This window comes from Ambystoma mexicanum, chromosome 11 (assembly GCF_040938575.1).
Source record: "Ambystoma mexicanum isolate Mex_15411 chromosome 11, UKY_AmexF1_1, whole genome shotgun sequence".
Taxonomy (NCBI): domain Eukaryota; kingdom Metazoa; phylum Chordata; class Amphibia; order Caudata; family Ambystomatidae; genus Ambystoma; species Ambystoma mexicanum.
Genome location: NC_090934.1, coordinates 156,077,470 through 156,149,558, shown reverse-complemented (window position 1 = coordinate 156,149,558; position 72,089 = coordinate 156,077,470). Strand labels below are relative to the sequence as shown.

Genomic DNA, 72,089 nt, shown 5'->3' with positions numbered 1-72,089 from the left:
AGCATGTGAATCTATGAAAGATACCAATGCTGGAGAAATACAGTTACAGGTAAGTAACTAAAACTTTCTTGTCGTAGAACAGGGAGCAGTTCACAGGTTGCAAACTGACGAGTTTGCTCGAAGTGGTCACGGAAGTTCACAGAGACGAAGAGCAGATAACCAGCACCTTCACGGGTTGACTAGCAAAGCGCAAAGAAGTTCTCATTAGAAATATGAAGTGGGTTATAAAGAATTCGAAACAGGGGTGTGTTTGTGAATGAATGACGTGTATATGTCGTGGCATTATGTGGATTGCAGGGGGGCGTCCAGCGTGAGGGGGGATGCTTTGCAGGAGACACGGGGTCTGGAGGTAGACATGGGAACAACAACCCATGCTCTATAGACCACTTTGAAGTGTACATGGTCTTTGGCACCTCTTGGCCTTTATCGCTCCCTGACAGCTCCACTTGCCAGCGCAAGTACCCCGGTGCGAACTGCCTTTGATAGGGCGGGGGGTGGATTGGGGCGGTGGTCGTGCAGACAAGACACAGGAAGACTCGTGAATGGAGACACACTTATGTGGATTGCAGGGGGGCGTCCAGCGTGAGGGGGGATGCTTGGCAGGAGACACGGGGTCTGGAGGTAGACATGGGAACAACAACCCATGCTCTATAGACCACTTTGAAGTGTACATGGTCTTTGGCCCCTCTTGGCCTTTATCGCTCCCTGACAGCTCCACTTGCCAGCGCAAGTACCCCGGTGCGAACTGCCTTTGATAGGGCGGGGGGTGGATTGGGGCGGTGGTCGTGCAGACAAGACTCGTTTGCCGCAGGGCCTCACCAAGGAGAGGCCATCTAACTGCATGTAAGAGGCAGACTGCAGGATCTAGTACATGGAAGGCAGGGGGGTGAGTTTATAAATACCTCACCCTCCCAGGAGAATATATGGGTGCAGTTCACCCTGGAGACCCTGGATGCCTAGGCAGTTAGTCAGCAGCAGGCTGGCCTGTGGTGGCAAGGCGGCACGGGCCAGAGGGGGTCATCTCTGTACCCGGTGCCCAAAAGGATGATTTATTATGATCAACCATATTGATTATTTACCTATAACCATGTTTTGTATCAATAAAATCCAACGGCCTTTTATTGCCAACGCTTGAACAAAGTGGTGTGGTAAGTATTTTTGGGGGAGGAGGCAAGGCCGGGAGGCTTGATGCCAACCCGCAAAATAACATATGTATGTCTGCTGCATATGGGTTCAACGGTTATGTGGATTGAAGGTGGGCGGCCAGCGTGAGGGAGGATGCTGGCCGGAGACATGTGGTGTGACAAGACAAGGCACAGGAAGACTATTCAATGGAGACACACTAGATTCATTTAAAAAATCAAAACAACCATTGTTAAAATATATGTTGGGTTTTATTTTAGATCTTAATTTCAATTGAACATAAATAATAAACATTACACATTGTAAAGTTCCGGTTGCAGCACATCCAAGGAAAATCCGCGGTATTGTCCACTGTCGCTGGGGAAATGTTGTCTAATGGCAAGTACCGCACAGGCAGGTATTACTCTCCGAACGCGGTGTCCGAGCCTCCCGTGAAGCCACCAAGTGAAGCAACGATAGGCCACCAGCCTGTACCACCTGTGAAAAAGAAAGATGCAAACTATTAAAATGACAAAACTTTCTTATCAATGTCGATTCAGGTAAAAAATGTCATTCTGCTTTGAAATAAATTCTATCTAGAAAATGCACAATATGGAACCAATTTACATGCGTTCGAATGATATGTAGATGTAATTTTATATGTGGGAGACGACCATGAAATAGTAGTGGCATCACTGACATCACAACCAGAGTATACTTACTCGTTACTCGGATTACGCGGACGAACAGTGCCGCGAAGTTCGTGCATAAGCACCATCATCATCCTCAACACGGTCCGTGAGAGGCAGGCTTCCCTGAACTCTGGCAGCTCGGTGATGCATTGCGGACTTGGCTCGCCTTCCGAAATGTAGGCCAAGCACCTGGAATTTTCACGGCAGCAGCAGTTCTCCTCCTCAGTTGGCATTAGCTCGCACCGATTGCACGTGCACCAGGTGGAGACGCCGTCCATGCGACATGGTCCAGGCTCTTCATCCGTTGACTGGTCCTCCCAACTGCCGTCCGAATCCCCATCGTTTTCGCGTGCTTGCCTTTCCAGTAGTTCCTCCTCGGTGTACTCGGGCTCATACATATACGGCATTATTGTAGCCATTGTGTGGTAAAGAAATAAAATAATTTACAGAGATGGTACAGGTGTTCACAAGGCCTAGAAGCGGCGAAGGTAGCTTACCAGAGCACAGAAACGAGTCACAGAATACTCAAAGTAACACAGAGAGAGGAATGGAATCGAAAATCTGCTGCTGTGTGTTGTGAAACGGTCTGTTTATACTTATTGAGGAAAGAGGCGTCCTGCCATTTCCATGGCGACACTTCATTAGCTGAGGCGCAGCGATTGTTGACACGAGACGTGCTTTGGCGTTGGGAAATGGGCGGTACGCGTCTGCTGATGTCAGGCTCAGGGGCGGGGGATTTGATTTAGTGCCGCAAAAGCAGGTCAGCCAGGGCGATGCGGCAAGTGATAGGATTATCACAAAATGGCGGCTGATTTCGAGTGCGTTAATGGACGAAAAGTCGGGTAAGGTCCATAGGAAAGTTTTCTACGATATACCGATTTATGCTTAAAAACACATGGCCGACCCGTAGGGACAATAAAAAAAAAGTCCCGGAACTATCCTTTAAAAACACAGTGCCGTAGGCACCTGAAACGGTTTATCCTAGGCCTACGCTTAAATGGGGCATTTGTCGATTATGCTCCAAAAGAGTGGAAACCAGTTGCCATTTATTAACTGCATGCCCGAATCTGTGGACTCAATATAACAAGAGCTGTGGAGCATTTGTAATTTGTGATAGCCACATAGAATTGGAGCAATTCTTGAGCACCTTAATTGGCACAGAATCATTGGTGAAAACGGCCGCAGCCTTCCATATTTGGGGGACAGCAATAGAATTGATCGAGAACAAATGAATTTTGCGACCCTTTAGCCAGAGAAATAATAGGAACGGCTAATGGTTGGAATATTGATGAGTATAGTTAATCATCAATATGAAGAGGCCACCTGATAGTGATAGGAATCCTGGTAGAGCCGCCACAGCTGATGCATCTTTTCCTGTTTGCCAATTGATTGTCAAGTGGCACAGCGAGTAGAGCGCTCGCTTTGACATCCGTGCAGGCTAGGTTCGAATCCCGGCGGGGCCAAACTCAGCCTTTCATCCTTCCGAGATCGATAAATGAGCACCACACACCGTGGGTAATAATAAGCAGCGCTCAGATACCTGAGGGTTCGTAGCGCTATATAAATGCCAAATTATTATTATTGTAATTTTAGTATTTTAGAGCTGGACTCTTTCTCTTTTATCCTGTTTCTTAATTTGCATTGTTTACTGTTTTGTACCCATTTTTCTTGTTTTTAAAAAAAAAATATGCAGGTATCTGTATTTTAATGTTTTCAATGTAATAATGATGTATAAATGTGCTTACGGTTTGTATTTTCTAAACCAAATGCACAATAAAGAAAACAAAATTAAAAAACCATGAAACTTTTGGATACGTTTGGATTGGTGGCCACTATCGCTCTGGGATCACAGACCGGAGACTCCTTTTAGCATGTATCACCAAAACAGACCAGAGAGAGACACACACTACATGTTTCACTAACAAAGAACAGGTCAGCTTCAGCAGTGAAGGGTTGGTAAGCTTCTCTCACACAATCGGCACTGTGGCATTGTGAACAGACAGCAATTCAAGCTCGAATCACACATATTATAACAGATTGCCATTTGCCAAGGGTGTAGAGACCCTGTCTTTTTTTTAAAATTTACTAAAATAATAAAATGATGCAGATAATTTCATCTCTGAAAGGGTAATCTGACCAGATTCGCCTTTCATGCGCTTTGTGCAAAAGCATAGCCTGTATCTGGGTCCTGCTGCATTAGTATCCTGATTTGCAGAGACTGCTCTGCCATTGGCACAGAGCAGATTCAGAGGTCACAGGTGCCCATTTGACAGCTGTAGTGACAGCCACGTCTCTTCACTGCAAGGGCTGCATTTAAGATATGCCTGCCTGTACAAAACCCTGATGATCATAAATAGCCCATGATTATGGTAGTTTAAACTCTATTTATAAACATTGAAGAGACATTCAATTTGATATCACACGTGTCCGCCCTGTGGGCCAAGTTCAGCTGTGGAAGTGTTGTGTATTAATTCCACATACGTTCCCCCTGCCCACTGGCTAGGGGGATTGGCCCTTTGTTCCTTTGTAAGGGCAGGCAACACCCTTTCCTCAGGGACATCCACTCCATAGGAGGCTGGCCTGGGAACAGAAATCAAAGGGCACACCCATTAACAAAGCATAGCCGCTTCAGACCAGGGTGCTGCATTTCTAAGGGCCTTTGATTCTATTGATAAGGGAAGAGGTGTAGTTTAGTGTAGCCAGTTTGGGGAAGATTCTTCCATTTTGTCTCTCTCTCTCTCTCTCTCTCTCTCTCTCCCGCTCTCTCTCTCTTTCTCTCTCTTTCTCTCTCTTCTTCCTGTCCCCACCACTTTCTGTAGCACAAAGCACTTTTGGGGTGATATCAGAAGAGAAAAGTCCACTCAAGAGCAGGGATTGAAACCTGAAAGAAGGCTAGCTTTAGTAAGATTTTGTGTGGGATTTCGACATTAAAAGATGGGATCTGACACCACTTCTTCGATTCACTCTGGAGCAACACCTGAGAATGATTCACAAAGGATTTAGTAGACCTAATTTGGGGGAGTTGTACTTTCCAAAGCCCTCAACCACTGAGGTGAAGAAGGAATAGTCTAAGGCAGAGCAAAGCACTGTCCCCTGCCCACTCCCAGGGCACATTGGGTATGACTCTTGCTGTGGACCAGGAACTGCCACTCTCCACCAGAATCTCCTGAAGCTGCAGGAGCAGACCCTGAATAGACTTGTCCTGTCCTTGGGCTTCTGATGTGGGTCTCACAGCATCTGGAGGACCAGATCATCAAAAGCTTTCAGTTCTGCCGCCTCAATATCGGTTGAACTGGTGCTAACTTCTGGCACTCCTCCGAACAATTGCTTGCACATTGAGTTGCTCGACACTGCATCGTACCCCCTCTGAGCCCATCATATGCACATCGGAGTAACAGGATCATGATTTCAACAACCACCGACTCCAACTGCTGCAGCATCACTCATCAACCCTCCCCATTGGTTACAACCAGACTCAACCTGGCCTCGAAGACATCCTGGTGAGCTCCCCGATCTGCGCCACTAAAAGCCACCTTCAAGCCACACAAAGCTACTGCATTCAAACCAGCTCGACACCCACAATTCACTGTACACAAACTGAGCTTGGTCCGCTCGCATCATCGCTTAAAGCCGAGGTTAGACGCTGTTGTACCGCCTAAGAACCAAAACAAGGTACTATTCACCAATAACTGCCTCTCGGCTCATTTGCACTCTGGGGACTAGTTAGGTCACTTTGGCACCTTTTTCATCCAATAAACATATCCTTTTTTAGAACATTGTGGATTACTTGCCTTCAGGGGTGTTGCTAGGTCTGGAAATGGTCAGTGGCTATGGTAATGGCGGGACTGTCGGGACTCGGGGCTAGCTAGCCATTTGGTTGTAGCCCCCGAGATTCTATCTGGGGCTACAACCAAAGACATGGGGCTATAGCCACCTCAGCCCCCCCACTAGCAACGGCTCTGCTTGCATTGAGTGCTGTATTGTGCTATCTTTGCTTATCCTCTGTTGCTTCCTCATGGTTGGGTTTTGTGCAATGTTTTTCTATTTAGTTATTCATGCAGATGGTGTGTTTTAGTAAAGTACGTCTATTTTCATATAGAACCCTGATTGGGCATTCCCTTTATTTTGGACTGTTATACTTTGCTGTTTGGGTTGCTACTGAATCACATTCGCACCTCTCTTTGGCTCTTGGTTTGTTGAAGTGTGAAGGCTGAGTGGGCATTTTAGCCTCTTCTCATTCTTGTACTTCTGCAGGGCAGAATCCAGTTTGTCGCACATATTGGCAAAGCGTGGGCCGCAACGACATAATCTTGCCACACACAGAGCATGTGCATCATGGTTCACAGCAGTACAAGCGCCCTGCCCCCACAAAGGCACACACAATCAGCATGTGCCCCCGCCAGTGATCATTACTTGGCACAGAGCAGATGAGCATGGCCCATAGCAGTAGAATAGATCATCAAGTGCGACTGCAAAGCAAGGCCGGGCCACAGAGAATACATCAGCTCGAGAGACCTGAATGACGTGGTCCCTCCCATGCACTATGGCACTTGCTTACCCCTCATATGCCAGGTCAGCATGGGCCTCAGCAGGAAAAGCTTCTCCATCATAAAATAGGTCGCCATGGGCTCCACCGTGAAAGGCAAACCTCCCTCACACAGGTCTATATGAATCTCAACAAGTCGCCTTCAAGGTCGGACTGGGACAACAAATAACTCCGGCAGGCAAGATAAAATGGACCCACGTTGTTGAGTTGCAATTTGTGCCTTTTAATTGGCAACTGATTACGTAGCACCTGGTTGGCATATTCAAGGAAAAGTGTGCATTGTAAAGCATATTTCACTGGTAACATTGCCCAAAACAACTATCTGCACAATGCACTATGTCATTGAACTGCCCCATACTGCCATTAGGGCATTGCCCTGCAGTCCAGTCCGAGCCTATTCGCGCTCTTCACGCATAGAACAGGTAGTGAGTGGGACTCTCTTTCAAAGCGTTCACCATCAGCATATTCCTCAGCAGTACACGCTTCTTACACATGGGCATGCACAGTGCATGTTCCACTCATATAGAGCATGGACTTATAAACACAGCATGGACCTTGCCAGGACATGATGCCGTGAAGTAGAGCAGGCACAGTATTGGCCTCACTATTGCAAGGACTGTTCAGCGTGTAGGCCTCACCAGAGCAGGATCCGCTCAAGTTAAACCAGCACATCATGGTACGCACCAGAACAAGATCCCCTCAAGTAGATCAGTCGCTTCATTTGCCTCACTATTACAAGGACTGCTCAGGTGGAAGAAAAAGGCATAGCATGGGCCTCACAAGAACAAGATCCGCTCAAGTAGAACCGGCACAGCATGGGCCTCACCAGAACAAAATCCGCTCAAGTAGAACCGGCACAGCATGGGCCTCACTATTGCAAGAACCACTCAGGTGAAAAAAAGGCACAGCATAGACCTCACCAGAACAGGATCTGCCCAAGTAGAGCAGGCACAGAATTGGCCTCACAATGCAAGGACTGCTAGGGTGGAAAAAGGCACAGCATATAGACCTCCCCAGAACAGGATCTGCTCAAGTAGAACCAGCATAGCATGTACCTCTCCGGAACAAGATCCCCTCAAATAGAGCAGTGTCGGCCTCCTTATTGTAAGGTCCGCTCAGGTGGAAAAAGGTACAGCATGGGACTCACCAGAACAAGATCTGCTCAACTAGAACCAGCAAATCATGGAGCTTGCCATGATGGATAGAAAGGGCTGAGCACTTGGGCCTCACCAGTTCACGCCCCTCCTCAAGTAGAACAGGTATAGCATGGGCCTCGTCAGTACGAGATCATTTCACATAGAATGGACAGTATTGGCCTCACGTAAAACACGCGCAGCACATGCCTCAAGTGTGCAAGCTCTGCTCACACATAATGCGCAGCATTTTCCTCAGTAGAGCAAACTCCTCTCATGTAGACCTGGAGCGCCACTGGCCTCAACAGTGCAAACTTACCTCATGTTGAGCAGACTTCAGCAATGCAAACTCACTTCACATTGAACGGTTACGTCACAGGCCTCAGAAGTGCAAGCTTCACTCACATTCAAGGTGCACAGCATGGGCAGTACCAGATCACTTCCCAGTGAATAGACACAGTATGTGTCTCAGCAGTTCACACTTAGAACACTCAGAATAGGTCCAACAAGTGCCTCAATGGTATACAATCACTTCACAGGCACGGTAAGGGCCACAGAAGTGACTTCTCACCTGTACAAGTTCTGCCTCAGCAGTAAAGGCTTCCCTCACTGGATTTCCCGCAGCACATGTTCCTCTCAAACAGAAGAAGGCACCGCATGTACCTTGCCAGGATCCTCGGGTAGAGAAGGCATGGCATGGGTCTTACTAGTTCAGGCTCCCCTCAGTTAGAACAGGCACAGCATGGGCCTCAGCAGTGCAAGCCTTCCTCCTCTCATTCATTAGGCCCAGCAGTGCAAGCTCACCTCACATTCAATAGGCCCAGCAGTGCAAGCTCACCTCACATTCAATAGGCCCAGCAGTGCAGGCTCACCTCACATTGAACAGGGACAGCATGATCAACAGCAGTGTACGCTCGCCTGACATTGAGTAGGCCCAGCATAGGCCCAGAAGTGCAACCTCGCCTCACATTGAATAGGCAGTGCATCGGCCCGGCAGTGCAAGCTCACCTCACATTCAATAGGCGCAGCAGTGCAAGCTCACCTCACATTCAATAGGCCCAGCAGTGCAGGCTCACCTCACATTGAACAGGGACAGCATGATCAACAGCAGTGTACGCTCGCCTGACATTGAATAGGCCCAGCATAGGCCCAGCAGTGCAACCTCGCCTCACATTGAATAGGCCCAGAAGTGCAAGCTCGCCTCACATTGAATAAGACCAGCGCACGTCTCTGCGGCGCATGTGCTCCGCACAAAGAATGGAGCAGCATAAGCATCACCACTGCAAGGTTGCCTCACATAGAATGGAACACATTTGTATTATGTGTTTTATTGAATGATTGAAACTAGTACGTATTTCATTATTATGAGAATACTCAGGTTATTTATAAATGTTTAAGGACATAGTTTTTATCTTCAAATTGAATTATATGTATCGTTTGACGGTTGCTTGTGAAAGGTTTGATTCAAACCCCATCACAAATAAATACAATTGGAAAGTAAAAAATTAGAATGGCACATCATAAGCCTCATCCGTGCAAGCTTGCCTCCCATTGAATAGGCACAGCACAGGCCTCAACAGTGTAAGCTCACGTCACATTGAACTGGCACATCATGCTCAGCTGCAGTGCAAGCTCGCCTCACATTGAAAAGGCATATCATGCCCAACCAGAGTGCAAACAAGCACCACACAGGCCTCAGCTGTGTAAGCTCACCTCACATTGAACTGGCACATCATGCTCAGCTGCAGTGCAAGCTCGCCTCACATTGAAAAGGCATATCATGCCCAACCAGAGTGCAAACAAGCACCACACAGGCCTCAGCTGTGTAAGCTCACCTCGCATTGAACAAGCACATCATGCTCAACTGCAGTGCAAGCTCACCTCACATTGCACTGCGGTTGGGCATGATGTGCCTGTTCAATGTGAGGTGAGCTTGTACTGCAGTTGAGAGCATTATGGGCCTGCTCAATGTGAGGCGAGCTTACACTGCTGAGACCTGTGTGGTGCCTGTTTTCACTGCGGTTGGGCATGATGGCACATCATGCCCAACCGCATTGCAAACTCACATACAGGCACCACAGAGGCCTCATCAGTGTAAGCGCGCCTCCCATTGAATAGACCTAGCACAGGCCTCAGCAGTGTAAGCTCACATTGAACAGGCATATCATGCTCACCTGCAGTCCAGCTTGCCTCACATTGAACAGGCATCACACAGGCCTCAGCAGTGTAAGGTCATCTCACATTGCACTGCGGTTGGGCATTATGTGCCTGTTCAAACAAGCCCCACATAGGCCTCAGCATTGTAAGCTCGCCTCACATTGAACAGTCACATCGTGCTCATCTGCAGTGCAAGCTCGCCTCACATTGAACAGGCACATCATACTGAACAGCCATGCAAGGATATTAGGTCCATTGCTCGATCCCCAACTGATCGGATTTTTTAAACCGAATGTTACTGTGATGTCCCGAGTTAGGAGTAGCGCGCATGCGCGAGCCTCGTTATGGGCCGCGCATGCGCAGATGCAATAAAGTGCGCCCGTGCGGCAGTTCCCGCCGGGACGCGGAAGAACCAGCATCGCGTCCCGCGCTCTCCTTGTGTGCCTGCCTGCGTGCATGTGTGTGTGTGGGCCCGCGGGCACATGTAACAACTGGCGACGAGGCGGGATCGCTGCCGCAACGTGCAGAAAAGGAAAATCCACGTTGCTACGCGGCGACACGGAACGGACCCGCGAGGAGTGGCAGTAGCGGCCTGAGAAGGTGCTCGTGCGCTGTCACTTCCAAAATATAACGAAAATTTTTGGAAACCCGACCGTCTCCAACAACCTGGGGACGATCACAACGACGCCGACAGCGCAACAAGGCCAGACATACACCCAGGAGTGAAGAAGATCCAGAAAACAGCAGTCGGAGGTACGTGGAACCCCTCCCCAACCAGGTTTGCGGCCTTCAAAGTACTGAGAGGTGCCTGTGCGACCTGTGAGGATGGCAGAAAGCGATGGGGAAACAGAGACTGCGACAAGAGTGATCAGAACTCAACAGGGGTCGCTATTGCCCATGCAGGAGTTTGACACCTCTGGCCCCCCGTCCAAGTTGGGACCCCGGTGGCTACTATGGGTGAAGAAACTAGAGATGTATTTCATGGCCACGGGGACCACTGATGATGACTCAAAAAGAGCGACGCTCCTGTATTCGGCTGGGCTAGAGGTGATGCGCATATATGAATCGTTCAACCTGCGAATAGTCACATATGCCACGGTGAAGGCCGCACTGGAAAACCATTTCATCCCTCAGTCCAACGTAGACTATGAAAGATTCCTATTTTCCAAGGAGAAACAGCGGGAGGAGGAGACCCTCGACCAATTCTGTGCAAGGTTAACGCGGATGGCCAGCACATGTCGCTGGGACAACGAAGAGTCGATGATACGACACCAGGTCATCCAGGGTTGCAGCTCAGGCAAACTGAGACGGCAAATACTGAGGGAACCAGGATGGTCACTGCAACAAATTCAAGACAGTGGTCGAACATATGAACTAGCAGAGTCCAGAGGGGCAAACATGGACGCTGCAGTACACCCCAGTACACGGGATGTAGCATATGCTGTGAGTAAACGGCCGAAGTCAAGAGACAAATGGACCCCAAAGTCATCCGAAAGCACCGCCCATACCACCTCTGGCCCATCCTGCAAGTACTGTGGATATGACCTGCCACACACAGAGGACTGCCCAGCCAAGGGCAGGACCTGCGGAAGGTGCAACGAACCGGGACACTATGCACGCATGTGCCGCGCCCCCGCTCCGGTGCCGGCACAGAGAGGACCCGCGAGGGTAAGAGGTAGTGGGTTCAGAAGACAGCAGAGCATCGCAGCGTTGGAGCTAGAGATCCAAAAACTACAGCTCGCTGAGGAAGAGGAAGAGGATGAAGAAGAGGAGGAAGAGGTCTTTTTCATATCAAACATTGCCTCGGCGAGCCAACGGAAGAGACAGCCTAAGTGCGAAGTGAACATACTGGGGGTACCAACACAAATCCTCATCGACACAGGAGCATCGGTGTGTGTTCTCGCAGAAGAACACTACCTGAGACTTCCAGGCCCTCCAACACTGGACAAGGCCATGGCTAAAATCTTCACGTTTGGAGGGGACATCCCGCTGCCTCTCAAAGGGGTATTTGTATCACCAGTGTCAAAGGGGGAGGTCTCGATCAGAGCCAGATTCTTTGTCATGGATGTTAGCCCACACTCTTTGCTCAGTTGTGCGGCATCCGAGGCACTAAACCTCGTCCACTTCGCGTACGAGGTATACCAGATAGACATCGAGACACTGTTGAACAAATTTGCAGGCATCTTTGATGGAATTGGGAAATTGAAAGCGCCCCCGGTGCGCCTCCACATTGACGAGTCAATCAGGCCCACGGCGCTGAAGCACAGGCGGATACCCTTCCACCTCAGGGAAAAGGTGGAGGAGGAACTCCGATCCCTAGTCAACATGGACATCATTGAGAGAGTAGAGGGGCCGACGCCATGGGTCTCTCCAATTGTGGTAACCCCCAAACCAAAGCAACCCGGAGCGGTCAGAATATGCGTTGATATGCGACTGCCCAACGCAGCGATCAAGAGGGAAAGACATATAACGCCGACCCTCGATGACATCATTGGAGAACTACAAGGGGCCAAGGTTTTCTCCAAGCTGGACCTGAGAGCAGGGTATCATCAGCTTGAACTCCACCCTGACTCGAGGTATATAACAACATTCACAACACACGATGGCCTATACCAATTCAAACGCCTAAGCTTCGGGGTCTCGTCAGCCGCCGAAGTATTTCAAAATACCATCCGAGGGGCCCTAGCGGGCCTCAAAGGCGTGCTGAACATGAGCGACGACATCCTGGTGTTCGCTGCCTCGGAGTCTGAACACGTGAAGAGACTGGAAAACACTCTCCAAAGGTTGAAAAGCTTAGGCCTCACGCTACACCGGCAAAAATGCGAGTTCTTCAAGGACCGCATAGGGTTCTTTGGGTTCATTTTCCATGCAGCGGGCGTTTCCCCTGACCCGGCCAAGATCAAGGACATTAAGAACGCTGCCGCCCCACAATCCCCCACCGAGGTGAGAAGCTTCCTGGGGATGGTAACATACTGTGGGCGGTTCATCAAGGGGCTAGCGTCAACGGCAGAACCACTCCGGGCACTGACCAGGAACGACACAGCATGGACCTGGGGCGCCAAGGAACAGGAGGCATTCCAGACCCTGAAGACCGCATTGTCCGATGGAGATACCATGGCGTATTTCAACCCGGGAGCGGAGTCCGAGGTGGTGGTAGATGCGAGCCCAGTGGGGGTGGGGGCTGTCCTACTGCAACCGGACGAGCGCGGAGACATGCGCCCCATCGCATACGCGAGCAAAGCCCTCTCAGCTACGGAGATGAAATATTCACAGATAGAAAGGGAAGCTCTTGCCATCCTGTGGGGCTGCCGCCACTTCCGCCTATACATCTTGGGCAAACCGGTTGTGGTCGTGACAGATCACAAGCCGCTGATACCAATACTAGCCGGCGCGTCATCAAAGCCACCACCCAGGATTGAAAGGTGGATGCTGGCACTGATGGAGTACGGGGTACGGTTGATATACAGGCCAGGCACCAACAATCCGGCCGACTACCTCTCACGTCACCCCAACAAGGAGGATCCGGACACGGACATTGGCGCGAGTGACTGTCACGGGCTACTGTGTCAAGTGGTGGAGGGATCCCTCCCGACAGCGATATCAAGAGCCGTCATAGCGGCAGAATCTGTCACCGACGAAGTATTCGGCATTGTCCGTACGGCAATAAGAAGCGGGGACTGGAAAGAGGTGCTGCGGGACAACTCACGCCGACAAGAAAGGGCACAGAGGGACCCGGGTGCTGGAGCTAGCACACGTGGGCCACCAGGGAGTGGTTAAAACGAAGGCTCGGTTAAGAGCCAAGGTATGGTTCCCGGATCTGGAAAGAATGGTCGAGAACTTTGTGAAACAATGCCTAGCATGTCAGGCCGCGACACCAGGGGACAGGGCTCCACCGATCCAGTCCATGGAACGCAGCCAGAAACCATGGGGGACCGTGCACGTAGACTTCGGGTCCACCGGAAGGGGCATGTACTTTCTGGTGGCCGTGGACCAATGGTCACGATACCCCGAGGTAGAGATAGTTGAATCCACCGCGACTGAATTCTCAACGAAGGCACTGGACAAGATGTTTGCTACACACGGCTTCCCAGACCTCATATGCTCGGACAATGGACCACCGTTCACTGGCAACCAGTTCGCCAACTACCTCAGAGAGAGAGGGATCCAACATCGCAGGGTGTCACCACTGTGGCCGCGAGCCAATGGGGAGGCTGAGAGGATGATGCGAACCCTGAACAAGATTCTACGTATATCTGCCAGCAGTGGGGCAGACTTGGAGAGGAAGCTCGTGGAATTTCTTAGGGAGTACCGCACGACACCCCACCAGTCAACGGGAGTGGCGCCCGCGGAAGCGCTATTTGGACGGTGCCCAAGAGGACTGCTGCCGGAAGAAGAAGGACGAGCGCCCGGAGTGATTGACAATGAGAGGATTCGGGAAGAGCGAATCAGGCGCAACGAAAAGGAAAGTGAACGGCGAGGCCTACAGGAAAAGGAAATGCGGGTAGGAGACACGGTGTTGGTCAGGAACCGACACCCGGAAGGCAAACTGTCCCTCCCGTTCGAGCCACGGCCGTGGAGGGTAACGCACGTGAAGGGCACGATGGTAACGGCGGCCTGTGATAGAGGGACTGTGACACGCAACCGGTCGTTCTTCAAGAGAATCGAACATACAGACGTGAATGAAGCACCGGGAGAAACCACAAGCACCGAGAGACCACCCGACCTTCAGGACGAGAACAGGGACCAAGTCCCAGCGGGAGCCGGATCCGCCTGTCCCATGCCGACAGGGACCCCACCGAGGTACCCAGTCCGCCGAGAGCGGAGGATGCCAGGGTATCTCAAGGACTATGTCCTGGACTCGGGCGACTGAGCCGAGAATACCCGACAGGACGTAAGTGTGACTGTTAAAGGCTGCGTTCAATGCCTATATGTGTATTGGGGTCTAGAGGCCCCGCAAGTTGTGTTCCAATTTTTGTTAAAGTTGAAAAGGGATGTGATGTCCCGAGTTAGGAGTAGCGCGCATGCGCGAGCCTCGTTATGGGCCGCGCATGCGCAGATGCAATAAAGTGCGCCCGTGCGGCAGTTCCCGCCGGGACGCGGAAGAACCAGCATCGCGTCCCGCGCTCTCCTTGTGTGCCTGCCTGCGTGCATGTGTGTGTGTGGGCCCGCGGGCACATGTAACAGTTACCACCAAATGCAGATGGTCGAATGGGGTCAGGCAATATTGGTGCGTGGCAATTCGGCGCCTTGGGGAGAGTGCAGGGGTACTCCCCCAACATTCGGTAATAACGAATTCATTAAAAAAAAAATAAAGTGTGAGGACGCACATTTGAGCAATAGACATACATCCGGTGCAAGCTCCCCTCACAGTTTGTTATAGGGTCCGCATTGCACGGGCTCTTCAACCCTCAAGGTCCTCTGCCCGCTTCCTATCATCACGTTTTGCTCCGAACCTTATAATTTAGGATAACCTGGAAGATTTGCAGCAGATGCGTCTTTAAATAACGACTTTAAAGTGTCATTTGCATTTTTAATTCAGAATAGCAGAGCACTTGGCAAACCATTTTACTTATTACTGTCCTAATTACCCACAATGCAGTACTCAATCGATCAACGTCGGAAGTTGCTGGTGAGGGCGAAGGGCCGAGCGGGCCGGCATCGTCCTGTTGCTAGGGCAAGGGCGCTCCACTCGAGGTATCCTCCCCACCACCCCCTATGCATTGCGTAGAACGTGCTTTACTTCTGTTTTTTTTCCAATGCATGCTCAGTTCGCCCAGGAATGGCAGAATCTAAACACGGGCACAGCAATTTCAGTATTCTGGATACTGAAAGTGCGTCATAAACACGAGGCAAATAAGTTCAGTTTGGTTATACTTTTTGAAACAAATTGCTTTATATAAGTCTTTGTTTACTGTGTCCATAATGGAAAGGACAGACGAGTCTGTAAAAATCAGTTGAGCCGTAATCGTAAATCCACAGAACGGAGGCTGTCAGGGCAGCTGCTCTCATTGTACCGCTGACTGCATACTTGCCAACATTCAGTGACCAAAACGATGTAGGATTTTTCAAGTTTCAAAAATAATAATTCCCTTAACAATGACATCACAGGAAAATGCAAAACATACAAACAGCACACCATGGAAAGATGTTGAAATATTAAAAATGTATAATTCTGAATGCTAACACCAAATTTGTCACAGATGCTGTGGGATGGTGTTACACTCTGCCACTTGCTTTCTCTGCTGTTTCAACTAAGGTTTGTACCTGCAAGAGTGCAGGACAGAGTCACGCAGCTGTCAGGTCAGTGGATTGGTCTGAGTGCAATCAAAGTAATCACCTACCCGCCCACTGTATAGACAGTCTAATGTGTTGCATGCTCTGTCCTGGAGCCTGCCTTAGAGTCACATAAATTACTTGCCATTGTAAAAAGCAGTAGGATCTGTCACTGAAATCTGTAGGTGGTAGGACTGCTTAAAAAGCAGTAGCCTACTGCCTAAATCTGTAGGGTTGGCAAGTATGTGACTGTGTGCGTGCCAATCTGCTGAAGAACACTTGGACTGGCCGACAATAGTGCAATACCGGAAGTGCATGCCCAACCGTGCTAGTGTGTGTCTGTTGTAGAAAGTCGGCCATTTTCATGACTTACTTCACTGTGCTGCTAGTATTTTTGACCAGTGTTAATGAACACATATTCTTTTAAATCCACAATTTGCAACATATTTTGAGAAACACCAACCCCCTCCCCCCATACGCCTCCCCCCACACTACTCCAAAGGTCTATCACAAAAGGAATGAATTGACATTTGCCGCTGTGGGCCACTTTTACATTGGTGCCAAGCCTATTTCTTTATGCCCTAGTCCGACCCTTAACGTGAGACCCCGGAGAAGCATGCCCTGTGTTAATTTTCTTTAACAGACATTTATGGAGAGAATACAGAGACCCACGATCCAGTGGATGAAGGAGTTGAAGAATTTCTGGTGCAAAGGGGCCAGTGGACCCGAGCAGGAAGCTTTTAGTTGGACCCTCACAACTATGCCACACCTCTATTCCAAGGTGTCAGTAGGTCACATGTGCTGGAGGAACCATGGACCAGGCAAAGTGCAAATACATGTTAGCCTGCACAGAGCACGCCCTCGTGGAGTCCACCGGGCCCACTTATGCTGCTGCTACTGTCATCCAATAGCAGATGACAGCCATCACACACATGCATGTACCATGACCAACGGAATGGAGCAGTGTTGAAAGCCCCAGGAGAGCACATATTCTAAACCCTCCATGCGGAAAGGATATTTTTTGGGGGCAAGAGCCTCTGAAACCACCAATGCAGTGCATGCTTCTCACACAATGCCTTCTGTAGGAAGGGCCTGTGGCCAGCCCTTTCTACAAATAAGTGCTTGTGCAGAGCTACGGACAGCACAGTAACAAATTAAGTTATGGATAGAGCACCCTGCTTGGTTCCTGGCAGTCACAGAGATATAGTGCCCTGCTCGCTAATTGACAATTCTAGGAATATAGTGCTCTGCTTGCTTCCTAGCAATCCCAGAGATATAGTGCCATGTTCGCTTATGGACAATCCTAGGAATCCTAGAGATATAGGCCCTGCCTGTTTATTGACAATCAGGAATATAGCGCTCTGCTTGCTTTCTGGCAGTCCCAGAGATATAGTGCCCTTCTCGCCTATTGACAATCCTAGGAATATAGTGCTCTGCTTGCTTCCTGGCAATCACAGAGCTATAATGCCCTTCAGCCTATTGAAAATCCCAGAGATATAGTGCCCTGTTTGCTTATTGACAATCTTAGGTATCCTAGAGATATAGTGCCCTGCTCACTTATTGACAGTCCTAGCAATCCTAGCGATATAGTGCCCTGCTCGCTTATTGACAATCCTAGGAATATAGCGCGCTGCTTGCTTTCTGGCAGTCCCAGAGCTATAGTGCCCTTCTCGCCTATTGACAATCCCAGAGATATAGTGCCCTGTTCGCTTATTGACAATCCTAGGAATCCTAGAGATATAGTGCCTTGTTTGTTTATTGACAATCCTAGGAATCCTAGGAATATAGTGCTCTGTCTGCTTTTTGGTCAATTTGCACTAGTAAGTCCTTCCCCTGCCTACAGTACTATTAGAGCTTGAGTATTCACACCAAATACTCTTAGATCAAGGAGTATCTTGGGATAACATACTTCACCCAGCAAGGATCACCCGTTCTTCCCCTTTGCTTAGGCTATTACAGATGACGCACCCCGCAACCAGAAAGTAATTCTTCGTCCTTACTTTCCCGGTTGTTTCCTGTTCTTCCTCTGGCATTTTAGCCCCAGCATCTTGTGTGTGTGTGTGTTTGTGTGTTTATCTAAATGAAGCTTAGTCCATGTATGGGAAAGGGTTCTCCCAGGTGACTCTTCTGGCATACAGAGGATTTGGTGATTCCCGAGGGGTTGGGGTAGTTGATAACAGTTCTATATATGACCCAAGGGTAATCCCTTCTTTTTTCCTTTCCAGACTACCAATTAAAGGAGGTACGGTATGCCTACTTGGTCACATAAAGCACAAGCGTTTGAGAAGTGAAGAGGGACTCCAGGCAGCCCTTCAGTAACTTGTGGGCATACCTGGCACCCAGAGCCCTGCACACTCACACCCAGCTCGTACAATGTGACCGTGTCACACCTGGTCATCTATATCAACAGTATTAGCCTTGATGTACTGAGACCTGTGCACCAAAGTCAGAACCCCTCTTGACCCCCCAAGAGCATGAAGTGTAGTACTTTTCACTACTCCAACATTTGGCAAACAAGCAATTAGGCCTTTCTTTAGAATAGTATTCCTGGAGCAAAGCAATCCTAGCCTCAAGTCTTCCAAGGCAAGCCACCACCTTCCTGGCTTCCCTGTAGGAGATACGACCATGCATATTCCACCTGGTAGCCCTCAAGGGATCCCTCATGTCAGTCATTACTGCAATGTAAGGCGTAACAGTGTTTAGTAGGCCACTGCCTAGCTGGAACAAATTCCAACTTTGGGATGCGCCTATCACAGGAATATCCTATCAAAGTGTGGGGCATTTGAAATATTGTTAACCTTACTGTCTGACCCTCACCAGGACTGTAAATCCCTAACATGCAGTGAAACAACTCACCCAAAAAGAGGAGACCGCCAACAGCAAACTCCTGACAGAAGTCAAACAGTGTAGTTAGTGTATGTAACATAACAGGATATGCTCCTCTTTTACAATGATAGGTGCACATTTCAACGAGCCCATAGTCAAGCCCCAAACATTGGGAGGTACGGGAGGGACATTAATGGGGTCATGGAGTAAATGTTTACTCAGAGCACAGTTTAGCACTTCAGCTCAGTAATGCAACTCAACTCCTACCACAAAACACTACTCATCCCTATTGCATTGAGTGAGCAAGTAAAATTGAGATCCCACCTCAACCCTCCACTAGCATCCCAATCAAGACACCCACAGTGCATTTGCACCCATCAATAGGAAAGTAGGGCAGCGGATCCAGAAAGTCAGAGACTTCTGTTGAGAGACGGCAGGTCTCACAAGATACCCTTATTTTTATTTATTTATTTAGTTAGTTAGTTAGCACCGGTATCTCGCCAGCTTCGGGGCGCAGAGACATGAAGACAAGGAACAGAATGCTGAAACACAGACAACGGGACATTAAAATAATAAAAGAGTGGGCGGAAATAGAATCTTACCTAGCTTTTACTTAAAAATGTGTGTTTTCAGTAGTTTGCGAAAACGTGGGTAGTTTGTTTCCAAACTTAACTGAACCGGGAGATTGTTCCATAGACCAGCCACTGAGACGGGGAAGGACTTGACTGCACCGTTTTTGTGTCTGTAGGGCGCCACAGCAATCAAGACTTGATCCGCCGATCTTAGCTTTCTGATAGGAACGTATGGAATGAGTATGGATTTAAGGTAGGCATGGGCTTTTCCAAAGATACATCTGTGTACCAGTGTGAGACACTTAAAATGGACCCTTTCCTCAAATTATTAACCAATGCAGTTCTTTTCTTGCTTCGCTGATATGCTGGTTTCTGGCTTTCTGTTTAATGATTCTTACTGCGTTTTTTTGTAAGACTTAGTAGCTATGAAAGCATTGTTTGTTGGAGCCTAGGATGAGCGTGTTGCCGTAGTCACGACGTGACAAGATGGTGGCTCTTGCGATCGTGGCGCTATTTTCTTCAGATAAGTAGGGTCTTTTGGCTTTTAGCAGGCGAAGATAAGAGCAGGTTTTTTTTTAACGTATTGGGTTTCGGCTTCCGACCCCAGAGATGCTTCCAGCATCATCCCGAGGGTCTTGACCTTGTTCAAAACTGGAATATGGGTATCTTTTATTGTGAAGGCGCTGTTTGAGGGATGGAGCTTTGTTTAAATAGCCTTAAATAGCTTCTCTATAACTATTTCTATATTTGGCACTGGATGGACTCCAGGGGGACCACTATGCAGAAATGTTTCCTTCTAGATCTAGCTTTCAAGTCCTCATTCTTGGCGTGCACACCGCTGATGTTGTGCACCACATTTTCAAAAATAGGTTGAGTGATATCTATTCAGCCTTCAACGACTCCGTTCCTCTTATGAGCCCCTGACAGCTAGCCCCTAACATGTGCAATCCTGGTTTATACCTCAACCTTAACACCAAGGAGTACAGCTTTGATCCCATTGAGGAAAGGCCAGCTCCCTATTCTGCAAGCACATAGTTAGATTCAGGGCAATTCCCAGGCACCGTAAACAGTAGCACAGCCCCTGCTACATCTTCCAGGGTCTGCATCATGTGATATGATATGAGAAGTCATTTATAATGCGCCTGTACACACGTGTTTCCAAGCGTGACAGTGTCAGACCTCCGAGGACATCTTAGTGAAATGGAGTCACATGCTGCTTCTGGTGATGCAGACAGCATACTGTCCACCCTAGTCAGCTGGAGGGAGGACGGATCAATCTTTCAGTAAAGAGCAGTCTCAGTACTCATGCAGAAACACTGTACTTCATCCATCCTTATAACTCACTAGAGGATCCTGCCAGCCTGAAGACCAGCCACCACCAAGGCAGCCAACCATTGAGGGCCCACACAGTCACTGCAGACTACAACTCCTCCCAATTGTGCTTAGTTAATGATGCACCCAGCAGCTCTGCGTTGCTAGCAACGCCCTTCCGTCGTAACTCAATCTTTGTGCCCACATACCCCAAATCAGGAGCAGCGGCACAGTCCAAACAGGTTCAGGGCACATAAGAGCGTATCAGTGTCTCTAAAGCTGCACGCGGTGCTCATAACACAGGGCAAACACGCAGTGGCAGGCCAGCATCCCCATCTAAGTTAGCGTCTGCTTCCCCAGATATGACTAAAGTGGCCAGGAAACAGCGAGAGTCCTCTGCCAAACCCTGTGATCAACAGAGTATGCAGGATGGTAGCAAGACACAACAAAGTCACTTCCTCATGGAAATTGAGGAGTAGCAACAATCAGAATCAAGGGACACATGCCAGGTTCCAGGCTCACTAGGGCAGAGAAGCACCATGCCTTCAGAGAAGTAGCAGGAGCCCCACCTTTAGAGCAAGAGCTCACTGTAACTTAAAATCAAACCCACAGACATCCAAGGGTCCCCAGAGTTAACCTCAGCTGACATGATCATTATTGGGACAGGCAAGGAGGTGCATGGAGCAAAATAACAGCTATTGGTATAAGAGTCAGTGATCTAAGTGGCCAGTTTAGTTGCTGGCTATTTACGTATCCCTGGGGAGATGTGTGTGTTAACACTGTCTCCGGTTCTTGCTGGGGGAGCGAAGGAGAAGCATCAGTTAGTATGCTAAGTAGCTTGTTTGGGCCAAAGAGGAATATTTTCCTGGAGAAGCCCCTTTTCATAGATAAAGTCCAATGGAACAGTTGAAAAACGAGTGCCACATATGGCAAATCTGTGGGGGTTGGGAGTGAAATATGAGTTTGGTCCTTTTGCTGATGGCAGGTCTTATATGGGTCCAAATAGTGAGATACTGGAGCAACAAAAAGATCAGGAAAGACTGCAACTAGTAATAGACTTGTCGCCCGAACAATCTGTGAGTGTGACGAAAATGATGAGCAGCCTGCTGAGTGCATGAACATAGTCAACAAGCCTGAAGGGAGTGAGGTCAGTAATCTTATGAAAAGGAAAGGACCTTCCCAACTTGAGCGGTATGAGAGAATGAAGAGCGGGATTGGAAAGGAGTAGACTTGCTTGTTTGGTGTGTGGTGACCTGGAGAAACCTAGCCTCAAGCCCGAGAAGTGGTGCAAATAGATGTAACATTCAAGAAGTGCGTGAAAAGGAGTCATCTGGTTCACATGTCTAGGAATCTCTCCAGTGAAATTGTGAGATGGATCGAGGATATTCTGTGGCAAATGAATACACTTTTCCTCTCTTCTGGACGAGGAGGGTCATGATCCCCTAAATGTGATGCGAGTGTTCATTGGTGGAAAATTAGACTCCGGGCCCCAATATTCAATTCTGAGGATGGAATTTTGGGTCAGCATAGACATGTTTTGAATTTGATTTTGAGGAACCTATTATGCGCACCAGACAGAGTAAACTGTATTCGGGCACAGATGACAACTAACAATCAGTACCAGAGGAAAAACAAAGGTGTGATTAGGTTATAGCTTCCATTTATTTAAATAGAAAAGTTTTCAGCCTTTTCCTAAAGAGGTCCAGTGTCCCACACGTTCTGATCTCCAGTGGAAGTTGGTTCCAGACTTTAGGCCCAAAGACTCTGAATCTTCTATCACCTCTGGAGACACATTTAGTTCGTGGAACACAAATCAGAACTTTATTTTCCAAACAGAGCTTCCTTCTTGGATGGTATTGCATGATCTTTTCAGCAAGATAATCAGGTGCCAGCCCTCTCAAACATTTATAGACGAGAAAGGCCACTTTGAATTTAATTCTGTCCTCCTCCATCAACCAGTGGCGGGATCTCCGCACTGATGAAACATGGTCCTGTTTCCCGAGGTGTCCTATTACTCTGACTGCCACGTTCTGAGCTCTCTGCAGTCTAGCCACTTGTTTGGATGGAATTCCTGCTAACAAGCTGTTACAGTAATCCAGGTGGGTGTTAGTCATGCCCCCACCACCACTGCCTTATCCTCCATTCGGTGGGTCGGTGGAATTCCTGCTAACAAGCTGTTACAGTAATCCAGGTGGGGGTTATTCATTGCCCCCACCACCCCTGCCTTATCCTCCGTTTAGGTGGGTCGTTATCTAGCTAAGCCTGTCGGTATGTACGGGAATGCTAGCATGGATGTGGTAGGATCTGGCATTGTGATGTTGCTGTTCAAGAGGAGAAGCATAAAGGTAAAGTTGTCTATGGCTATGACTGGAGCTACATTTCTGGCTGGGTGGCATCTAAAGGGGGTAGGGTTAAAAGCTGACCCAAATGTTGCTGATCCTGGGAATTTGGTGGAGGGTGAACTGTGTGACGGATACCCTGAGGTGTTTGGTGTTGGCATAGGCAAATTTAAGCACTGTATAATGCTGACGAATATGAAACATAAGGTGCAGCCCAGAACCATATTACTTCAAGAGCACGTGAAGGAGATGAAAAAGGGATGTGACAATGGTGAGGTGGCACCAGTGGAGTGCATGGTGCACAGCCATTGGCAGAAAAATTGTTCTATACGCTTGTGTGTGGATTTACACTCCCTTAAAATTAGCGTGTCGGTGGACAGGCAACCATTGCCGATGGTCTTTGAAATGCTGGAGAGAGCAAAATAGTTTCCTAGCTTTGATTTGTCTAGTCAATACCACCGGATGGAGTTGTGGCTGCTTACTTCCCTTCATCACAAATGGAGAGGACTTGCTAGGGGAGGCTGTAGTCACAGGTCTTTTGGTTATAGCCCCGGATAGAAGCTCAGGGGCTACAACCAAAATGCTAGCTAGCCCCGAGTCCCGACAGTCCCGAATATTACCATAGCCCCAAATAGAAACTCAGGGTCTACAACCAAAGGCTAGCTAGCCCCGAGTCCCGACAGTCCTGATTATTACCATAACCCCAAATAGAAGCTCAGGGACTACAACCAGAGTCCCGACAGTCCCGCCATTAGCGTAGCTCCGGATCATTTCCAGATCTTTTCCAGACCTAGCAACACCCCTGCACAAATGTACGGGCTTTTTACTTCAAGTGGATACCCAACGTGCTACTCTTGGCGCCAATGGCTTTTCAAGGGGTCATGGGAGAATTGTTCAGAAACATACCTCTAGGTAAGGAATTTGCAGCATGACATTTTGATTTCTGTTAGGGATGATGTTGAACTACCTGATCCGATTCGGATGCAGGTACATAACATTTTGAAGGAAGTGGCACTCACGATTAAGGAAAATAATCTACGTTCTGGGTGACTCGGGCCATGCACTTCTGACATGGGATTAGAGGAGCTGAGATCCTCACAAAGTGAGCCTTGTTAATGAAGTAAAGGAGAGCTACAAGACTCTCTTGTCCTTTTATTTCTCTCTCACACCCGAGACACAATAAAAAATGTGCCACAAAAATAATGCAAAAAAACCCCACATTTTGTGCTGCACATTTTTCTTTTTAATGCTGCACAATTTCCCTTTCCATGCTACAATATCCTGCTGGCTTCGTACAAAGATTCGCTGCATTGCCTCTGGATCTTTCTGGCCCATTCACTCCGCAATTCCCCTCTGTACTTCTCTCGTCTCCTCTGCAATGTCAGCACAGCACTGCAAGTTTTCTAAAAAGTAGTGGGTATGAAAATGTGTTATGTTTGGCTTTTAAGAATAATCTGTATTACAAAAATTACTTGAAGTGCAAACATCCAAATAAAACAGCTTGACAAATACATAAATCCTCATAGAAATATTTAAGCACAAACAGTATAACTGTACTACCCTGACGCCCCCTCCCTTGAATGCGCAAATACACGTTTCAGTATGCAAAGAAATGCAAGCTTGAAAAATGACCTTTACAGTTCTTCAAATATGCTCTCAACATGTAAAGCCCCCATAACAGAGGATACTGTGATAAGTGTACCTGCTTATTTGTTAACCCAGGCATCCTGATTTTTTGAATGCAGTAAGAAGAAAACAATTAAATTCTGTATACATGCAAATCCTCCTTCGTGCGCGTCAAAGTAAGAACACATAATAGAAACGAGACAGTTTAAATGTTTTGGTCTTGAAATGAGGCAAAGACTTGGATGTTTATCTGGGGCTAAGGGGCCATTGGCTTTTTGCATCAGAAACATTTCTGATGCAAATAGACAATGCCCCGTTAATTTGCATCAGTGACCAGAAAGTTAGTAACAAAGAGGTGTTCATTTTGAAATGTGCCAGTGGGAGCCCTGTGGACTTTGCTGCCTGAGTGACTGTGTACTCTTGCAGGCAACACTCTGATCACCGCAAAGGGAAGCCACCCGATGCATTGCATTGCTCCCTGAAAGACCCAGAAGTGCATGAAAACCCAGAGGCTCTGGGACAAGCGCGGAGGTCAGCCAAGGGCTGTCAAAGGGCGAGGTGAGGCCCGGGGCAAAATACTTGCTGAGTCCCCTTTGTTGTTTTGCACTGGGCCAGCAGCGCCACAAACAAGAGTAGTGAGAAATCTCCATTTGAGTCTATGTATAGAAGAACCCAAATATGGTTTATTATTATGATTACAAATCTGCTAAAGCAAAGCCATGTTTCTCTGCCGAAGAAAGGTTTATGCCAAACTGTATCTATCATATGCATAAATATATATTTGCATGCATTTTATTTTTAAAAGGACTTTCCGAAGTAACTTGGATTACAACTCCATACATCTGTCACAAATTGAATATATGTACACATTGCATCCAGCTCTCACCCCAGGTCCTTCCTGGCAAATAATTCTACCTAAAGGGCAAATGAAAGTAGATCTTTACAAGTAAAATATTCATCCATCTGAAGTCAGGGGTCCGCCAATTAGTGCATAATAAAAACCACATACTCAAAAAATTGAGCACAAACCGGGCAAGAAACAACACTGTTTATTACAGCAAAGTGAGCACAAATCAAACTGAACAGTGGATCAGCTCTGATCAAGAGGCTGACATCTGAATGAACTATGAATTTATAACAAGAAATACAATAGTCAGAAGTCAGGAGAAACACTTGTAAGTTGGAGGATTCATTTTTTTGCCACTCTTCCCAGGGATTTGATTGGTTTGCAATTTCCTCCTCGATAGTTACATTGATTAGTGAAAGCGTCATTAGAGCAAAAAGTTCAATAGTTTCCCATCAGCTCATCTTTCCATGTGGTACCACATTTTATTCACAACCCACCCTGGAACATCTTGTTATTAATGAAGCAACATTTGTGCTCACTGCCGGATCTTTAATATACTGCCATTAGTCAGCACCATTGAGAACGGGGCACAAGACACCCTGCAGCTAGTGGGAAAGGGGACATTTATGTGAAAAATGTTAGACAATGACCTTTGCAGACTCTGTGGTAGATATTTTGAGGGCTGGCCCCCTCGTCAGAGTTTAGGAACTTACCGACTGATCGGTTCTCCCAGGAACGCTACTCCGTCCAGTGTTCCTTTACCATGGCCATCTGTGGTCATGTGACCGGCACACTGGTACAGAGCCACCCTCCCCACTACCGTGCCAGGCGGCTTGTTTGGCTGACCACCTGGAAGTTACCTAACCCAGTTCAGGTTATCTTAAATTCCAAATATCGATGAGTAATTTGAGCCTTGTTCCCTCTTTGCACATCCCTTTTGTTGTGGCCACGTGTTTAAATTGAAAAGTTCCAAGATCCTGCCCGCTCTGAGAGATTTCTCACTACACATATTTATTATTGCGCTATTTTTGTCCCTGCCCCTCATTTGGCTAATCATAGAGCAATGTGTTGAACCAAGTTTACACCCAACGTATCTTTAGCCCCTACCATTCCCGGTGAAATCCTGCATAGAGTGTGTCTATGACTCAGAGTATGTGTGTTATTCCCTATGTGGCCACCCCCACTGTGCATCTTCTTTACTCCCTTAGTTGGTAGGTGCGTCCCCCTATCTGGTGCTGAATTAGCACCTTTAACACATTCTTCCCTTCGATCGAAACTTCTGCCCCATTTATCTCCTTTTCCTTTTCTTTACGCACCCACACCCTTGTTACCTGGGTCATGTGCCCCTCTTCCTCGTACCCATCCAAGTATTCCACAAAAATCTATATTTCTGTCCCGTCAGGTGAACACTCCCACCCCGAAAATGCATGGTAATTCTCTAAGTCTGGTGGTGGTGCAGAAATTTTATATCTTCTTCACTCTCTCTCTCTCTCTCTCTCATTTACACTGGGGTCTTCCTCACTTAATACCTTCATGGCCTGCATTTTTTGCATTGCCATTTTATACCCTGTCTTGTGCTGGTGGCATTTACACCACTGGATGATCAGACTGATGTAGGTGACAATGAGGATTGTGATGAGTAGAGGGACAGTTATCTCAAACATAGCCACAAGCCAGTTGGGGGCCCAGATGAACAGTGAATCCAACAGGATGCGGATGAAATGTCTTTCTGCTCTTACGTCATTCTCTTGTGTATTGTTCTTATTTCCTCTACCGCCTCTGTGATGGATCCATTTGTAGCGTCATTAGCGGGAATTGTGGTAAAGCATGAGCTGCCTATCTTATGACACACCCCTCCCTCCATTGCTGTTGTAAGATCGAGAACTAAATGGTTTTGGAGGGTCACCAACTGTAGAGCCTGTAGTTCCTCACACACTGCGTTGAGTCCCTTTTCAGTTGCATTTGCCAGTTGGAGCAGTTTGTAGCTGGTTATCTGCAGCCATTTTGCTTTGGCCGCAGTTTACACCCTAGGCACCAGGAGAGAAGTGAAGAAAACAGATACTCAAATGGACAGTTTCAAATGAGATGGAATATTATCTAAGCTCTTGGTGGACTCTGCCAAGATATAATTACTACTGGACCTTTTCTTCCTGGTTATCTTATGTTGGTTTATTTGTTTTTCTGTGGGTGTTTTCTCCTTAGCTGTGGACAGCCCATTGAGCAGTATCAAGTCTGCACAGGGTAACACTAATGTCAGGTTATGAAGGGTCACCAGTGCACAAATTCCCTTCCAATCTGGAGGCAGTTGAGCGTATGCTCGTGTTCAGCATGCCCACCAAGTGTCCATCAGAGCAGTGGTCCCCTTCGGCAACACCGCAATGTCCATCATTCTCCTGCAGCCGGTATTCATCCCCAGCATTATTGTCCCACTGTCTCCGAAACATAGAAAATATTATATCAGTGTCTTTATGTTTTCTGGACATGTGTTTTTATTTATCCACCTTAAAACATGTATATAACTGTTCCAAATGTTCTTACATTTACCATACATTTTCTTAACCACCCTTTCTTCAAAGCCCACCAAGCCCTCTGCATGGCACTGCGCCATGCCTCTTTCCCATTTCCCGTTGTGCAACACCGAACCCTGGATTTGCATCAAGGGCCTAGTGTGGCACCATGGCACATCATTCACTGTAGAGGTTTTACAATATATTATTTTATTGACAGTGACCACCTGTTTTCCCTTTGGGGCCTCCTCTGTTACATATTCCAGAACCATGTGCTTATTTCTCTCCTCCCAGGCCATGCTTTCTAGTTGTATAAAGTTGTCCTTGTACACCTCTTCCCCCTCATCAATCCACTTTACTTCAATCGTATGTCCCTGGAACATACCACTGGTTCTGCACAAGGCCAGATGTGCTAGAAACTCTCGCTCTTCTGCTGTCATCTCTTGTGGCAAGAATTGCTTTGGCTTTCCTGTATGGTGTGGAATCAGTGAGCACACGTAACAGGTATCAATGGTGCTCCCCTGCCCCACTTTCTGCATTTCCCCATACCATATGTTTTCAGAGGCCAGATCTACTCCTTCTCTGATAGTGGTTAATAATTCCAGTGGGCTAGTCACATTTCTCTTAGTGCGTGTTTCCATCTTACCACCAGCTGATGGGCTCAATTTATTTTTATATGATGAATATCAGAAAAGCAGAAGACAAAGATGCAGAACAGTTTAATACTATTAGGTACCTGTAGAAGGCACATCCCTCTTGCATGTCAACATAGTCAATAGGTAAGTGCTGGAAGGGCCCTTACGACCGTTATATCATTCCCCTTAAAGTTTTCAATGTGTGACCAGACAGAAACTGTTTGCAAACCATACAATTTCCCCTAACCACATTTACTTGCTCATGCATGTTTGGAACATACCATCCCCCACAATGCACTCTTTGGACACATGAGTGGGGAAATGCAGCTGTTCTAAAGGTACATTTAACATTCTTTTGGGCATATCAGACTTCCCTGTGCTATTCTGCCACCAAATTACGTCTGTCGGTGACAGTGAACACCCTTTGTGTATCCATAATTCTTTTTCCTCTTTTGGCTCTTCTCCCTGTAATTCTATGATGTGTACTATGGGGATAATATTGAAACTTTCCTCCCTTTCTTCCTCTCCACTCTTCTTTCTTTCCGCTGCGATCAGTGGCACCCTTTCCCCTTCCTCGAGGTACCTCAGCATTCCCCCATCCTCTGATACATTTTCTGCTGCTTTTGCCGCTCTGTCAGCCATGTCGTTCCCCAATTAAATGTTGTTTTGTTTTCCTGTATGGGCGGCGCATTTTGTAATTGCCACCTCCACTGGACCTTTTAATGCTTCAATTAAATCCCTTAATGGTTCTGCATGTTGTACAGGCGAACCATCACTTCTTTTAAACCCCATACTTTCCCATCATGCCAGTCCAGAATGGATAGTTGATGCGACATAGGCAGAATTGGAAAATGTATTTGTTGCATGCCCCTCCATCATTTTTAGTGCTCTTGACAGTGCCACCAATTCTGCGGCCTTTGCTGAATAATGCGATGGTAGCTGCTGGATAATACTTCCTGCAGCATACCCCTGCCGTACCAATATGTATCCTTCCTGTCTCTGGGTCAATACTTGAGTACCCGTCAATATAGACCATGTCTGCCCCTGCTATTTCTTCCTTTTTCACCCGTACATCCCCTTCCATCCTGTACATGTATGCCACAATATCATGTGTGTAATCCCCTTCCTCTATTGGTTCTGCTAGGTTCGATTGCTGGGTTTACACGTCAACACCTTACTACCTCTATTACTGGGTTTGTCATTATGACATCATATCCCTGTACTGCGGGTTGCTTCGGATTTCACCAGCAAAAAATTACAGGGAAGAAGTAAAGCAATTTATTCTGGGCTCAGTTACAGCTGGGAAAGCGAAATTGAAACAGAATGATGAACAGAAATGCATGAAAAGCGCTGTTGAAATTACACCCCAAAGATGAAGCCTTTATAGTGGTACAAACTAATTAGCATCAAAACACAATGCAACATTAGGTCAATCCCCCAAATGAAGCTTATAGGCAAAACTATGGTATTCACCTATAGCGGGACATACAGTATCCAGAGATGATTGGATCCTGCAAATCTTACCACACCACCTTCATCCCCTGCTGTGACATCACAGTCCAACCCACGGTTCCCACATCATGGTGCCAAAACATTGAGACATTTGAGATGAGCAGCGTAACTTTATTCATCTGCCGCCGGACATCTCCACATGTTTCCCATGAGAGCACAATTGGCTGTGACATTACAAGAGCCTTTACTTTACTTTATTCCATTTATACCGCACACCATTGACCCAGAGGCGTGAGGGCACAAACAAACAGACAAAAAAAACCAAGATACACTATAAAACATAGAGAAAAAGCAAGATACACGACTTGTAAAATAAAAAGAATCCCAAGGAGAAAAAAGAATCATTACAAAATAGATATATCAAAGTCATAAGAGAGTCGATTAATCATAATAATGAAAGTTTAAGAATTCCAACAGGAAGCATCAGAGTATCAAATTGCAGTTCAAGCACCCCCTGGGAAGATATTTACACATACTTAAATAAAGAGGTAGATTTCTGAACCCACAACCCACTAGGACACAGTCCCTTTTTAATTGCGAACACCAATCACTCAGGTCAATCCTGCGTAGAATCTTCAACTCAGACAATCTGACAACTTCTGGCCCTGTTCTTTGTCGCAACCATGCAAGCACCTTAGTACGGAGCGCTTCTATGGACTCTTTTCCTTCTAACTTCTCAATGTTAGTATTAACAGAATTCCATTGGTCCATAAAAAAGGCTTGTATACTCATGTCATTAATCTTTGGCATTTGTGTCTTTCTTATGCCCATTCTCTACAAGGTCACCTGATTGAGTTTAGCACTTGCATCTAAGGGTTTTTTAGCAGGTGTTAGGCCAGGGTTATGATCAAGTACAGAGAGTGAAAGAGGTAGTTCCTGGAATTGCCCACTAATATCAACAGTAGGTGATTTGTCATTTTCATTAATAGAGGGTATTATTCCAGAGGATACTGGAAGACCAACCCTACTCAATGTGGTTTGTGAAGCTTGGTCCACACTCGCCCATTTGATTTTGGCGGCTGAAACAGTGCAACTGGACTGTGTTGTAAATCTATATGAGACGCAATGTTCACTCTAGGCGGACATATGTCCGACACAAAGTCATCTAGTAGGTCCACTAGTGAGCATAGATCGGTAAGACTGTTACATAGGTGGAGCTCTTTGAAAATACTTGCCTTAAGGTGAGACCACTGGGAGTGAGCAATATAATCTGTTTGAAGATTATTAGGCCTAATGCCCCATTGTGAGGCAGAAGATGACGATGTTTTATGTTCAGTATATTTCTTTATCCCTCCTAATAGTAAGGTAGCTGCTGGGGGAAAACTTGAAGCAGAAGTATTAATAATACCCCTTCCTTGTATGGATTCTGTGATAGCAGGTCATGTAGGACCAGAGTTCGGTAACTGACAATCCAGTTCCTTAATTATTTGCGGGGGGAATCAGAATAATTGATCTTGTCCACATCAGGGGAAATATTAGTGCCCCCACCTTGCAGCCTCTGTCTCCTACGAGTACTAAGAGCAAGGACCTCGGAAACGCGGTCCCTGTTAGACAAAGGAGACAAGGTTGCTACACCAGCTTCGGCCAACGTCAGGTCCAACTTTGTCCTTAGCCTGGGGGTAGGATTTTTAACATCATTATTCCTGGATAGTAATCTTTTCACACCATAATTCCTGCTTGCGGCCATAATGTAGACCAGATTCCTCGAATTAGGATAGAAAGCACTGTGTGCTATTTACCAATGGTTCACTCAGTATTTTTTTAGGCAATCATCTTACAGCAATATTCCAGCACTGACTCCCCAGAATAGGAGGCCAGGACTGAGCTGAGCGCCAAGCCCTCGAGCATCGGGAGAGCTTCCGTGACAGAATCAGTATTAGAGCTAGTGCTTACCCCTGTCCGGTGGTTACGCCGTACCGTAACACCCGTTCAGACCCCTCACATCACCAACCGGGGCGCCGTGCCCTATGTTCCAGCCCTTGCCACTGGACTGCTAATGGACCAGGATAACGATTGGCTCCGTCGCTAACACAGCTCCCAATGCTGGGAGCCGCTGGGAACCGCAGCCTGCAAGCTGCGAGGAAGAACGATCTGAGGAAAGGACCCACAGAATGTCAAGCCGCACCGCAACAGAGGGTCGCAGCCACCTCTGACGTAAACCTTGAACTGTTAACAAGTTATGGACTTAATGTTGCAGCCTACGAGCTCTTTGAGCCACATCCCAGGCTGAGATGTGCTGAGGGCCAATTTGAAACCTCCAGCGGGCATTTTGAAACTGTCAGTAGACCAGTTTCCAGAACTAATATGCTGAATTATAAAATGGTTGTACATTTGCTGCCTTTCCCCGGCACTCATGAGCTTCGCTTCCTGAACTTGAATGTATCGAGAGCTGTTTATTTATTTCCACAAGTCCCTGGGAACATATAGTTTGCAAGGTGCTGCCAGCTTCTACCACTTCCAGGCAAATTGATCAAATGTACATTCGTTTTCTAGTGAGAGTGAGCACCCAGACCTGTTTGCAATGCTTATATCTAATGTTACGTCCCTCATACTCACCTGTAATTCAAACCTTATTTTCTGTCGGTTATTTATTTAGAATACCATTAATAGGTGCATTTTCCAGCCTAATGCATAACCCTAAGCGCCCATCACGAAAACCCCCCTCACCCTTCTAGTGTGCTATTCCCACAGCTGATAAGTTTGCACCTTTTTACCACGCGGAACTTGCATTTCTACTACAACCCGATGCCCTTGGGTGGTCACGGTTTATAATCTGATTCTGGGTTTCTAGTTTTGTAATTTTCTCTATGCACGGGAAACATTTTCTTTTTGTGCTGATGGGTCTTGGTTTTGTTTATCTTGTTTTGTTGTACAACGTCAAACCGTTAGTGAGGGTAACATACATTCTAATTAAATGTTATCCAACACCTGGATCAGGTCAGCGGGAATGTGATTTTATGCGATCGACAGGTAAGTGAGTGGAGAGCGGGGGTTACCCCATAGGCTGGTAGTAGGCTGGTAGTGTACTCAACTTGGGGATGGGGGCGGGGGCTAAGATTTGTTTGATCCTCTGGGAATCGGATGCCTTGCTCTCATACCAATTATAGTTGCGTATCGTGGAGGTAGGGGCAGCAGGGACTAAGCTTTTCTACAAGATGGAAGCGGTTGGAGGGAGAAGAAATGAAGAAATGCGCTACAGCTGTTGTATGGTGGTGGTCTTTGAAGGGTTTGGTTGTTAGGCGCTAAGGTCACTATCAGAACATTCTGCTCTCTGACTCCAGTCCAACGCGGGCCGTGGCAAAAAAGCACCAAAAAAAGACTTTTTTTTCGCCGTGAACTGGGCATGTTATTGTCCATGCACAGTTCAGTGTGAAAAAAAAGTATTTGATTTTTGTTGCTTTTTTGCAGTGTGGCCGATGGGGGGGCTAACAGAGGGGCCAGCATTTTTATAATGGTGGCCGTGGCCCCCATTGCCCCCCCCCCCCCCCCCCCCTTGGTGGTACCCCTGGTCGTTTGTCACAGGAGAAGGTAGGCTAATGTGTTCGATGTTAACAGAAAGAAGCAAAGTAGTAGAGAAGTTATCAACTTTTACGCTGAGTTTTTTTATTCTTTAAAATGAAAGATGTATTAGCAGAAAAATAAATTACAACTGTAGCCAACAACGTTTTTTTTATCTGACAACTCCTAAACAGGTTGGTGCGACATCAGGTCACAGACACAAGCCAACACTGAATGTTCCACTGAGGACGATATTGTAATGCAAGCTACTCTGTACAGGTGACACAGACCCTGGTGTGAAACAAGTAGCTTCTTTATAGCCTCTTGTACAGGTAAACATCCAGTAGACGCTGGAACACAGGGAATTATAATATTTATTGTGTTCAGTTCAAAGAACTTTTCACAAAACAGATTAAAATACATATATAAAAAGTACAAAACACATTTAAAATATACACAAAGTCAATAAATAACAAACATGCACTAGTTATAATGTTCAAGGTCAAGATCAAAATCTCCATGATTTAACATTTGATTTTAACCATACTCGCTATAATGCCACGTGGTCAGAGGTAGAGTCAGTGTTAAAACAGTAGGCCCAGAATGACTTCGATTTTATTGTGGCACAGTTGTGAACTAAAGACCAGAGCTCCTTAATGTAAACAGGACCCAGACCGGTACAGTTGGTAAGAACTAGGGGTTTCAGAAATGCCCTTCTTGTAGCAAATCCAAAAGTATCTCTCGTTGTAAGGGAGTCTATGCTGCGCTCTCGCAATAGAGCGAACTGATTTATATATAGCAGTAAAAGGAACCGTACAGCTGGATGGGGACATAATAATGTATACAAATGGGGTTTCAAGTAATTACAAGTTACTTCTGCTGCCAACGCATAGTGCTTCAAGGTATGCAGGTGCTCAGAATTTACATTTCAGTCCCACAATTTCAGTTTCTTGTTGAAATCAGCAATTAGACCCTCCCATCGAGGATTCCAAGTTAAACTGTGGTGCCCTATCAATGATCTTAAATAGCTCCTGCATAGAAACTTCATACTCACTCCCCATCCTTATACCACCAGAACCTTCTCACAGAAAACGAAGCATTGGGCATTTAGGCACAACCCTGGTTTTAATATTGAACACCCTGCGCTTCCAATGGACCATCCCCCGTAGGGAAATGATACCCAATTCCAAGTACAGATATTCCATGGGTACCGATTGGGGTAGTTGCAACATCTTCCACCAGAGCAAAACTTCAATTCAGTTTAACCACAACCAATTATTCATGTTCAGAGATTCGAGTCCGTACAAAAATGCTGGGCAAAAGCATTGGTCCTATAGCGTTAAAACCCCTTACATAGAAAAACCTGCCATCTGAGTGCCAAATCTATACATTAATCCCACTAGTTGTTTGGCCTTCCGGATTTTAGTTTTAATATTAGAGAGTAATCCCCAGGCACAGATACACATAGTTGTTGGTATATGCAATGTTGCCTAGAGTGGTACTCATATTAACTCTATTTATCCTACGGCTGGTTGCCAACATCACTTTGGTTTTTATCTAAGTTGATTATCAGGTCATTCTCCGAACTATAGGTCTGAAACTCATTTATCATAATTCTCATTCCTGTAAAGGTACTATCAAAGATAGCCAAATTGTCAGCATATAAGAGAGATGTTATCCTAGTATCTCCCACTCGATGTGGACAATTAGATTGTGCATGACACCTGAACCTGAGATCCGAAAAATATAAATTAAATAGCAGAGGAGCCAACAAACAACCTTGCTTGACTCCTCTGCTAAGTCGGGCGGATGATGTGATAACCCCTTTATGGTTCAATCTTACAAGTAGAAGATCAGGGGAACATCCACCAGCACCATTTCTCCTGCTCTCTCTCTCGGTCTCTCTCAATCAGACCATCACTAACTGTCACTCTTAAAACTTACAGGAGAAACACTCACTCAGCATTCCAGATCAGGCTCTGATGACATCACATACACAAACTCAGCAAGCAGGAAGGGAAAAGCTAATTCCAACATACGACTTCTCCTCTCTAACTGTAAAGAGCGAAGAAACGTCAGGCTCAACAAAGGATGGGAAGCATGCAATAGCCAGCAATAGATAAAGCATGACAGTATGAACATGTTAATCATGTTAAGAAATTCAAAACTACAATGTGCATACTCTCACAGTAAGCATAATGGTATGCTCCTTCAGGCCCAGGTGTCCCCCTGCAAACCACACAATACATTCTGAGCCAATTCTCAAAGTTCTTGGGGTCTCTTCTCCTGAAATCTCAGTCCTGAGTTTAAGTGTTCCTGCACCCTATTTCCCACAGTTTTGTGGCTCTTTTCTCCTTGGTTCTCGATCACAGGTGCTAGTACAATATAAGGAGCATATGAGTATATTCAATGTACCCCTTTAGTATCCATGGAAGAGGCAATGGCCAATCAGCTAATCAGGAGAGTGGTTTATGTCTGTCAGTATATAACTGTGTTTCATCTGGGCTTCCTGAGTGTCCGTCCGTGGGTTTCCAACTTCTGTGTCGGCCAGTGACCTGCGCTGGCTTTCCCCCTTTACGCCGGAGCCATTCCCATTCCCCGGAATTCCACACCTAACTTCAACATAATACCACTACTTCTCTGCCTCCTGCTGTGGAGTGGCTCGGTGAACCTGCTGCTGATCAAATACCCTTCATGAAAATAGTAAACGCACATTGGGCCTCATTACGAGTCCGGCGGTAACCGAGGCGGTAAAACCGCCTGGTTACCGCCGGACTCGTATTACCATTCCGCCTCCGTGATTCCCGGAATTACCGGGGCATTACAACCCCGGTTTTCCGGGAATCACGGAGGCGGAATGGTGTTAATCCCCATTCCCATTGAGTCCTATAGGACTCAATGGGAATGGGGATCATGGAAACACCGGCAGCATCTCGTAATGCTGCCAGTGTTTCCTCGTCCGCCTGCAGGCGGGTGGTGTTAAACCCGCCAGGTCAGACTTGGCGGGAACATCACCTCCCACCTGCAGGAGTTGTGATCAGGCGGTCCGGAAACAACGGTGGCGGCGGTTTTACCGCCACCGTTATTTCCAGACCGCCTGATTTGTAATGAGGCCCATTGTCACTTTTCTATTTCCAGGCCACCCCTTTTCTTTTGTAATTATATTTATGGTAAAACACTGCACTTGAAAGCAAAGATGGAGTCCCATGAAAAAAAGAACAATGCTAACAACACAATAGATCACCCAGGGTGCTATTAGCATTAAGTACCCCAATCTAGGATAGGCTACGTGGAAACGGTGCTGATCGATTGGAGAGCCCTGGGTGGACATGCTGGCAGTGAATATCGCTAGAGCCAGTCCAGGAATGGGTTTATTTAATGCTAAAATAAATCATGGCTGTACGTTTTATCAAGTTATATCGAATGTCACTAATTGTACTGAAATATTGACATTGTTCATACATCAACCCAGTATAATAAGTGTTCACATGTCACAACATTAGTTTATATAAAGAATATACATACCACTTAAAATGTTAATGCACTTCCAACAAACAAAGTGAACTTCTGGCAACTGTAACTCTTTCTTGTTAGTAGTTGAAGGAAGACAATCCAAATGCATCTGTCTTTTGCATGGCTCGCATTGTACCTGGCAAAGCAAATATATGCAAATCAAGAGTAGTAATACGTAACACAAAAGCCAACAATCATGAACATCAAAATGAAAGGTCTTTTTTTTATTACACAAACTCCAATCTAAGTACCAGTTTGTATTTCACTCCATTTGAAACTACAGTAATAGACTAGTGACCAAAACATACATTCAAGTTAGAGACATGAATTGATTATCGTTAATCATCTATAGATGTATCATAACTTGACATCATAATGTCTGACCTTTCTGTACTTACACCTCAAGTGACACTATTGGAATTTCACAATCTGATGTTTGTCTGATAAATATATGAATGGTGTGTTTGGGGTAAAAACTACAAGTGACCATGGCTTCAGCCAAACATTTTTTTCAATGAGGTTACAAGCCACACTATAGTCACCAATGTTGCCTGCAAGAGAAAGACATGTTACTTTGTGTGACACACTGCTCATTTCTATAGCTCAGGTGTTTATATTTTATTAAATATACTCATATAAACACATTCATAAAAATCTTTTCTTGAAGCTGAACGTTATGAAGGGCCACAGAGTATGCCCTACATTGGAGTGATTCATCCCATTTAGGAGGCAGGTTCATAAGTTATGAGTAAAATCACCAAGAATTGAAAACACATTATTTGTATTTTTTGTATTTATTAACTTTTATATTGCGCTTTGCGCCAAGGCGCTTTACATTAAACAACAGGAATACACAGGAAGCAGTAGAATACAATTTATGATTCAAATAAACAAGAACAGTATGAAGAAAAATGTGCCAAGTTTGTTAGGTAGGAGTCAGGAGTAGTGGGGACAGTGGAGGGGAGAGGAGAAGATCTGTCAGGAAGGGGTCCGAAGAAGATTGGATTTTAAGGAGGAGCGGAAGGAAGAGTAAGAGGAGATGGAACGGATAGAGAGAGGTAAAGAGTTCCAATGATCTGGGGCAAGGAGCTGAAAGGAATGGAAGTGAAAAGGAACACAAGGAGGTGGGGGACAGAGAGAAGGAAGAGGTCAGCGGAGCAGAAGGGGCGAGGGGGAGAGTAGAAAGAGAGGAGGGAGGATAGGTAGGGAGGGGCAAGATCATGAAGCGATTTAATGACGAGACAAAGAAAGTTAAATTTAAGCAGAGAGTGAAAGGAGAGCCAGCCAAGTGAGGAGAGCGAAGAGGAGATGAAGTCGAAAGGAGAGAGGGAGCAGAGAGTGAGGATCGGATAGTAATAGAGGGATTTGAGGGGGGCAAGATGAGAGGCTGGGAGGCCGAATATGAGAGCTGAGCAGTAGAAGAGACGGGAGAAGATAAGGGAGGAGATAAAGAGTTTGGTGGCATGGAAGGTGAGGGAGGAACGGATTTTATGGACGTTATAAAGATGGTAGAGAGAGGTAAGAGAGATATGGTGGGAAAAGGAGAGATTGGAGTCAAGGTGGAGGCCGAGATTACGGGCAGAAGCAGAGATAGTAAGATGAGTGAGGGGAAAGAGGATGGAAGGAGGGAGGAGGGGGGAGGAAGAGTGTTGACGGGAAAGAATAAGATTTCAGTTTTGTCAGAGTTTAAAGTGAGAAAGTGGGAGGACATCCATGTTTGAATAGCAGTTAGACAGCAGGATAATTTAAGGTGAATGTCAGGGGTGAAGGAAGAGAAGGAAAGGAAGAGCTGGGTATAGCCAGCGTAAAAGTGATGAGAGATACAGAAGGAAGAGATGATTGGGGCAAGAAGTGAGGTGTAGAGAGAGAAGAGAAAGGGGCCAATGTACGGAGCCTTGGGGGACACCAAAGTCAAGACAGTGAGTAGGGGAGGAATAGCCACCCCAGGAGATGGCGAAAAAGCAATTGGAGAGGTGGGAGGAAAAGCAATTAAGAACAGTCCTTTGGGACCAAATGAGGAAAGTGTATTAAGGAGTAACGGGTGATCGACGGTGTCAAAGGCAGCAGAGAGGTTGAGGAGAATAAGAATAATAGAGTGTTTAGAGTAGCGAGCGGTGAGAAGCAAATTTAGAACAGAGGTAAGAGCGGTCTCAGTAGAATTCAAAGGGTGAAAACGATATTGAGTAGGGTGGAGGAGGTTAGAGACAAAAGCTGAGAGTTGGGAGTAGACTAGTCATTCAAGGAGCTTGGAGAGGAAGGGTAAGAGAGAGATGGGGCAAAAGTTGGATGCTAGGAGCGGGTTAGCTGCGGGTTTCTTCAGGATGGGGACAATAGCGTGTTTGAAGGCCGTAGGAAAGGTAGCAGTGGAGAGGCATATGTTGAAGAAAGAGGTGAGGTAAGGTATGAGAAGAGGGTAGAATGAGAGAAGTGGGTAAAGGATCAGAAGGGGCGGCAGTAGGGTGAGTTTTGGACAAGAGCAGGGAGATATCAGCATTAGAGACAGGGGTGAAGTTGGACAAGAAGGAGAAAGGGGTGGATTGAGATGAAGAGGGGGAGAATTGGAGGGAGAGAGTAGAATGTTTTGGCATAAGGTTAGAATTTTAGAGGAGAAGAAGTCGGCAAAATCAGAGGGAGAGAGAGGAGAGTTAATGGAGTGGTCAGGGGTAGTGGGAAAGAAGATGAGTGAGGGTTTGGAAGATTTATCTAGGATGGGAAGCTTGAGAATGGAGAAGGTTAGAGAAGTAAGAACATTTGGCTGAGCTAAGACAGAAGTCGTAGAGAGAATGGTAAGAGAAGTAGGAGGATTGGTTGGCTGGCGAACGATGTTTAAGCCAGCTTCTTTCAAGGCGTCGGAGGAGACAGCGCATAGACAGAAGGTGAGAGGAAAGCCAGGGTTGGGCAGACTTGTGAGAGGGGCGGAAGGAGGAGGGAGGGTAAAGTTGGTCAAGAGAGGAGTAGAGAGAGGAGGATAGAGTAGAAAGAGAGTAATTAGCTGAGAGAGAAGAAAATTGGGAAAGAGCGGGAGGCTTGAGGAGCAGTTTTCAAAGAAGAGAGAGGGGTCAAAGTTAGAGGTCTCATCTGTAGAAAGAGATAGAAGAGGAGGGGGAGGAGGGGGATGAGAGGAGTGGCGGGGGGGTGAGGGCGAAGGAGAGAAGAGCGTTGTTGGATAAGTAAGTGGGGAGAGTATAGGCTGAGGAGAGGTGAAAGAAGAGATGAAGATGAGATCGAGAGTGGAGCCAGAAGAGTGAGTGGGTGAGGTAGGAAGGGGGGTAAGGAGGTAGGAGTCAAGAATAGAGAAAAGGGGGGAAGATAGGTGAGAGGTGGAAAGGTGGAGGTTAAAGTCACCAAGAACGGTAAGGGGAGTAGGGGTAGGGGAGAGGAGGTGATCAAAGTCATCATAGAACGAAGTGAGAGGGCCAGGAGGGCGGTAAATATTTAGAAAGGAAATAGTGTGGGGGTAGGTGAAGGTTTTAAATAAGTATTCAAAGGTAGGGAAGACAGGGAGAGGAGTAGAACAGGGGGTAGACAAACATTTGGGGTGATAGAGAAGGCCAAGGCCGCCTTCGCGGCCAGAGGGGCGAAAGACATGAGTAAACGAGAAGGAAGTGAGAGAAGCAAGTACGGTAAAAGTTAAAAGGGGGGACACAGGTTTCAGAAATGCATAGGAAGTGAAGATTTAGTCAAAGAAACATGTCTAGAACAGCAGTAGTCTTATTGCAGATAGATTGTGCATTCCAAAGGACAATGTTCATAATGTTGGAGGGTGCAACGACAGGGGGATATAAGAGGTTGGGGCGGTTAGATAGGGTGGGGGGTGATGGGTCGAGTGGGGGAGGGGAGTAGAGTGAGGAGATAGCCATGGTGAAGAGGAAGAGGGTTAACAAGAGAAGCTTAGCGGGGAAATGGGAAGTGACGGGAAAAAGGCAGAGGAAAAGAGAGTGGGGGAAGGCGAAAGTTAGAAACTCAATGCCAAAGGAACAGACGGAGCAGTGGGTGGCGGAAAGAAGAGTGGGAATATAATGCGGAGATAGGATGAGATGGATTTAACCGGAGGAAGAAGGTGGTATCAGCAGAGATGAGGGTGGGAGGGAAGTTGAAGGAAAGAGGTGGGAGGGCACAGTAAGATTGGTCAGTGAGCTCAGGCCAGGGATCGATGCAGCAGTGCAAATGAAGGTTACAGTGGGGAGGGGTAGAAAGGAAGAGGGAGGGGAGGCAGTGAGTATGAGCTGGAGAGTGGGGCGTAGACAGGTGGCTTCAGGGGAAAAGTTGGCTAGGGACATGGGAGGCAGAGAAGCCAGTCAGTGGAGGGAGGTTGTGCATGAGCAGGTGGCAGTGAGCTCCAGAGCAAAGCACCACAGGAAGGGCAGGGGAGGAGAAGTGGAGATCAAAGACAGCTTCAAAGTCGATGAGCATAAATTAGTCAGTAGCAAGACCCAACTTAACAGGAAGAGGTATAGGATCATTTGGTAGCAGTACTCAGTATAGCTGGAAGCGGTGTAGGGCTATGTTTACTTATGGTATATGTTTACTTAGCTAAAACCCCATATAATGAGCAATCCAACCCTGTGTCAAATTGGGGAAACACAACTTTACACTAGGGCGGCAATACTAGACAGTACATAGCATTCATTATATTAGAGGAGACCACATTAAAGGAATAGTGCTGTTTTCTCACTAGAATTCTGTATCAGCTCCAGAGCTATGTGAATTCTGAATTCATCCATATCAGTACTTTTTGTATCTACGTTTCTTAGTTCTCCATCAGAAAGGCAAGCTGAAATGGAAAGAAAGTACATCTTGTGAGTCGGTGGTTAAACATAAATAATAGATTTTCAAAGTCATAGTACAAACTTAGTTTCAAGATTAATGGTCCACAGTTAACACTATCCTGTTGCTCTTGATGTGAGCATTGTTGTATCTTCCAGGATCTAGATGTTATTAAATTATCTGGGAAGTGGCTTCTCAAGAGTTTTCTGTAAAAAGATTACATTTTAACGCACATCCTGAAAAATGTGTAGACTATCTGATGTAATTTTGCATCTTTGGAGACTAGTTTCCAAGTAAAGTGCTGGGGTTGCTGCACATAGAGACTCAAGCTACAACTCACTGATGAGACTGAAAAACAGCCAATGTTGCAAATCAGTTCACACTGGACCGCCCCATTTCGGTTGGTACCAATTATGATTTGTATATGACTTTTCCTTTTTGTTATGGATGTTTGACCACAACAATGCCAGAGGTCCTGATGAATTCAAAACCTTGCTGCTATCACACTTCCATTTTGCACACAATACTCAAGATTGGATTTAAGCAAAAGATGTAATCATTAAAGCAGACAGTTGATTTTAACAGGCAATCTACACATTTGCAGGCCGATTCATGGAATAATTAGCGCGGCGCAAGTGGCCAAAAACGTGCGAATCGCAGTGGAATAGCGGAAATCGCAGGGCAAGTGTGAAAATCGCACGAAAAGCAGCGCACATCGATTCATGGAAGGCCGTGCGCGAGAAAACCATTGGATGTGCGCTAAAAAAGTGCGCGGCGCACGTTGGCGCACAGGCCATCTAACGGCGTGCGCCAGGTCACAGTGAAAATCGCACAGGCCACAGCGAAAATCGCACATAGCGCGGCGCACACAACAAAAGTAGGCGGAACACGGGGCGTAACACTCGGAATGGGGAACAACTTGCCAAAATGTGGGCGTCACGGGGGAAGTACAGGGTGCAAGTGCGCAGAACGCCCACACGCTCGCCTACAACACGTATTCTTGGAATCTAATAAGGCAAAAAAGCGCACGGTCAAACCAGCGCACAGGCACAAACACGACCGCCACAAGAAAGCAGGCGGTAGCGTCTCTGCGCCTGTAAGAAATGTGCGCCAAAAGGTGCGCCAACAAATAGCACCTATATACAGCCATGATGAATGTCCTATACTGTGGCCCTCCAGGACAAATGACGTGCAAAGGAGTACCCACAAACACGGACACCCGCTGACAGAAAAATAACATGTGCGTGTATTCCGGGGTGCGCGGGAAGTCTCACACGCGATTTGGCAGGGTACGTGGATTTCAGGGGTGCGCCGGAAGTTCCACACGCGATTTGGCAGGGTATGTGAATTTCTGGGGTGCGCGGGAAGTTCCACATGCGATTTGGCAGGGTACGTGGATTTCAGGGGTGCGCGGGAAGTTCCACACGCGATTTGGATGGGTACCTGGATCTCAGGGGTGCGCGGGAAGTCACACACGCGATTTAGCAGGGTACGTGGATTTCAGGGGTGCGCGGGAAGTTACACACGCGATTTGGCAGGGTACGTGCGCGGGAATTTCCACACGCGATTTGTCTGGGTACATGGATTTCAGGGGTGCGCGGGAAGTTCCACACGCGATTTGGCAGGGTATGTGAATTTCAGGGGTGCCCGGGAAGTTCCACACGCGATTTGGCAGGGTACGTGGATTTCAGGGGTGCGCGGGAATTTCCACACGCGATTTGGCTGGGTACCTGGATCTCAGGGGTGCGCGGGAAGTCACACACGCGATTTTGCAGGGTACGTGGATTTCAGGGGTGCGCAGGAATTTCCACACGCGATTTGTCTGGGTACCTGGATCTCAGGGGTGCGCGGGAAGTCACACACGCGATTTTGCAGGGTACGTGGAGTTCAGGGGTGCGCGGGAAGTTCCACACGCGATTTGGCCGGGTACGTGCGTGGGAATTTCCACACGCGATTTGGCAGGGTCACTGGATCTCAGGGGTGCGCGGTAAGTTCCACACGCGATTTGGCCGGGTACGTGCATGGGAATTTCCACACGCGATTTGGCAGGGTCCCTGGATCTCAGGGGTGCGCGGTAAGTTTCACACGCGATTTGGCAGGGTACGTGGATTTCAGGGGTGCACGGGAAGTTCCACACGTGATTTGGCCGGGTACGTGCGCGGGAATTTCCACACGCGATTTGTCTGGGTACCTGGATCTCAGGGGTGCGCGGGAAGTCTCACACGCGATTTGGCAGGGTACGTGGATTTCAGGGGTGCGCAGGAAGTTCCACACGCGATTTGGCCGGGTACGTGCGCGGGAATTTCCACACGCGATTTGGCTGGGCACGTGTATGACAGGGGTACACGGGAAATTCTACACGTGATTTGGCTGTGTGCTACCAGGTATTCCCTGTACACCCTCCATGGCCCCTGCAGGCAGCCGACACCACAGGGGACTACCCTGCACACCTGCTCATGTCACCCAGCACCCCCACCCCCCAGCCACCACGGGCAGCCCCCACCAGGCCCCCACTCATGTCCCCTATCACCCCCACCCCCCAGCAGTGCAGGGGCACCCTCCACCAGGCCCCCACCCATGTCTCCCACCACCCCCACCACCCCCACCCCCCAGCAGTGCAGGGGCACCCTCCACCAGGCCCCCACTCATGTCTCCCACCACCCCCACCCCCCAGCCACCAGGGGCAGCCTCCACCAGGCCCCCACTCATGTCTCCCACCACCCCCACCTCCCAGCAGTGCAGGGGCACCCTCCACCAGGCCCCCACCCATGTCTCCCACCACCCCCACCTCCCAGCAGTGCAGGGGCACCCTCCACCAGGCCCCCACTCATGTCTCCCACCACCCCCACCCCCCAGCATCCAGGGGCACCCTCCACCAGGCCCCCACCCATGTCTCCCACCACCCCCACCCCCCAGCAGTGCAGTGGCACCCTCCACCAGGCCCCCACTCATGTCTCCCACCACCCCCACCCCCCAGCAGTGCAGGGGCACCCTCCACCAGGCCCCCACCCATGTCTCCCACCACCCCCACCCCCCAGCAGTGCAGGGGCACCCTCCACCAGGCCCCCACTCATGTCTCCCACCACCCCCACCCCCCACCATCCAGGGGCACCCTCCACCAGGCCCCCACTCATGTCCAACTCGTGTCCCCCTGCACCCCCACCCCCCAGCATCCAGGGGCACCCTCCACCAGGCACCCACTCATGTCTCCCACCACCCCCACCCCCCAGCATCCAGGGGCACCCTCCACCAGGCCCCCACTCATGTCTCCCACCACCCCCACCCCCCAGCATCCAGGGGCAGCCTCCACCAGGCCCCCACCCATGTCTCCCACCACCCCCACCCCCCAGCAGTGCAGGGGCACCCTCCACCAGGCCCCCACTCATGTCTCCCACCACCCCCACCCCCCAGCATCCAGGGGCACCCTCCACCAGGCCCCCACTCATGTCCCCTATGACCCCCACCCCCCAGCAGTGCAGTGGCACCCTCCACCAGGCCCCCACCCATGTCTCCCACCACCCCCACCCCCCAACATCCAGGGGCACCCTCCACCAGGCCCCCACTCATGTCTCCTACCACCCCCACCCCCCAGCATCCAGGGGCACCCTCCACCAGGCCCCCACTCATGTCTCCCACCACCCCCACCCCCCAGCAGTGCAGGGGCACCCTCCACCAGGCCCCCACCCATGACTCCCACCACCCCCACCCCTCAGCATCCAGGGGCACCCTCCACCAGGCCCCCACTCATGTCTCCCACCACCCCCACCCCCCAGCATCCAGGGGCACCCTCCACCAGGCCCCCACCCATGTCTCCCACCACCCCCACCCCCCAGCATCCAGGGGCACCCTCCACCAGGCCCCCACTCATGTCCGCTATCACCCCCACCCCCCAGCAGTGCAGTGGCACCCTCCACCAGGCCCCCACCATGTCTCCCACCACCCCCACCACCAGCAGTGCAGTGGCACCCTCCACCAGGCCCCCACTCATGTCTCCCACCACCCCCACCCCCCAGCATCCAGGGGCACCCTCCACCAGGCCCCCACCCATGTCTTCGACCACCCCCACCCCCCAGCAGTGCAGGGGAACCCTCCACCAGGCCCCCACTCATGTCTCCCACCACCCCCACCCCCCAGCCACCAGGGGCAGCCTCCACCAGGCCCCCACTCATGTCTCCCACCACCCCCAGCACCCAGCAGTGCAGGGGCACCCTCCACCAGGCCCCCACTCATGTCCAACTCATGTCCCCCTGCACCCCCACCCCCCAACATCCAGGGGCACCCTCCACCAGGCCCCCACCCATGTCCCCCACCACCCCCACCCCCCAGCCACCAGGGGCAGCCTCCACCAGGCCCCCGCCCATGTCTCCCACCACCCCCACCATCCAGGGGCACCCTCCACCAGGCCCCCACTAATATCTCCCACCACCCCCACCCCCCAGCATCCAGGGGCACCCTCCTCCAGGCCCCCACCCATGTCTCCCACCACCCCCACCCCCCAGCAGTGCAGGGGCACCCTCCACCAGGCACCCACTCATGTCACCCACCACCCCCACTCCCCAGCATCCAGGGGCACCCTCCACCAGGCCCCCACCCATGTCTCCCACCACCCCCACCCCCCAGCAGTGCAGGGGCACCCTCCACCAGGCCCCCACTCATGTCTCCCACCACCCCCACCCCCCAGCAGTGCAGGGGCACCCTCCACCACCCCCACCCCCCAGCAGTGCAAGGGCACCCTCCACCAGGCCCCCACCCATGTCTCCCACCCCCCCACCCCCCAGCAGTGCAGGGGCACCCTCCACCAGGCCCCCACTCATGTCTCCCACCCCCCAGCATCCAGGGGCACCCTCCACCAGGCCCCCACTCATGTCTCCCACCACCCCCACCCCCCAGCATCCAGGGGCACCCTCCACCAGGCCCCCACTCATGTCTCCCACCGCCCCCACCCCCCAGCATCCATGGGCAGCCTCCACCAGGCCCCCACCCTGGTCTCCCACCACCTCCACCCCCCAGCAGTGCAGGGGCACCCTCCACCAGGCCCCCACTCATGTCTCCCACCACCCCCACCCCCCAGCATCCAGGGGCACCCTCCACCAGGCCCCCACTCATGTCTCCCACCACCCCCACCCCCCAGCATCCAGGGGCACCCTCCACGAGGCCCCCACTCATGTCTCCCACCACCCCCACCCCCCAGCATCCAGGGGCACCCTCCACCAGGCACCCACTCATGTCTCCCACCACCCCCACCCCCCAGCATCCAGGGGCACCCTCCACCAGGCCCCCACCCATGTCTCCCACCACCCCCACCCCCCAGCCAGCAGGGGCACCCTCCACCAGGCCCCCACCCATGTCTCCCACCACCCCCACCCCCCAGCAGTGCAGTGGCACCCTCCACCAGGCCCCCACCCATGTCTCCCACCACCCCCACCCCCCAGCAGTGCAGGGGCAGCCTCCACCAAGCCCCCACTCATGTCTCCCACCACCCCCACCCCCCAGCCACCAGGGGCAGCCTCCACCAGGCCCCCACTCATGTCTCCCACCACCCCCACCCCCCAGCAGTGCAGGGGCACCCTCCACCAGGCCCCCACCCATGTCTCCCACCACCCCCACCCCCCAGCAGTGCAGGGGCACCCTCCACCAGGCCCCCACCCATGTCTCCCACCACCCCCACCCCCCAGCAGTGCAGGGGCACCCTCCACCAGGCCCCCACTCATGTCTCCCACCACCCCCACCCCCCAGCATCCAGGGGCACCCTCCACCAGGCCCCCACTCATGTCTCCCACCACCCCCACCCCCCAGCATCCAGGGGCACCCTCCACCAGGCTCCCACCCATGTCTCCCACCACCCCCACCCCCCAGCAGTGCAGAGGCACCTTCCACCAGGCCCCCACTCATGTCTCCCACCACCCCCACCCCCCAGCCACCAGGGGCAGCCTCCACCAGGCCCCCACCCATGTCCCCCACCACCCCCACCCCCCAGCCAGCAGGGGCACCCTCCACCAGGCCCCCACCCATGTCTCCCACCACCCCCACCCCCCAGCAGTGCAGGGGCAGCCTCCACCAGGCCCCCACTCATGTCCCCCTGCACCCAGGTCCTCACAATCACCAACCATGTGCGTTATGGTCAGTCTCCACAGCCAAAAGGCCCTACCAAGTAACCCATTCACCCACATGGAAATGGAAATTACATGTTACACCCCCAACGTTCATAAAGCAAATGAACCCATGTCTGTCACACACAATGGTTGCAAATGAATGGGAAAACACCCAACATGACATGCATGAAACCAATGAGATGATACCACACAGTGAAGTATGAAAACAAAATTGTATTAAAAAAAAAATGAATGCAAATGAAATGAAACAAACTACAATGCCAATGAAAAAAAGAAAAGCTGCATGTCCGTCCAAAAAAATAAAAACTCCAAATCCAAAAAATGTCGTTCAAAGTCACATTAAAAATAAAATCAATCCGACAGATAAAAATAAATGCAAAGACCATTGCTCCATGGAGAATAAATAAAAAATAAAAAAATAAAACAATCCAATGAAGAACTATGTACAAAACATCCAAGGGTCCATGAGCCCAACTGAACAAAGGAAACCTACAAAAAACCCTAACAAAAATGCAACTATATACAAAAAGTGGAGCTGTGTCCGTCGACTCCAAATCATAAGAAGAAACAAATGAAACCTAAAACTAAAGAACTATATACAAAGGCGGCGGGCAAGTCCAGCGGCTCACTCCGTAGTGTTCCGGGCCAGGGCATCATCAAACTCCTCGTCTATGTCCCGGAGGCGGTCCTGTTCCATGGCCCAGAGGGTCCGCAGGGACGACGCCATCTGCTCCTCCAACCCCCTGCGGATTGCCTCGAGGCACTCGGCCCGCCTCAGGGCCCTCCGCATGGAGTTCTCCGCCCTGACCATCGGAAGCCGCTCCTCTTCCGCCCGCCGCCGCTCCGCACCTATCTGCTGGCCCAACCGCAGCCACACGGAAGACACTTCCTGTCCTGGGTCCTCCTGCCCTCCGGCCGATGCCTGCCCCTCCGATGTTGATGGCCCCGAGCCATGATGCCTCCCACGTTGACTCTGCTGCTGCCTCCGACGCAACTGCCTCTGCCAGCACGACGGCATCCAGGCTGATGGAATCCACCAACGCCGTCGTGCACGTGCCCTGCCTGATGATGCCAGCACATCCTCCATCGGCTGGGGTACAGTTGCTGTGGTGTCCACCCCTGCTTGACCTCCGACTCCCGACTGTGGCAGGGATGGGATCCCCACCGAGCTGGCTGCATAGGTCAGGGCAGGTCCACAGGGGGCCCTGGTGGCATCTGGGCCGGAAGACGGCAAGGAGAACGACCGGCGTATAGCCTCCACAGAGGAGGAGAGGGCTGCCAGATTGGCCGACACATGCAGGAAACCCCCGAACATGGAAGATCCCAATTGGGCCACGTCGGCACGGTGCTCTTCGTGATGATGTGCGTGCTCCTCCCGGGAAGCACGCACGTCATCACGAATTGCACCCGCGCGCATCGCAACCCCAATCAGGACCTTCTCCATACGGACACGGGTCCCCTCGTCCGCAGGTGGAGGGGAGTCAGGTGACATGGACATCCCCTCTACCTGCGGACGGGCCTGGGACGGGGCATCCCTGCTGGTGCATGGTGGTGCACTCACAGGGTCAGGGACAGCGACATGCACAGGCCCCTCCACGGTGACCTGTGCTGCCTCCTGCCCCTGCCCCTGGACTGCACCACTTGCACCAGCAGGGATGCCCCCACCAGGCCCCATGTGTGCCCCAGTGGCGGCCTCCTCCTCCTCTGTGGATACCACCAACCTGGATGGCTCCTCACCGTCTTCCACCGTAGCAGGCCCCTGTGGGGGCTCACCCACCCCTTCCGCTGCAGCCGTGGGGGCATCCCAGCCGCCTTGCTCCACAGCGCCGTCTCCGCCCTCTTCTTCACTAGCCGCTGCGTAGAGGGAGACATAGAACACAAGCATCAGGGTACTGTACAATGGTCCCCTAGACAGGAAGCAATAGCAGATGAGTACCACTGTCAAAGTACACTTCCATCATGTCCCTCCACAACACATGGGTCAGTACAGGCAAAACACACACAGTGTGCCATGGACATTTCCATACATGTCCAATGGACTCTTGAAACATACAATGATATGGAACTCACATGCATCATGGGTCATGCCTATCACATGCACACACTTCACCTCAGTCACATCCATCTGGCCTCATACACCCCAAACACAGCGGATACAAGGGTAACTAGGCTGCATCAGTGAATCTGTGCATTGTCACACACATGTGTCATGCATCCATGGCATTCACAAGTCACAGACACGCAGGTCAGGCACACAGACATGGCTACCATATATGTACCTGGCATCAGCACCCATCCCTCACCCACACCCATGTCCAGGAACAGAGACTGGCATGCTCTCATGTTTAAAATCTGCATAGGGCTCCCCATGTGGCATTTAAACACATGCAACAACCATGTGGTTCACACATCACTGGTCGTACATGCATTACCATGATGTCCCTGCACACATACATGCATACATGGCCTATGTCACACATACAGGCAAGTATCAGACAACCAGCACACCGCAACATGCCCTGTCTCACACAGCAATGCTTGGACACTTACCGCTCAACTCCAGACGGGTCTCCCTCTCAAGGATCCGGGCGTGGAGCGCTGGGCGTACGCGTTCCAGGACCCTCATCTGGATGGAACTCATGCAGCCCCGGCCCCCCTCCCCGAGGCGCCGGGCCTTCACGAGGGTCCTGGACCTCAAGTCCTCCCAGCGCTTCTTGATCTTCTGGACGTCGCGGGTTGCCACCCCCTCCACGTTGATGGCAACCACACAGTCGGCCCAGATCCTCTCCCGTCCTTCCTTGCTGGCGCGGGCCGATCCAAAGAGGGCATCATACTGCCCCAGGACATGCTCCACCAGGACACCAACTTAGGTGGCAGTGAAGCTGGTGCCCCTCTGCCCCTCTGGCCTGGGGTTGCCACTGGTGCCAGATGTGGAAGTGCCCGACATGGCAACCCCAGAGGCAGGAGTGGGTGGGCAACTGGGTCCTGGGGCTGGGCTGTGGAGCGATGTTATCCCAGTCGGGAGTCTTCTGTTCCAGCAGGGGTGGACACAGCAACTGGACCCCTGCAGATGGCTGATGTGCAGGCACCAAATGGCAGGGCACGGTGGCAGCAGGCAGGCAGGCAGGCAGCAGCAGCAGATGGCACGTGGGAGGCTGCTCGGGGCACTGGGGGGCAGTAATTCGGCCTTCTGGGCAGGAGCGTGGTCTTCCGTGTGTTTTCGCGTGGCCAGCTTGATACGGAGTGATTTGGCACATGAAAATCCTGCACGTCAGCGTGAAATTTGAGGAAAGGCCCTTAGCGCGTAAGCGCGTCAGCACGCATACGCGATTCTATTGGACCAAAGGCCCTCAGCGCGTAAGCGCGTCTGTGACGTGACCCGCACGGGTGTTTCCCACATAGCACGTGATGACGGAGCACACGTGGAAAGACTGCACGTCAGAGTGTCATCGCGTGTAATTGGACAAAAGTGCGCGTACACGCGATTGGCCTATGTATGTGTATTTCAGGGGTGCGCGGGCACTTACACACGCAAGTACGTCAGCGCACCTGTATCCCGGGGTGCGCGGGAATTTCCACACGCTATTGGACTGGGTACTGGATTTCAGGGGTGCGCGGGTCACACGCTCGCCTACAACATGCGCAAAGAAACACGTACGCCAGTAGGAAGCAGGCATACGTCGACCCGCGACGCATAAATTTGCGCGCAAACAAAATAACAAGCTCAGGCGCCAGGATGAATATACCGTTCCTAGCAGCAGTGGCCGTGGGCTACCAAAGGAGGAGGAGGATAGTCAGGGCCAGAATATTGACACCCAGAACCAGCCTTTTCGGGATGCCTGATGACCAGGTGTATGGGAGGTACAGGTTTCCACCTCACATAATACTCAACCTGGTGAGTGAGTGGGAGGATGACCTCACATCACCCACCCTGTGCTCCCAAGCACTCAGCCCCCTGGAGAAGGTCCTCAATGTACTGCACTTCTTAGCCACTGGATCATTTCAGCGGACAAGTGCCATAGTGGGTGGGGTGTCACAGGCCACGCAGTCACGCTGCCTATACCAGGTCTTGAACATCATCACTGCACGCCCATCAGTCCGCAGGCACATATACCTGCCCAGAACACCTGCAGAAAGGCATGCTGCCGCCCTGAATTTTTACGGTGTGGCACGATTCCCCAAAGTGCTAGGTGCCATCGACTGCACCCATGTGGCTCTACGTCCCCCCAGGGCATCTGAGCACATCTATAGGAACCGCAAGCACTAGCATTCCATCAACGTGCAGGTAGTATGTAATGCAAAGGGAATCATCACCTCAGTATATGCCAACTATCCCGGGTCCACCCACGACAGCTTCATTTACCGAATGTCCACCCTAAGCCGGGACCTAGAAGCTGGGCGGCATGGCGATACATGGCTGCTTGGTGAGTATGAAGGCCACTGCACATGCATGCATGTCAGATACTGAGCAAGGTCACAACCCCACCAATGATACCAATCACCACCTCCACAGGGGACAGTGCCTACCCTCTCAGCCCCCACATGATGATGCCAATTCGGAACCCCACCACGCCACCCGAGGTAAGATATAACACAGCCCACATTACAACCCGGGGCATAGTGGAGCGCACAGTTCGGAGTGCTTAAGTCACGCTTTCGCTCCCTTGACCGTTCTGGCGGGCAGCTGTTATACGCTCCCCCAGTAGTGTGCAGGATCATAGTGGCAGCATGTGTCCTGCACAATGTTGCAACACGCCGGGGCCTGGCCGTGGACATGGTGGTGGCCCCACATCCCCAACCACATGCACAGCCGCTGCACATGGGAGGGGAAAGGACACGGGGGGAGGCAGCCCGTACACAGCTACTGGCTAATTACTTCACATAGAAATCACACCCCTGTGGAGTGCACACTGCCCTGGCGCATACCATCTGACATCAATGATGACTCAACCTGACACTGATCCTGAATGTCTGGAGAATCAACCGTGAAAACCATATCAGCCTGAGATTGTTCACCTGGAAGTGTTACAATGTGTGCATCCCTACCTACACAGACACCACCAATGCAGTTTTGTGAAAAAACACATTCAAGCAGCTAAAATGAATACCCACTTGCAAAATGCAACAAGAGGACAGTGCCATGTCACCCAACCCATCCCCAGCACCGCCACACGACACACCGTGCCATGTCATGCTATGTGCAGGTAAACAAAGTAATCCCCACAACATGACACAAGTGTCACAATGTACAGTGTCCCTAATTGAAACTTGCGACACCTGAAATGCTCACAGTAATGCAGGACCAACAACAAACTTGAGCAGGTACTACCATTAACATGACATTACGAATGTAAGAAATTAGTAGTCTCACCACCTGGAAATGCCTGCACTCCCACGACTTCCAACTGTACAGTGTTGGCACCATGTAGAGTTGTAGGTGCACTGCTGCCAACATGGACCCCATCTCCAAACTAGAGGGCCTTGTGTAGACATGAGGAAGGGACCTGCAAATTAGGAGGTAGACACGGATGATGAGTTACACATCAATGCAACATGCAGTGTACAACACAACAGCAATATGCACTAGGAATGTATACACAGTATTGACTAGACTACCCACACATGTAGTGGGAGTCCAATGTCACCATGTACGTCAATGTCACTTGGGCACACCCTTTGCAAGCCCATGGAAACGGGAAGCAGGAGGGGTGTGTGACTCAAACCCAAGCATCTGAACCAAATACATGACAAGCCTGCATGTGCCCAGCCACAATGCAGCGTATGCCCACAGGAACCACGGAAGGCAACAAAGTGTCCCAAAAAAATTGGGAAAAATAAAAAAATAAAATAAATAAAAAATGGCCATTGATGGGCCCGGGGGGGGTGGGGAGGCCACCCAGGAGGTCCGAGGACAGGGTGCACACCAAAACCCACCTGTGTGGATCTTGGGGAAAAAAAACACCTCCATGGGCTCATGGCCCACACGGCTACCCTATTGTGGGAGTATCACTGCTGTCGCTATTATCACCCTGTGCAGCTGCATCCGGAGGTGGTTGCACTATGGGAGGCAGCCCACGCAAGGCCCTAGTCTGTTCCTCCATGGCTGCAAGCATGCGGGTGTGGTAGGTCTCGTTCTGGAGGATGAGTGTGCGGAGGTCCCCATGCAACAACTCACGGGATGCCCGGAGCTCCGCCCTCGTTGCCTGCATCTCAGCTGAGAGCGTACGGGTGAGACGCTCCAGCTGCTGTTCTGTCCTTTTGTGTGTTGAAGCCTCAACCTCAACAAGAGTCGTCCTGAGGTGAAGGAGCTCCTGCCTCAGGGCTTCCCTGTGGCCCTGGGACTCTATGGAGATGGCTTCCTGCAGAGTCGCCAGTGCTGCCCGCCTGTCCCTGTTGGACGCCAACATGTCCTCCCTGTGTAACTGGCAGATGGAGTCGGTTGCCTGCTGTAGTCGCTCCATCAGCCTTTCGGGGGGGACAATGGAAGTGGCCACCCTATCCATGGCCTGAGCCATCATCTCTGATGATGCTGCCTGTTGGGTTGCCATACCGTAAATGGATTGCTCCCATGCGGTATTGCCAGGTGGCGTACGGCCACCACGTCGGCGGGCACCACACCTGTCTGGGGCAAGGCGAACTGCGCCTTGCTGTGCCGGCACTGCCTGAGGCTGCAGGACTGCATTCCCCCTCTGATCTGCTGGCCCAGGAACAGGATCAGATGTCGCGGAGTGTGACCCTGCATCCGTAACCACCAAAGGCGTAGCTGTCAACACTGACATCCCCATTGAGGGTTCTGACCCTGGTGCAGGTGGGTGGGACAGAACAGAATCCCTCCCTGGAACACTCACCTGTGACGTCACGTAGGTCTCATCATCCGAATCAACACCTGAGTACAGCTCGGGGGAGGTGCAGCCAGAGACACCCCTTGAGAGCACGACCTGCAGCACTTGTGGGCTCTCACCCACCACCACACCACGTCCCTCACTGGTGGTTGGTCGGCCCTCGGACCCCTCCTGTGTCTGCACCATCTCCACAACCCCAGCAGTATCAGGTGCGTCTTCCCCTGCAAAGACATAAAAACAAAGAAATGGAAACAGGCATTAGCACCATGGCACACAATGAGGGCTGACAAGCAAAAGAACCAGTACTTGATTGACACATGTCCCACATGACTAAAACCCTCCCATGCATGCACCCTCACTGCGTATGAAGGGCAGGCAAATGGCACACACTGATGACACCAAGATGGAAGATGAACACATTTTCAGCATGCTGCCTGGCAGTGGCATCACACATTGGCCTGTGATTGCCAGGTGAAACACACATGCCATCACACAGATGGCATGTACCATTGCTATTGAGTGAAGATGGAGAGGAGGGCAGCACTTATTCATTCAGTCCAGTTCCCGCATGTAATAGCTTTTCTAATTCAAACAGGTCTGATTTTTCACCTGGAGCTGCCAGTCCAAAATGGTCCAATTGCACAGGGAGATGTGTGAACAAATGATATCCAGGTAACAAAGTCACTCCACTTTACCATAGCCATGTCAGACATGTGACTAGAGGACTGAGAAATGCCTAGTAAAAGTGGTGGAATGCAAACAATCTGCCTGAATGAACAGAGAAAAATAAGCAACAATGGTGTGGCAAGGTGACACTTCAAGGGCAACTGCCGTGCTGTTGGCCTAGATGTCTACTGTTGGCAGAAGGGATACTGCTATGGCCAAATGCTGCTGCACAGGATGTATTGCATGAAGCACATGGGTGACCCATACGACTCAGGCGCACACACCCTCACCTGGCACACAAACAGAAGCCCTCACACACACACCATGCACATGGATGACACACACATGCATGTGCACTCACCGGACAATGCCTCGTAATCAGGCAGATCTCCCACGCCTTGGATCTGTTCCTCCGTGACGTAGGTCCCAGCGACTGACTCATGTGGAGTGAGTTCCATGTCTTCTACTGGAGACCCACCTCCAGTCAATAGAGTTGCGGCATGACTTGAGGCCAGCTTATTCTTTGCCCTGCGCTTTAGGTCATTCCAGCGCTTATAGCAATCATTGGCTGTGCGCCTCACGATTCCAAGGGCACTTACGATGTCCGCAACTGTCTGCCAGTGTGCCTGTCGTTGTGCAGGTGTGGTCTTGGATCCTGCAACAATGACCATCTCGTTATCATGTCCGGACACATACTGGACAAGTGCATTCAGTTCGGCATCCGTGAAGCTGGGCTTCCTCGACGGGCCGGACTGTGTAGCCGTGTCTGGGGCATCAGCCTGTGCCGGACGAGCACTCCTCCTCTTCCGCTTGGAAGGTGGTGGTGATCCTGAGTGTCCTGCGCCGCTCTGGACAGTAGGGGCAGGAGCCCTGGTGGACTCTGTATCAGGAGTGTGGGATTGCACACTCAGCATGGGAGTTGGTGCAGGCATTGGCTCAAGTGTAATGTTGTCAGGGGGAATGTCAGCAGGATGGACTAGGACCGACACTGTCCTGGCTGGGTGTGTGAGAGCTGGGGTGGATGGAGCCGCAGCTGCCCCTGCAGCCTCTCCGCCCTGCCTACTTGGGGCAGCAGATGACCTTGCTGCCCCAGATCCACGTGGCCTGATGACATCAACGTGCACCAGCGCACGTGTCATAGGCCTGCTGACCTGGAAGTCAGCCATGGAGTCAGCCAGGTCTGGTGCCACAATGGGCTGGTCCAACAAGGGCTGAGCATGGATGGTGTCAGCCACATCAGCCTCAATGGGAGGGGGGGGATTATGGGTGCCCTTGACTGGTCCTCCACACATGGGGGGAGAGGGTCACCCTGCAAGTAACGACCACGTCCCCTACCGGATCTACCACGGCCACCACTTGTGCTACCCTTACGGAATCCTCGCCTGCCAGCCATGGCACTGATGTTAATGTGCGTATGGGAGTGGCTGTAAACTATTGTCCTGGGCAATTGGGGGTCAAAGGGGTTTGGTACCAGATGGTAATTGTACCCTAGTGCTCTAGCAAGGCTGAATGTAACCCCTGGGGAAAGATGACGGGTCACGCAACGCACAGGAGGCCCAAAAAAGGGAGATGACGTGCACGCAACCCCTCCTAGACCACGTGTGCAGAAAGAAAAACCTGCACTACGCTGTGGCACCCAGTAACACAAGAATGAACGTATGCGTGTCACACGCAGCCTAGAATGACCTCTGAAGGGGTAGGCTACACACGGGGCAAGCACAGATGTTAGATACGTGCGTGACTCACCGTCTGCCAGGTAAAAGAGCGTGAAAAAGGAGCGCGTTTGGTTGGCAACACCCCCGCCAAAAGAAGATTTGTACGCTGTCTGAGGAGACAGGACAACAGTAGAAGGGAACACTGTTTGAGGGAACAGGCCCAGGAAAACCAGTAAAAGAGAAAAAAGAGAAAAAGCTGTCGGAGGTAACAGGGAGTACGAACTTGAAACGCCGTGAAGTAAATCGCATGTGAAACGACAAGAAGTACAGAATTCACCCACTCGCTCTCCACGAAAAGCACGTACAAGGAAATGGTGTTCTACACGTACCTTTTATGCAGGCCCACACGTCCAGCGTCACTTACGCGGCGTGTACGCGCTAGGGCCATTTCCACCAATTACACGCTTTGTCACTTCTGCGTGTAGGGCCATTTTCACCAATTACACGCTTTGTCACTGCCGCGTGTACGCGCTAAGCCCATTCCCACCAATTACACGCTTTGTCACTTCTGCGTGTAGGGCCATTTTCACCAATTACACGCTTTGTCACTGCCGCGTGTACGCGCTAAGCCCATTCCCACCAATTACACGCTTTGTCACTGCCGCATGTACGCGCTAGGGCCATTTCCACCAATTACACGCTTTGACACTCGGACGTGTCTTTCATTTTTTTCACACGCAACATTTTCCAACGTGTGCCCAATTCAACGTGCATGTGACTTCATAGACGCGCATACGCTGGTGACGCGTTTACGCGCTAAGGTCATCAGGCATCCCGAAAAGGCTGGTTCTGGGTGTGAATATTCTGGTCCTGACTGTCCTCCTCCTCCTTTGGTAGCCCATGGCCACTGCTGCTAGGAACGGTATATTCATCCTGGCGTCTGAGCTTGTTATTTTGTTTGCGTGCAAATTTATGCGTCGCGGGTCGACGTATGCCTGCTTCCTACTGGCGTACGTGTTTCTTTGCGCGTGTTGTAGGCGAGCGTGTGACCCGCGCACCCCTGAAATCCAGTACCCAGTCCAATAGCGTGTGGAAATTCCCGCGCACCCCGGGATACAGGTGCGCTGACGTACTTGCGTGTGTAAGTGCCCGCGCACCCCTGAAATACACGTACATAGGCCAATCGCATGTACGCGCACTTTTGTCCAATTACACGCGATGACACTCTGACGTGCAGTCTTTCCACGTGTGCTCCGTCATCACGTGCTATGTGGGAAACACCCGTGCGGGTCACGTCACAGACGCGCTTACGCGCTGAGGGCCTTTGGTCCAATAGAATCGCGTAGGCGTGCTGACGCGCTTACGAGCTAAGGGCCTTTCCTTGAATTACACGCAGACGTGTTGGATTTTCACGTGCCAAATCACTCCGTATCAAGCTGGCCACGCGTTCACACACGGAAGACCACGCTCCTGCCCAGAAGGCCAAATTACTGCCCCCCAGAGCCCTGAGCACGCTCCCACCTGCCATCTGCTGCTGCCTGCTGCCCACGTGCCCTGCCATTTGCTGCCTGCACATCAGCCAGGGGTGCTGTTGCTGTGACCACCCCTGCTGGAACCGAAGACTCCCGACTGCTTTTCCATCGCCCCACAGCCCAGCCCCAGGACCCAGTTGCCCACCCACTCCTGCCTCTGGGGTTGCCATGTCGGGCACTGCAACATCTGGCACCAGTGGCAACCCCCAGCCAAGGAGGCAGAGGGGCACCAGCTTCACTGCCACCGAAGTTGGTGTCCTGGTGGAGCATGTCCTGGGGCAGTATGATGCCCTCTTCGGAAGGTTGCGCGCCGACAAGGAAGGACGGACTCGGATCTGGAAGGACATTGTGACTGCCATCAACGCGGAGGAGGTGGCAGTCCGCGACTACGAACATGTCAGGAAGCGCTGGGAGGACTTCAGGTCCAGGACCCTCAACAAGGCCCGGCGCCTCCTGAAGGCAGCGGATGCTAAGGGGCGCCGGGGCCACTTGTCGAAAGATCAGATGAGGGTCCTGGAACGCATATCCCCAGCGCTCCACATCCAGGTCCTTGAGAAGCAGACCCGTCTGGAGTCGAGCGGTAAGTGTACATGCATACTGATTGTGCGTGTGGTGGTGTGCCAGGAGTGTGCAGGTTGAACATGTATTTTTATGTGGCCAAGTAGGGGGGGTGTACAGGGCCGTGAGGGTGACACATGCGAGGGGTCTCATGTGTGACACATGGATGGTGCTTGTGTGTGTGGGCTTGCATGGCACAGGATGTGGAGGAATGATTGTCAGGTGTGACATGGATGTCGATCAAAACACTGCGACAGTTGGCGGAGGTGTACACATGCATGCAAGTTTGGTGTTGTGTGTGCATGTGTAGTGTACTCCCTATGTTGCATGTGATGTGTGGATGACCTTTGGCTGCTCATGCTGTTGTATGTGAATGGATGGTGCTGGCTGTTGCATTATGGCTGTGGTATGGCTCATGTGTACAAGATGAAATGACATGTGTGTTGGGGATTGTGATGCCATGTCTGAGGTTTACCAATGCCACTCATGTATAACTGTCATGTGTGTATGAGTCCATTTTACAGTGCCCTGATGCCTGTGTTTTCTTTCTCCCTGTCTGCAGCGTCAACTGATGAAGAGGGCGGAGAAGGTGCTGTGGAGCACAGCGGCAGGGGTCGCACCACCAGCCGGAGACGCAAGGCCCGGATCCCCTCCCAGGTTGTGATCTCGTCGGGGAGTGAGGAGTCCGGTGCCGCGTCCCAGGCCGCAGCTGCCGAGGGGAGGTCCAAGAGGCGGAGGTTGGAGTTGGACTCCTCGGCAGCAGAAGGGGCAGCTGGGATCCCACAGGGCCCAACGGAGGAAGATGGCACGGAGTCATCCAGGTTGGTGGGGGGTTTGGTGGAGGAGGAGGCCGTGCAAGCGACAGTGGCGGGGTCTGGAGGTGGGGATTCCACTGGTGCTAGTGGTGCAGTGCAGGATCAGGGACAGGAGGCAGCACAGGCCGCCGCGGAGGTGCCTGTGTGCAATCCTGTCCCTGCTCCTGTCACTGCATCATCTTGCACCAGCGGGGATGCCTACCTCCAGACCCGTTCTCAGGGAGAGGATTGGCTTACGACACCTGGCCTTCCTCTCCCTGCAGATGTGGCTATCCTGCACCAGGTTGTGCCTGTCTAGGGTGGGGTGGCGTTGCGTCAACGGGCTGTGCGAGCTGACCTGCAGTCTTTTCATGATGAGTCTGCACGTCTTCTCGCATGGCTCGTTGACCGCGTTGACCCACTGGGACAGCTCACCAGGGCTGGATTCCTCCGTTTCCTGGAACTTGTTCCGACCCCCTTCTCCACAGAACCCCCTATGCCTCAGTCGTCCTCCATGCCATCTTCCCACCCATGTGTCACCTGGGTGCCCTGTGGGGCTGCCTCCGACCGTGCGGCCAGGCTGGTGGACAACAGATCCCTGCCACAGTCGGGAGTCGGACGTCCAGCAGGGGTGGCCACATCAACGACTGCACCCCAGCTGGAGGAGGATGTGCAGGCACCATCGGACAGGGCACATGGACAGCAGCAGCTGCAGCAGCAGCAGGCTGTAGGTGGGAGCCACGATAGCTCGGGGCCTTCAACATCAGAGGGGCAGGCATCGGCCGGAGGGCAGGAGGACCCTGGACGGGAAGTGTCTTCCGTGTGGCAGCGGTTGGGCCACGCCATAGATGCGGAGCGGCGGCAGGCGGAAGAGGCGCGGCTCACGATGGTCAGGGCGGAGAACTCCATGCGGAGGGCCCTGAGGCGGGCCGAGTGCCTCGAGGCAATCGCGGGGAGTTGGAGGTGAACATGTCGGCGTCCCTGCGGACCCTCGGGGCCATGGAACAGGACCGCCTCCGGGACATAGACGAGGAGTTCGATGATGCCCTGGCCCGGAACACCACTAAGTGAGCCGCTGGACTGGCCCGCCGCCATTGTATATAGTTATTTAGTGATAGGTTTCCTTTGCAGTTTATTTTTCTTTGGAGTCGACGGACACTGCTCCATCTTTTGTATATAGTTCCATTTTAGATAGGTGTTTTGGTAGGTTTCATTTCTTCTCTTGGGATGATGGACCCTGAATACTTTGTACATAGTTGGACTTTGGATTTTGATATTTTTTTAACTATGAATATTTTTAGCCATGGAGCAATGGTTTTCTATTTCTTTTTTACCTTCATTTACTTTTCATGGACTTGAACTTTGGAAGATATTTTTTCGGATTGTCATTTATTGATTTCAATTTGAAAAGGGACAGCCTGCTTAATTTTTAAATTTTTTTACTTGTGTATTTTGGTTGATTTTGATTGCCATTGCTGTTGTTTTTAATACATTATTTGGATTTTTTCATTCTTCAATGTGTGGGGGTGGTGGGAGACATGAGTGGGGGCCTGGTGGAGGCTGCCCCTGCACTGCTGGGGGGTGGGGGTGGTGGGAGACATGATTGAGGGCCTGGTGGAGGCTGCCCCTGCACTGCTGGGGGGTGGGGGTTGTGGGAGACATGAGTGGGGGCCTGGTGGAGGGTGCCCCTGGTGGCTGGGGGGTGGGGGTGATGGGGGACATGAGTGGGGGCCTGGTGGAGGGTGCCCCTGGTGGCTGGGGGGTGGGTGTGGTGGGAGACATGAGTGGGGGCCTGGTGGAGGCTGCCCCTGCACTGCTGGGTGCTGGGGGTGGCGGGAGACATGAGTGGGGGCCTGGTGGAGGCTGCCCCTGCACTGCTGGGGGTGGGGGTGGTGGGAGACATGAGTGGGGGCCTGGTGGAGGCTGCCCCTGGTGGCTGGGGGGTGGGGGTGGTGGGAGACATGAGTGGGGGCCTGGTGGAGGCTGCCCCTGCACTGCTGGGGGGTGGGGGTGGTGGGAGACATGATTGAGGGCCTGGTGGAGGCTGCCCCTGCACTGCTGGGGGGTGGGGGTGGTGGGAAGACATGTGTAGGGGCCTGGTGGAGGGTGCCCCTGGTGGCTGGGGGGTGGGGGTGATGGGGGACATGAGTGGGGGCCTGGTGGAGGGTGCCCCTGGTGGCTGTGGGGTGGGGGTGGTGGGCGACATGAGTGGGGGCCTGGTGGAGGGTGCCCCTGCACTGCTGGGGGGTGGGGTTGGTGGGAGACATGATTGAGGGCCTGGTGGAGGCTGCCCCTGCACTGCTGGGGGGTGGGGGTGGTGGGATACATGAGTGGGGGCCTGGTGGAGGGTGCCCCTGGTGGCTGGGGGGTGGGGGTGATGGGGGACATGAGTGGGGGCCTGGTGGAGGGTGCCCCTGGTGGCTGGGGGGTGGGTTTGATGGGGGACATGATTGAGGGCCTGGTGGAGGCTGCCCCTGCACTGCTGGGTGCTGGGGGTGCTGGGAGACATGAGTGGGGGCCTGGTGGAGGGTGCCCCTGCACTGCTGGGGGTGGGGGTGGTGGGAGACATGAGTGGGGGCCTGGTGCAGGCTGCCCCTGCACTGCTGAGGGGTGGGGGTGATAGGGGACATGAGTGGGGGCCTGGTGGAGGCTGCCCCTGGTGGCTGGGGGTTTGGGGTGGTGGGAGACATGAGTGGGGGCCTGGTGGAGGGTGCCCCTGCACTGCTGGGGGGTGGGGGTGCAGGGGGACATGAGTTGGACATGAGTGGGGGCCTGGTGGAGGGTGCCCCTGGTGGCTGGGGGGTGGGGGTGATGGGGGACATGAGTGGGGGCCTGGTGGAGGCTGCCCCTGGTGGCTGGGGGGTGGGGGTGGTGGGAGACATGAGTGGGGGCTGGTGGAGGCTGCCCCTGCACTGCTGGGGGGTGGGGGTGATGGGGGACATGAGTGGGGGCCTGGTGGAGGGTGCCCCTGCACTGCTGGGGGGTGGGGGTGCAGGGGGACATGAGCAGGTGTGCAGGGTAGTCCCCTGTTTTGTGGGCTGCCTGCAGGGGCCGTGGAGGGTGTACAGGGAACACCTGTGAGGACCCACCCAGCCTAATCGCGTGTGTAACTTCCTGTGTACCCCTGTAATACACGTTCCCAGCCAAATCACGTGTGATAATTCCCGCGCAGCCCTGTAATACACGTACCCAGCAAAATCGCGTGTTAAACTTCACGCGTACCCCTGTAATACACGTACCCTGGCCAATCGCGTGTTGAACTTCCCATGTACCCATGTAATACACGTACCCAGCCAAATCACGTGTGATAATTCCCGCGTACCCCTGTAATACACGTGCCCTGGCTAATCGCGTGTAAAACTTCACGCGTACCCCTGTAATACACGTACCCTGGCCAATCGCGTGTTGAACTTCCCGCGTACCCCTGTAATACACGTACCCTGGCTAATCGCGTGTAAAACCTCCCGCGTACCCCTGATATGAACGTTACCCGCTTTGCGTTCCTTGTTTGGCAGCCCTGTAAACTGGTCCAGGGTTAGCGCAGCCCTTTGCGATGATTTAGCGATTTGGATGGCTTTTCCTTGCGCGAGGGCGTTCTTGGGGGCGTTACTGGCGCTGCTGCAGGGTCGCTGCGATACTCTGCGCCACGGCTGGTTTGGGAGCCTAAAATCCATGAATACGCTGTGCGCGGAAATCGGTTTTAGCGCACGTGCCTGGCGCAGACAATCGCACGCGGACACTCTGCGCCAGCCGCTCGCGACACTTTTCTGCGAAATTCTATGAATTACCCTGTTGGTCTTATGAGTTTGTCTGAAACAATTACGTACAAACCATCTAGTTTCCTTCATGATATGACTCATATTTAAACGTTATTGGTTGGAATACCAGCTCAAGTTTCCTAGTAGGACTTCAGTTTGGGAACTGGGAAACCTCAAACGTCTCTATAGGATTTCTTGTGAAGTATCATATTGTTTTAAAAACATCACCTACTTAACAAATGATTAATAATCCTGACACTTCATTAATCATTTTAAAATTTTTATTAGCAATTAGCCTTCTCTCTATTGACGCCCAATTGACTGCCTGTCTTCTGTCCGAAGTTAGACTCCTAGAGGTTTTACTTTCAAACTTTGCACATTCTAAAAGGCCGTAGAACTACAGTTCCCAGCCATCTGTAGTCCTAGCAGGCTTTTCATTGCCGACAGGTGCAACAGCGTTGGCGTGACAGCAAGGAGCCGGTTAGTGCCGATATATAAGGAAACCCATGTCATTTCCCCTTAGCTGTTCTGTTTATTTCATTTTGTGTTGCACTATCGTGCGATTTTATTTATTATATATTGTATTTGCAGGAATTTATTTTTACTTGAATTTTACCTGTACTTCATTAATCATTTTAAAATTGTTATTAGCACTTAGCCTTCTGTCTATTTGTGCACCCTAAAAGAGGCAGAACTACAGTTCCCAGTCATCTGTAATCCAAGCAGACTTTTTTTCCGGCAGGCGCAACAGCGCTGGCGCTACTGCAAGGAGCCAGTTGGGGAGCTGGTGAATTGCGTCTTTGGGTAAGTGTTTCTTAAGCTATGATTCCCTCTGGACCTTATTTTTGGTAATAGTAATCTCATATATTGTGTGGACGCGCTGACATCATGACCAGCCTTCTCCCCATTTATGTAGCCAAGGCCACAAGTATAGAAGTACAGGAAATACAGAAAGCTAAAGCAGTGAGCGACCTACTAGAACCACTTCCTAAGGACCTTGTGCCGGTAGAGGACAATATTATCTATGCAACTGGTGCTGAAGGTGCCAATAATGCATCACTAAGGGTGCACTCGTTGTTATTGGAGTCTGGAGATGGAGTTGTTGGGCAGCAGAGTAATAGCCAAATAACTCAGATTGCGGACAATTCATTTATCCACATCTCGGATAGCCAAAAGAACTATAAATATATTCCTGAAATGGAAATTGGAATAGAGACCTTACATCTACCAGAATCAGCGAAAACCCAGAATCAGTGCCTATTTAAAGCTGCACTACTTAACACAAGATCCTTAAATGCGCATGCCATAGACGTACATGACTATATACTTCAACATGAACTTGACCTCTTTTGCCTCACGGAAACCTGGTTACAAGACCCATGAGGTCTCATTATGGAGATTGCAGTACCAGAGAATTACAGTCTTCTTTAATAATCACATGAACTCAAAAGGTGGAGGAAAGGGCTACCGTTTTTTCCAGGTCCATAGTGCCTGTGATGGATGTGAAATGCTGCACCTCAAAATAAATTTAGACCCAGTAACTTGTTTAAACTTGTTGCTGTTGTATAGATCCCCCAACAATATGCCTAATTTCAACGAGGAACTAAGTATCCTTCTGCAACCTTTAAGTAAAAAGGGCAGTGCCACTATACAACTGGGCAATCTTAATAGGTGGTTTCAAGATTGTAATGACCAGGAAGTGACGCAACTTAAACAGCTATTGAAGAGTGCTGAATTTGATATTCTGACCACAGAACCCACCCATTCGAAAGGCAGTATCCTAGATTGGATCACCTCGAGAAATATCCGAGTGGAGATCACTGAGACCAAGCCTTGCATATGGTCAGATCACTGCGTTATTTCATTTCAAATCTTTGGCAAACAAAAACTGGATATAGTCCATGCTCCACCTAAGAATAATCATGGCAAAAATTATAAAAAGTCTCTGAAACCGACCTGACTAATACTTTAGCTTCAGTGATGGATTGTACTTCGGACGGAGACAAACCAGATCTCCTAATTAAAGTCTTTGAGCAATCCATAACTAAAATGTTGGATCCGGTTGCCCCTCTGAAGAATTCAATTGTGAGAACAAAAACCTGTAATAATGACTGGTTCACTAAAGACCTAAAAAAAATCAAGAGAGTTAAAAGGCAGGCTGAACGCTTATGGGTGAAGTACCAATCTGTCATGAAAAATTGAAAAAAAGGGACTGGGTGTGTTGTGCATCTGTACAGTAGACCAGAAAAAGCAGAGGTGAACTCGAATCAAACACTGTATGGGAGGAAAAGATTCAATTCTGTCCCTTGAATTCTTGGTAATTAATATGTCAAGTTTATTATTATAGTAAGATTAAACACATGAAACATTCTCCACTAATCGAAACATTCATTGAGTTACTATCAATGTATCGTGTCACTAAAATATTGTTAAACTCCATCTAAAATAATAGATGTGGAAATATTCAACATCTATTTAAACATGGAGTGAATAGACCAACAGAACAGTATACAGCACAAGAACCACCCATTGGAAGGTGACCAGACTAAATAGGACAACAATTCAACACATATGTACTACAATCAAACATACAAATAAATTATCAAACATAGTTTTTATATAGTCCATTTATATAGTCCATCAGATCAAATATTAGACATGAAACAGTAAAAGGTCTGATACAAATGATTCAGACCAATATCAACCCGACATGTTTCTTTCCCATAAAAAGATGTTCCAAAATGCTAGGAAATTCTTCTGGGGTAGTATTTACTGACTGTTTTTCTGGTAATACTTCACTATGTGGCAAAATCTGACCTTCATAAGAAAGCCTGGAATGAACTAAAGAAAAACTATAGAAATGCCATATATAATGCAAAGAAAGTGTACTATGAGAGCCAAATTACTCAGGCCAATAATGGAACAAAAGAAATATTTAGAATTCTTAAGAAAATGGAAAATCCAAGACAACAGACAAGATCTTTCACACTTCTAAAGAGGATTGTACTTGTATCCAAAAGGCATTTCCGATAAAGTTGTATTGTCCAGAGAGAAAATTAAAAAAGCCTATAGTGGCCATACCGAAAAACAACCTGGACCTATGGGCACCTGCGACACGACCAATGACCCCTTCTGCATCACGGAGGTGTAATCACAGGACTTCACCCTCCATGACATCAATTTAACAGGGCTTTTGGAAATTATGAAAAGCATGCATCCTACATCCTGCTCTTGGGATATTCTTCCATCCAAGATAATTTTAGCTAATGCTAATATCTTTGGCCTTTTTCTCATTCTCTTCATCGATTCTTACTTTAGACATGAAGAAGTACCCAGATGTCTAAAGCGAGTTGCGGTTACACCCCTGGGAATAAAATCAGGGAAAGTCCCAAAGGAAATATCTAATCTCAGGCCAATTACTAACACTTTATTTTTCCTGAAGATTCTTGATAATGTCACCATGAAACAATTCCAAGAATCTTTGGAACCCCACAGTGTTCTTCATCGGAAACTGTCAGGCTTTAAGCCACACTTTAGTACCGAGTGTGCCCTTGTCGACCTTCAGTCAGACATGTTGAACATTGTGGATTCCGTAGGTTGTGGCTTTATGGTCGTTTTGGACCTATCAGCAACCTTTGACCTTATGGATCATGGTACACTAATGGCAGCTTTAGAGAAGACAGGGAAGTGCTCCCTGGGGGCCATCAAATGCATCCACTCATTCTTGGCTGAAAGAGTGTCAGCCATTAACTAGGGGGAAGATCTGTCAGTCTATGTGCCAATCTCCTTTGGAGTACCACAGGGGGCATGTCTATCTTTATGTCAAACCACTGAGTGATCTATTAGAGCAGTTGAAAATCTGTTTTACTAACTACGCGGATGATACCCAGCTTTTGCTGTGTATCGATGGAAATTATGAACAGGACTCTGCAAAATTAAATGAGACTTTTAGAAATGTAAAACAGTGGATGGTGGAACACTGGATGTGTCTGAATGATGCAAAATCACAGTTGGTGCTCTTTGACTCACCTCTACAGAGAGCTAAACTAGGCCAAAGACACACTGAATTCATGCATGATGCATGTGTCATTAAAACCGAGTCTAAAGTGAAAACACTGGGCACAATATTTGACAGTAATGTAGGCACTGACACACAAGTGAATGACATTATTCACAGTACCTAATAGTACTTAAAACTACTTTGAAAAATCAGTCCTTGGATCTCTGTAGAGAATTGTAAAACTCTGGCCAGGGCCACTATCCTCTCGAGGATGGATTACTGTAATGCCCTTTTAGGGGGAGCATCTAAAAAGAATTTGCATTCCCTACAGGTGTTCCAAAATAATGCTGTGCGCATTATAAAAAAAAGTACCTCATGGTAAACATATAACTCTACATCGTAAGAACCTCTATTAGCTTCCTGTTAAAGCTAGGATCCAGTTTAAATTAGCAGTCCTCACCCGTAAAGCAGTATATGGTACCGCTCATGAATACCTGAAGAAAAAACTTAATATCTACCAACCAGCTGAAACGTTACGTTCAAGCAACGCCATGCTGCTAAATTGTCCACGACCCAAACGGATAAAAGCAAATGGGAAATCATTCCCGTTTACCGCTCCCTCCCTCTGGAATAGGCTTCCATTAAATTTACGCCAGGATTGCAACCTGGCCTCTTTCCTTAAGGGCTTGAAAGCACATATGTTTGAACAGATCACTAACCTATCATTCATAGGCTATAGCGCCTAGGCTCAGTGCAATCTGTTTTGTTTTGTGTGTTTTATATTCCCCACACCCTGATGCCAGGTGGGTTTTCAGCAAGTAAAAAAAGTACAATTAAAATAAAATACCTCCACTTTTACAGAATCCTGCAACTGTGTTTAACTTTTTCCCACATCGGATCAATTAAAAGAAAGTTGTTGTGCTTCAATGCAATAACCTTCACATACAAAAAAATGTAATGTTAGTAAACTCCTCACACCATGCAGAGTAACAAGTTGAAAGAATACCATGGCTTGATTTATTCTAAAGTAAAAAAAAAATATACCACAGTCATCCAATGATTTTCAGTGTTCTATGGGCATACGAGCTCATATGCAGTGAAAACTGAAAATGGGGAAAGCAATGGAAATAAAAAATGGACAGTGCTTATTCACATTGTAAATAATGTATATATTCTTTTTGCCACATTGATATCCTAATACAGCAAGTGAAAGTGAAATACCTTTTGTATGAGGTTTTTATGTAGCATTCGCTTAGTATATTGGTTGCCACACAGCATGAGATGGCCTGGAACTTTACCTATTTAATACTGAATACATTAAAACATGTTTTTAATCCCAGTCCTCTAACATTTCACTCTCCATTCTAGTAATAAACGGTTATCCCTGCTCATGAGCGTATTCCAATGACACTTGATAGGAAGATGTTGACAGCCCCCTTGTTCAGTGGTAGAAAAATACTATTTTTCAAATGTACCTAACTGACAACAACTCTTTCAGTGAACAGAGTATTTAAAGGTACAGTGTAACACATAATAATATACAATATGAAAAGTCCAAAATACATGTCTGTAAAGGATTGATGTAGCCTGAATCTATCTAGGAAGCAAATGGGAGTTGTACAATATGGGATAAAAGTGATGCACTGCGCATATCTGGCTGAGAACTTGTACTCTGGCGTTGCTGGTTGCTTGTATACAGAAGGTACAAGAGTATTCAGGGATAGGATGCGTACGTGGAAGTGGCATTGGCAGCCATTGATTGACAAGATATTCTTTGACAAGTAGGCTCTTCAGGTCTTACAAGCCGTGGAAGACGAGAGAGTCAATTTGATCTATGTTGGTATCCTACTACAAATGAGTGGAGTAAAAGTGGCAACAGCTTGTTTTGTCTTATATATGCACTTTTTTGTTTCCAACCTGGATGTGCACTGGTTCCGGTGGTCTGTCTTTCTCCAGAAATTGTGAGATTTCTGATAAGGCAGAAAGGTGTTTTGATTATTACTGAAGCTTTCCTAGTTACATCCCAGAAACTTTCAAAACAATCATGACATTTTAGGGCACGATTCAGCAAACATTGTTACACACAACGGTAAAGTTGCAGCAGCACAGTGCAGCACTCTTAGAAAAACAAAGAGCTACCATCAGCCAGTTACAAACATATATACCTGGGCAGTGGAGCCTCATTGAGGAGACAGCAGGAGCACCCTGCCCATAGAATGTTAAGGACACTCAGGGAGGACAAAACATTGCTACATGTGAGTCCTAAGAATAGAACTCACTTGGGGAAAAAGATGGGTGAAACAGTCAGAACAGGAAAACCCATGCGAGAGCTTACAGAAGGGCTAATGTTCTGTTTTTCTTGACCAGGCAGCTCTTTTGTCACAGAAATAAATGTAGTGCTTTATTAAAATATTCTATATCTACACAAACACTGATGCAGATATATTTTTCAGGACCTAAATGCTTTCATTGGGAAGAATTTACATACCCACAATAGTTGATGCACATGACTCTATACAGGAATGAACTTGCAGTGGTATGTGGGAGTGAGCTCAAATAGTTTATTTTCTATACAAAAATGTATTCATCAACAGTTAAGGTTAATGTACCAAATTGTGAAGTGTACAAAGAGTTGGACTAACAAAGTTAAGGTACAAAAACTCACAGTATGCCACTACTAATTAAACCATGGAACTCCAAATATGAACACATATCGGCTTCATTTTAAGTATGGCGGTCCGTAAATAAGGGTGCAGGAAGTAATGTGCCGGAACCCTTTCCGGACCAATATACTACAATGATGCCGGTAGGTGCCACAGATCACCCAGCAGGCCTGACCTGCTTGGTCTTCATGCTCCTACAGGCATTGTTGTCACAGAATCACTGACATTGTTAGCAATGGTGCCAGTGCTTCTGTGACCCCATTTCCATAGGGTCCAATAGGAAAAAGAGAGGATTTCTAAGAAGTCGATGATGGGGTCGAGCTTGGAAGGAATTTGAAACACTTGTGTATAGGCGCATTACAAATGCCATATCATATCATGGTGGGAGCGGAATTACATGTGAGTGGGGAGTTTGTGATGAGAGGGGCTGCATTATTCCTATAGGACTCCATGGAAATGGGGATTTACTGTTACCGCCACCCTTGGGCTATCCCAGTGACACCTGGATATCAGGAGGTGGTAAGCGTGCTACAGGGTTGCCGGTAACATGCCGCCTACTGGTGGGTTTTACCGGCAACCCCGTACTGAGCCCCATAGTCCATAACACTACTAACTGAGCCTTAACACTCATTTCAACTATGGTATCGACGTAATCTACCTAATCTTTGAAGTGAGTGTTACGGTTGGACTTGCAGTGGAACGGAGTGAGTCTTTATACTTCGAGTTGCATGGCTTGCTTTGTAGTGGTATACAGGGATCTATGTGATCACTACGACCCCGAGAATTCCGACAGGCCAAAAATGCGGACTCTTTTTTTAAACCCCTTTACATCACATACATATGCGGGGGGAGGCCCCTAGCGACCACCCCATGCTCCTATAATCCCATACCCCTCACATATATGAAGGTTCCTCACATATATGAAGGTTATATAAAGATTACGATGTAAAGTATAATAGTAAGCATTACTCCTAAACCATGAACAATAATGTTATTAGCAAATTAATTTGTCACCTTCGTACTTTGTTACTACCGTTTCTTCCTCCATTCTGTAGATATGTCCCTGTTTATTTTTAGTCATTGTAATGAGATAAATTCTGCTTGAAATTTGAGAGTAGTAGTTACATACTGTGCTTTTGGAAATGTACTTATCTTCTTACAAGAAACATGAAATGCAAAAAAGCAGTGTATGTACTCCAGGTTGCATTTTCTTCATCAATAAATGCAAATAGGCATGGCTTGGTCCCGGCAGCGTCTGTTTTACAGAGGGCGATGCACCAAATTCCAGGATGACGAATGGGTCATATGCTTCCAAGATGATGTGGTCGTGTTTGGCCCAGACCAGTCGACACATGCCAACAGATTGAGAAAGGTAATGGCAAAACTAGTTGAAAGAGATCTCACGCTAAGTCAAGAGAAGTGTAAACTTAACCAGGAGAGAATTGAATGCTTGATCCATACAACTTCTGCAGAAGGGGTTGAAAGGAAGCGCCCCCAATTCAGCACGATCCTCCCCTAAATGAGAGACAATAAAGGACTCTCCCGTAATGGGAATAAGGCCAAGACAGAGTGCGGGTGAGCGTAAGTGGGAGTTTATCAAAAGAAGATGGCACGCAAAGAACTCTGCAACCT

General features: G+C 49.5%; 1 long non-coding RNA gene across 1 annotated transcript; it reads right to left on the bottom strand.

Moving 5' to 3' along the window:
• Nucleotides 1-24,224: 24,224 nt before the first annotated feature.
• On the bottom strand, nt 24,225-42,437 carry LOC138504678 (uncharacterized). Its single transcript, XR_011279895.1, has 3 exons — nt 41,785-42,437; nt 37,122-37,245; nt 24,225-24,374 (listed from the first exon to the last, which is right to left on the bottom strand). It is a non-coding gene; the product is annotated as an uncharacterized lncRNA (long non-coding RNA).
• Nucleotides 42,438-72,089: the final 29,652 nt, after the last annotated feature.